The sequence below is a fragment of the Pinus tabuliformis genome, chromosome 7 (genome assembly GCF_031772625.1).
Source record: "Pinus tabuliformis cultivar Carrire ecotype Pingquan chromosome 7, CPIR1, whole genome shotgun sequence".
NCBI classification, from domain to species: Eukaryota; Viridiplantae; Streptophyta; class Pinopsida; order Pinales; family Pinaceae; genus Pinus; species Pinus tabuliformis.
This window is the reverse complement of record NC_142293.1, coordinates 706,544,150-706,616,238: the sequence shown is the minus strand read 5'-3', so window position 1 is coordinate 706,616,238 and position 72,089 is coordinate 706,544,150.

Sequence of the window (72,089 nt, the reverse complement as noted above, 5' to 3'; positions counted from 1 at the left end):
TCCTCATGAGAGTGTCACTTCTATTAACTACATGATTGGTATTATAATGCCCCAACCTATTTACTCGGAATATATTGTTGTTTTAAAGACCTTTGTATTTTCGCATGGAAATATTTTACTTAGTTTTAGATATTCCATACTATATTAATTGTAAATATTACCATGAGAATATAAATTTTAATTAGATGTAAAAAAATTGCATGAAAATATTTTACTAAGTTGTAAATGAAGATAATGCTTTGTTTTATACTGTGTTCTCTTGTGCCAGATTGATGTTAGTTTGTACCAAGTTTTAGTATGAGTTTCATTCTTTCATTTTCTTAATTTGAAGAATTATTCTTATATAACTATGCAAGCATGATTGATAAATTAAAAGGTAGAAAATTATGCTATCAAGATTGCAAATAGCACATGTAAAACCATGTTATAGTCTCGTATGGAACATATGTACAATTATGTTATAGGTTTAGAGAAGGTTTAAACATGTAAACATAAATGTCTAACCTATATAACCCATCAATGTTTGCTATGGATGATAAAATAAATTTTATTTCCTTTAAGAAAAAAATTTGTTGGTTTGTTTTAGTTAAAAAGTCTTTGAAAAAGACACAATGTAGTTTATTGTACTTGAAATGCTAATATAAAAATAGGTATTTACATAAAAATAATTTTGTAGTGATGTATATATGAATCTTATAGGTGTTAAGTATTCATGTTAATTAGAAATAGAAGGATTGGATGTAGGAACACACTTGTTTTGTTTACCTACAAGATTGTTTGATATTATAGTTTTTATACTTATAGGAAATTGTTCAAGTTATAGGATTATGATTATGTTGTAAGCCCTAGAATATGCATGCTAGAGTAATAATGCCCAAAATTTAGGAAATGGCTAATATGTACATTATTTTATGGTTATTAAACATGTGTATGTTGGAATTATGATATAGGTGTTGTGCTTGATGGCAACCCACTCACAGGTTTGCTCAGATTTGATAAAAGGAAACTCACAGTGTAATAGGTTAATTCAGAGGTAACAGGGCATTGGTCCAGAAGAACGGGAGGTTGGAACAAAGGTCTACCGATCAGAATCAAGAAGTTGAAGGAAAAGGATGTTTTCAGATAGTTTACAATGTATACACAGGTTCACCTTGTAAAAATAGCATATACATGCAAGTTCACATTAAAAAAAGAGCGTATATGTATGCACATACTTTCACAAGAAGAAAGGCTCGTATGGGTTGGAAAATCAAGTAAATTCAAGAGTAAAGGATACCAAGGGTCAATACCATGGTATTAGCCCACAATATTGAGTAGAGTCATGATTATTTAATCCTGTCCAAGAATACCATAGGTCCTAAGTGTGGTTTTGGTCCGAGGTATTGAGGAAGGCCAAAACTATATAAGGAGGAGAAGATCAAAGGGCCAAGTGTGCAAGTGAAAGTGTTTCTCAAGAATACTTCTATCTGAAGTATATTTGATGTTGCAGGGGCTATGATTATGATATAATCTGAAATATTTTTTGCACCTTGAATTCAATGTTGGATCAGGATCATGAGACCTGAAATGACTTATCATTGAATGATATGATATTGGTTTGGTTAGATATGATTGCTTACACTTGTTTTATTCTTTAAATGTCATGATATGGGTATGTATAAAGTTTGGAATAGTAGCGAAGTTGTGAGTTAATATTTGCAGATCTATACGCTAGTTCACCTTGGTAAAGGCAGGTGTACACGCAGGTTCGACTCTTCCAAGTACCATATGCAAAGGAAAATCCTATTGTTCAGAAATGACTACTCTATCTAATCACTGTTGCTATTTTAATACTGTTTATCAATGAAGTCTTCTTAGATCTGAATGTAAAACTGAATTCATAAGGAGTTTGTGTCTGACTGATTTATTGATTAAGTGAGAAGGGTTATCTTTGATGCTGACTATCTATATCTTTGCAACTTGACAGTAGATGTTCGAAATATTATTTGGTACAAATATGATTCAAAAGTTGTTATGATTCAGTAGTTCTGAAGGTATATGCAAGTTTTGTCAAAGGAAGTAGCGTATACACACAGGTTGGATTCAATAAAGTAGCGTATGCATTATGATGTATGTTTTTTGAGGTTGCAACTGGTTCTGAATGATGATGCATGTTTATGGGTTCAGTACAATGTTCTGGTTACAATGATCTAATTGTTCAGATTAACTGATTATTGGTTGATCCAATTTGAGTTTTATAGTTTCTGATGGGTTTATAATGAAAATTTGATGAAATGAAGCTTTCATATTGTTGCGTATCAGGAACATCCAATCTGAATATTCATGAAACTTGGTCCCTGGAGGAAGAGAGAAGGTCATATCCTTCTGTAGGCTGGTGCCTACGTACTAGTAAACACATCGGCTAGTGCAAGAGCTAGGAGGTTGTAGCTCACTTCTAGTAGAAGCTGGAAAATGAGAGAAGGTTGTAGCCTTCTACAAGTGGGTGCCTGCGTACTGGTATGAGTCTGCACCAGTACAAGATTGTAAACAAATTTTCTTTATATTAAAAGAAGACAAAGACAACAACAATAGGTGGTTTTTCTCCCACATTGGGTTTCCACCTTAAATATTGGTGTTCATGTGTGTTGTTTATGTGTGATGGTTTATTATGTTATTACTGCACATAGTTACTGTATAATAAGATACTGATGCACTGATTAAATATCAACACATGATAAATTGACTAAATCATAAGTTCTCTGGGTATACGTTGGTTTCCTTAATCATAGTTGTGTACACACGCAAGTTCACTTCACTGAAGTAGCGTATATAAATATGTTTGGGAATTGAAAAGTTATTGAATTGCAAATATTGATTCACCCCCCCTCTCAGTATTATTTCCAACAATTGGTATCAGAGCAGGTCCTTTAGAAGAAGCTTGATCACTTGAAGGGATATCTTTCAATATGAACAATCATGAAGGCATGGGATCTATCAGACCACTAATCTTCAATGGGAACAACTTGGTATATTGGAAAATAAGAACCAGAGCTTATCTTCAATTGCTTGGAGCCAATTTTTTGGAAATTGTAGAAGGAGGATATCAATTTCCAACAACAATACCTATAGATATAGTAGTAAGAAGTTATATGAAAACAATTCCAAAGAAGTCAATACTTTATTGGGAAGTCTGTCAGAATTAGAATTCGTTAAAGTCATGCAGTTCAAGACAACCAAAGAGATATGGAACAAAATCATTCAGATCTACGAAGGAGACTCTGAGGTAAAACATGCTAAGCTTAAACTCTCACAATTCAGTATGAAACTCTTAAGATGCATAGTGATGAAAGTATTGTTAGTTACTTTTTACATGTAGATGAGATTGTTAATTGTATGAAGAATCTGGGTGAAGAGATAAAGGAGGCTACTTTAGTAGAGAATTTTGAGATCTTTGTCTTCTAAATTTGAGTCAAAAGTATATGCCATAGAAGAAAAGTAGGATCTTCAATCTATTACTATGGTTCAACTTCATGAAATTATAACTAACTTTGAAATGAGGAAAGGAGGTCCATCAGATATGAGAGAAGCCACTTTCAAAGCTTCAGCAAATGGAAAATAAAAGGAAGAGCACAATGAATTAGGATATATTTAAGAAGAAGAAGATGAGGCAATCTTTGTCAAGAAACTTCAAAAAGGTTTTAGAAGATTCAGAGGTAAGCTACCATTAAAATGCTTTACTTGTGGTAGAGTCAGCCATTATGCTACCAAATGTCCTCATAATGATAAATATGAAAAGGGAAAGGAATATGAAAAAGGCAATAGAAAACATGTTGTTAATCGAATAAGTTACTATACCCATGAAGATAGTGATGGTTTATCTAATAGTGATGAAGATGAAACTAAACAAGATTATAAACTACTCATGGATTATGACAATGATGATTTTTTGGATGCCTTAGAAGAGGAAGACTTTCTTGAAGAAATCACAAAACTCAAAATCTATTTAGAAGAAAAGAATATGATCATAGACACATTGACACATCAACTCACTGAAAGAGAAAAGCACAATGAAAAACTAGAATGTGAAGTTGTGGGTCTAAGAAAAGAACTTGAGAAGACAAAATCTCTTAATATTAGATTTGCTAAAGGGTCAGAAACATTAAATGAAATCATCAAAGTTCAGTGTTCTCCTCTTATAAAGACATGTATTGAATATACTGAAGAATCATCCCAATCACAAAAGTCGTCAACCTCCACTAGAAGCTACCTTGATGCAACAAATACCGTTGAACAGTATGTCAATCGTTACCAAAAGCCTAAGAGTACTCATCAGGTAAATCATGCTCAATTTACTCCAAGGATAAACATCAATAGAAGCATCAACCAACAGGTAAACAATGCCAAAAGATTCTATGATCGAAAAACTTCTTTAATGGACAATGTTTTTTCATGCAATAACTTTGGGCATAAGGCTGCTCAATGTGTTTCTTACAAAACCATCATGACTAGAGAAGCATAAAATCAAAGGAGCATAATAGGAATCAACAAAATTTCCTATAATAACTTTTCTCTATTGGGTGTGGAGCATGATTATTTATAGGTCTTTGTTTCAGCCAGATGTATACCCCAGGAAGTTTGTACACCCCTCCATGCGGGGGGGTGTTGGGGGGACTTGCCCCCCCTGCGGGGGTCCGAGGGGGCTCATCCCCCCAGGTTGGGGGCTCCAGGGGCTAGCGGTCCCCTGGTGGGGGTTTCAGGGGTAGTGCCCCTGAAGCTAAAAACATATGTAAAATTGCCTTGTAAAAGTATAGTAATTTCTAGTCAATTTGGGCCGTTCATTAGGCGGATGATCCGACGATAGAACTTATGTTTAGTTTAGGGTTTTTTTCCCTAGAAGGTAACCCCGCTCTTTGTATAAGGGCATTGTATTGAGGCTGTGTAATATATGTGTATTCTTCAAGTGAGAAACAAAGAGGTGAGACTGTGAGAGAAAATAGAGGATATTACAGCAGATCTGCTGTAGGTTGTGTCTCTTCATTTTGCTGGATAATAGAAAGGAAGGACTGGCTATTCAGGGTGGATGTAGCCCAAACTGGGTGAACCACGTATATCTATGTCTCTCTAGTTTTATGCGTTTTCTGTGTTTATATTTATGCAATATTCCATGTGTTCCATTGCTCTGTAATATATAATTTTCTAACAACTAGTATCAGAGCCGAAGGTCTATTTGGTTGATAAACTCGCAAGAAAGAAGGGTTCCTCGTTTGAGTGGGAGCAATGGCGGAAGATGGTAAGTTTAGGGTCAAGAAATTTAATGGCCAAAACTTCTCGCTGTGGAAGATGTAGATGGAAGATTATCTGTATCAAATAGATCTGTACCTATCATTGGGTAGAAAAACAAATATGTCGATGGGTATGACAGATGAAGAATGAAACCTTCTCGATAGAAAGGCACTTGGAACAGTATAGTTGTGCCTCGTAGCGTCGGCTGCCTTCAACATTTCAAAGGAAACAATGACAGATGGTTTGATTAAGGCGTTGGCGAAACTATATGAAAAATCCTCGGCCTCAAACAAGGTATTTCTTATGAAACGGTTATTTAATATGAAGATGTCGGACGCTGGATCTGTTGCAGACCATTTAAATGATTTTAATACTGTTACAAGTCAGTTAAGTTCTATAGGGGTAAGCTTTGATGATGAAGTTAGAGCTCTGTAATTCTTGTGCTCATTGCCAGAAAGTTGGAATGGTTTAGTAATGGCTATTAGTAACTCTGTTTCTGGATCTAGTACTTTAAAGTTTGATGATGTTGTCGCTGCTATCCTTACTGAGGAAATGCAATGGTAAAGCTCCGGTGAGACATCGGGTAATGCTTTGAGTGTAGAGTCTAGGGGAAGAAAAATGGAAATAGGGAAGAGCTCAGGATATCGCAGTAAATCAAGGAAAGGAAGATCCAAGTCCAGATCGGGGATAGTGTGCTGGAAATGCGGAAAGAAAGGACACCTAAAGAAAGACTGTAGATCTCAGAAGGGAAAAGAAGGAGATGCACAACAAGAAAGAAATCATGAAGAAAATGTGATAGGTGAGGTGTTACAAGATGCTTTGATTCTTTCTTTTGAAAATATTACTGATTCCTAGGTGGTAGATTCAGGGGCCTCATTCCATGCCACACCTGATAAGAAATATTTTCATGACTATGTTCAAGGAGATTTTGGACAAGTCCATTTGGGTGATGATAAACCCTATAAAATTGTTGGAATGGGTAAGGTTCTTGTAAAACAACAGAATGGAAACCAATGGCTACTAAAGGAGGTAAGGCATGTTCCAGATCTGAAGAAAAATCTAATTTCAACAGGGCAGTTAGGAGGTGAAGGTTGTGTGACAACTTTCACAGATAAAGCTTGGAAGGTCACCAAAGGAGCCCTGGTAATAGCAAAAGACAAAAAGGTTGGTACATTGTATTTATGAAATGGTATTTCTAACTCTGTTAATGCTTTAACTTCCAAAGGATCAGATGCAACATTATGGCATCATAGGCTTGGACACATGAGTGAAAAGCGGATGAAGTTTCTTCACTCAAGGAATTTGTTGCTGGGTTTGAAGAATGTTGATTTGGACTTTTGTGAGAATTGCATTTATGGAAAGCAGAAGAGAGTCAGATTTCTCAGAGTTGGGAAAGAAAGGAGAGTGAAAAATTAGAGCTTTTGCATACAGATGTATGGGGACCGAATCAGGTATCATCTCTCGGTGGCTCTCGTTATTATATTACTTTTATTGATGATGCAACTAGAAAAACCTGGATTTATTGTATTAAGAATAAATATGATGTATTTGATACTTTCAAGAAGGAAAGATTTGGTTGAGATTGAGACAAGAAAGAAATTGAAGTGTCTCAGATCAAACAATGGAGGTGAATATTGCAGGAAAGAGTTTGCTAGGTACTATTTAGAGCATGGAATTCGTAGAGAGAAGACAGTTCCAAGAACACCACAGGAAAATGGTGTGTCAGAAAGGATGAACAGAACAATCATGGAGCGTGCAAGGTGCATGAGATTGCATGCAGGATTGCCTTTACAATTTTGGGTAGATGTTGTAGATACTGTTGTTTATCTAATAAATAGAGGGCCTTCAAGTTCTTTGGATGGTAGTGTTCTAGAGGAAGCATGGACAGGTAAAAAGGTAAACTACTCCTTTTTAAAGCCTTTTGGTTGTGAGGCCTTTGTCCATATTAATAAAGAAAATAGAATAAATCTTGAGGCAAAGTCAAAGAAATGTACCTTTATTGGATATGGTGTTAATGATTTTGGTTATCCCTTATATGATTACGAAAATCACAAAATAATTAGGAGCAAAGATGTAATATTCAATGAAAAGGTCTTGTATAAGAATCAGTTGCAGGAAAAGAAACAGGAAAAAGAAAGCAAGGAATATGCAGTTCTTGATGAAATCACTGAAAAATTAAAGGTGCCTAAAAATAATAATAATCAACAACCACATCAACAGAAACCACCACAACAGCAACAGGCACCCCAAACACCTGAAAGTGGTGTTAGAAGATCTACCAGGATAGGTATACCCCCTGAACAATACTCTCCTTCATTATATTATTTATTGTTGACTGATTCTGGTGAACCCAAATATTATGAAGAAGCAATGCAAGTTGAAAGTAGGAAGAAGTGGGAGCTAGCCATGGAAGAAGAGATGGACTCCTTAATACATAACCAGACTTAGGACTTAGTCAAGTTGCCTGCAGGAAAAACTACATTGAAGAATAAATGGGTTTACAGGCTGAAGGAAGAAGATGGAGGAAAACAAAGGTACAAAGCTAGACTTGTGGTGAAGGGGTTTGCACAGAAGAAAGGTATTTATTTTGATGAAATATTTTCTCCTGTTGTTAAAATGACTTCAATTAGAACTATTTTAAGTCTAGTAGCAGTTGAAGCTTTGCATCTTGAGCAGTTAGATGTAAAGACAACCTTTCTACATGGGGATTTGGAGGAAGAGATATATATGCAACAGCCACAAGGATATGAAGTAAAAGGGAAGGAGAAACTAGTGTGAAGGTTGAAGAAGAGGTTGTATGGATTAAAGTAGGCTCCAAGGCAGTGGTATCTAAAATTTGACAAGTTTATTTCTAAACAAGGTTATACTAGATGTCACTCTGATCATTGTGTTTATCTGAAAAAGAAAAATGATGGCAGCTATATTATATTGTTATTGTATGTAGATGACATGCTTGTTGCAGGGTCTAACATGCAAGAAATAAATGTGCTCAAAAGAAAATTGGCAAATTCATTTGCAATGAAGGATTTGGGAGCTGCAAAACAAATCCTTGGTATGAGAATAACTAGAGATAGGAAAAATCACAAATTAACATTGTCTCAGAATGAGTACATACAAAAGGTGTTGAAAAGATTTAATATGCACATTGCAAAACTAGTTAGTACACCTTTTGCTAGCCATTTTAAACTTAGTAAGGAAATGTGCCCAAAGACCCAAGAAGACATGGATTATATGTCTAAAGTTCCATATGCATCAACAGTTGGAAGCTTAATGTATGCAATGGCCTGCACAAGGCCTGATATTGCACATGCAGAGGGAGTTGTAAGCAGGTACATGAACAATCCAGGAAAGGAACATTGGATGGCAATGAAATGGATTCTCAGATATTTGAAAGGTACCACAAATCAAGCATAATGCTTTGGTGGTTCAAACATTTCTCTACAGGGATATGTTGATGCAGATATGGCAGGTGACAAAGATAACAGGAGGAGCACTATAGGATATGTATTTAGTGTAGGTGGAATAGTTTTTAGTTAGGTTTTAAAAATCCAAAGTGTTGTTGCACTTTCAACAACAGAAGCAGAGTATGTTGCTGCTACAGAGGCTAGTAAAGAAATGATTTGGTTACAAAGGTTTATGGGTGAATTGGGTAAGAAGCATGATATGGGCACGTTATACAATGATAGCCAAAGTGCCATTCATCTTGCAAAGAACTTAGCATTTCATTCCAGGACTAAACACATACAACTCAAGTACCATTTCATACGATCAGTGTTGGAAGATGGAGAGTTGAAGCTGGAAAAGATACACACTAGCTAGAATCCTGCAGATATGCTAACAAAAGTTGTAACCAGGGAGAAACTGAGAATATGATCAGTTTCAATTGGTCTTCAAGGATGATGATGAAGATGGGAAATATCCAGGTCCAAAGAGGAGTCATTGTCCAGCAAATGAAGCAGCGACAGAGTTGCTACAATCATTCTCCAAGTGGGAGATTGTTGGGTGTGGAGCATGATTATTTATAGGTCTTTGTTTCAGCCAGATGTATACCCCAGGAAATTTGTACACCCCTCCACGCGGGGGGGTGAGGGGGGGACTTGTCCCCCTCGTGGGGGTCTGGGGGGGCTAATCCCCCCCGGTTGGGGGGTCTGGGGGCTAGTGGTCCCCCAGCAGGAGTTTTGAGGGCAGCGCCCCCGAAGCTAAAAACAAATGTAAAATTGCCTTGTAAAAGTATAGTAATTTCTAGCCAATCTGGGGCATTCATTAGGCAGATGATCCGACAATAGAAATTATGTTTATTTTAGGGTTTTTTTCCTTAGAAGGCAACCCCTCTCTTTGTATGAGGGAATTGTATTGAGGCTATGTAATAGATGTGTATTCTCTGAGCGAGAAACAAAGAGGTGAGACTGTGAGAGAAAATAGAGGATATTACAACAGATTTGCTGTAGGTTGTGTCTCTTCATTTTGTTAGATAATAGAAAGGAAGAACTGGCTGTTTAGGGTGGACGTAGCCCAAATTGGGTGAACCACGTATATTTGTATCTCTCTGGTTTTATGCGTTTTCTGTGTTAATATTTATGCAATATTCCATGTGTTCCATTGCTCTGTAACATATAATTTTCTAACAACTGGTATTAGAGTCGAAGGTCTATTTGGCTGATAAACTCACAGGAAAGAAGGGTTCCTCATTCGAGTGGGAGCAATGTGTTTCTTACAAAACCAGCAGGTAAACAATCCCAAAAGATTCTATGATCGAAAAACTTCTTTAATGGACAATGTTTTTTCATGCAATAACATTGGGCATAAGGCTACTCATTGTGTTTCTTACAAAACCATCATGACTAGAGAACCATAAAATCAAAGGAGTGTAATAAGAATCAAGCAAAGTTCCTATAATAACTTTTCTCCTCTTGAAGATGAAATTGAATGTTCGTTTTGTAATAACTTTGGTCATGAAGAATCTGAATGTAGGAGAAAATTTCGGCCAACACTTCAAAATGAGCAAACATCATCAAATTCCATTATATGGAGAAAGAAGGAATTTCAATCAGAAAGATTGTTGGCATTATGATATAGGTGTTTTCCTTGATGGAAACTCACTCAAATGAAAGATCACGGTGCAGCATGTCAACAACAAAGAATTACAGATCAGACTACAGAGAATGAAGAAAGAGAGGTATACGCAGGTTCACCTTGACCAAGATGCATATACACGCAGGTTCATTGAACACAAGTAGCATATACATACACATGCACTTTCATAGAAGGAAAAGTGCGTATATGTTGGAAAACTAAGTTTTTGGTCCAAGGTATTTTGATCCATGGTATTGGTCCAAGGTATTTGGTCTGAGGTATTGACCCTAGGTATTTGGTCCAAGGTATTGGTCCTAAGTGGTTTTGATCCATGGTATTGAGAAAGGCCTAAAACTATATAAGGAGGAGAAGATCATTAGGCCAAGATGTGCAAGTATCGAATATCTGTTGAAGTGTGAGATCTAGTACACATGTTATTGGCTTATGGTGCTTTGCTTGATTTGAACTAAGGATGAACCTTAGCGGTTGATGAGGGATAAGATCTAATGATGGATCAAGATCTTAAGGCTTGAAATGAATTATCATTATATGGTTTTATCATTCATAGTCTAGATCTGAATACTGACACGTGTTATTCTGTAAATGTTATGATCTAGGTATAACTGAAGTCTAGAATTGCTGTAAAATTATGAATTAATATTTAAAGATGTGTACACTGGTTGGCTTTGATAAAAGCATGTATACACGTTGGTTCAACACATGGAAGTAGTGTATACCTTATGAAGTATGTTTCACTTTTTTTTGTTTGCTGTTGCAGAGTTCTGGGTTCTGCTTTGGGTTTTGGTGACTGTATTCTAGTGACAGTGTTCTGAATGATCCAATTTAGGATATGGTGATTGAGTTTAAGTGATTGGTTGATGTAGATGTACTTGATTATTGTATTGCAGTTATGATGTTGTTGATGGGTCCAGTATGAAAATTGAAAGAAATGTGGCCTTTAGATTGTGGTGTTGTGTTCCAGGAGTATCCAGTCTTAAATTCATGAAACGTGGTCCCTGGTAGAAGGGTGGAGTTTTCTGTAGGCTGGCACCTACATAGTAGTAAACATATTGGCTAGTACAATAGCTAGGGGGTTGTAGCTCCTTTCCAATAGTAGCTAGAGAACGAGAGAAGGTTGTAGCCTTCTACAGGTGGGTGCTTGTGTACTGGTATGAGTTTGCACTAGTACAAGATTGTAAACAGATTTTCTTATTATTAAAAGAAGATAGAGACAATAGCAACAGGTGTTTTTTACCCACATTGGGTTTCCACCTTATATCTTGGTGTTCATGTGTGTTGCTTATTTGTGATGCTTTATTCTGCTTTTATTGCACTGTCTAAATCTCTGATATACTGGTTAAAGTTCAATACATGATAAACTGTCTAAATTAAAAGTTCTCTGCATATACTCTGGTTTCTTCGAGTATAGTTGCATGTACACGCTAGTTCACTTAGTTGAAGTAGCGTATATAAATATGTTTGGGAAATTAAATTATTGACCTGATAATACTGATTCACCCCCCCTCTTAGTATTATTTCCAACAATTAGTATCGGAGCAGCTCATTTAGGAGAAGCTTGATCGCTTGAAGGGAGATCCATCATCATGAGCAATCAAGAAAACATGGGATCCATTAGACCGCCAATATTTGATGGGAGCAACTTTGTTTATTGGAAAATAAGAACCACAACCTATCTACAATCACTTGGAATGGATGTTTGGGAAATTGTGGGAGGATATACATTTCCAACAACAATTCCTACAGATACGGTAGGTAAAAAGTAATATGAAACCAATGCCAGAGGTGTCAATACCTTATTGGGAAGTCTGTCACAATCAGATTTTATCAAAGTCATGCAGCTTAAATCAGCCAAAGAAATATGGGACAAAATCGTTCTAAGCTACGAAGGAGACTCTCAAGTAAAACATGCTAAACTTCAAACTCTCAAAATTCAATATGAAACTCTTAAGATGCACAATGATGAAAGTATAGCTAGATACTTCTTATGTATAGATGAGATTGTTAATTGTATGAAGAATATGGGTGAAGATATAAAGGAAGTTACCTTAGTTGAGAAAGTTTTGAGATCCTTGTTTGCTAAATTTGAATAAAAAGTGTTTGCCATAGAATGAAAACAAGATCTGCAGACTATCACTATGACATATCTTCATGGAATATTAACTGCCTTTGAGATTAGAAAATGAGGTCCATCAGATATGAGAGAAGTCGCATTTAAAGCTCCAACAAAAGGAAAGGAAGAACACAAAGAATCAAGACATATTTCGAAAGAAGAAGATGAGGTAAACTTTGTCGAAAAGCTTCAATGGGGTTCCGAAAGATTTAGAGGTAAGCTATCCTTCAAATGCTTTGCCTGTGGCAGAGTTGGTCATTATGCTGCCAAATGTCTTCATAAAGATAAATATGAAAAAGGGAAATGGAATAGAAAACAAGTTGTAAATAAAAGAAGTTACTATACTCATGAAGATAGCGATGGTTTATCAAATAGTGATGAAGATGAAAATAGTAATGACTATAGAATTCTAATGGATTATGATGATGTTAATTTTTGGGATGCTTTAGAAGAAGACAACCTTCATGAATAAATTTCTAAACTTAAAATCTATTTAGAAGAAAATAACATTATTAATTATACCTTGACATACCAACTTGATGAAAAAGAAAAACACAATGAAAAACTAGAATGTGAAATTGTCGGTATAAGAAAGGATCTTGAGAAAAAAAAAAATCTCAATCTTAGATTTGCTAAAGGATTAGAAACCTTAGATGAAATTATCAAAGTGCAACATTCTCCTCTGATAAATATAGGTCTTGGATATACTGAAGAAGCATCTCAATCACAAAAGTTGTCAACCTCCACTAAAATCTATCTTAATGCATCAAAGACTAGTGAACAGTATGACAATCGTCAGTAAAGGCATAAAGCAGATCCCCAGGTAAATCAGACTCAATTTATTCCAAGGAAAAATAGAAACCACAACCAATCTCAGGTAAATCATACTCAATTTTCTCCAAGGATGAATATTAATAGAAAGTACAATCACTAGGTCAATAGATTTGATAGTCGTAGGAACTTATTTAATGGGCAATGTTTTTCATGTCATAATTTTGGACACAAAGCTACTCAATGTGTTTCTTACAAAACCATCATGAATAGAGAGGAAAAAAATAAAAGGAATGTAACAGGGGTCAAGAAAAGTTCCTATAATAACTTTTCTCTTCTTGAAAATGAAATAGAATCCTCAATCTGTAACAACTTTGGTCATGAAGAATCTGAATGTAGGAGAAAATTTTGGTAATCATCTTAAAAGGAGAAAACTCCTTTAAATCCCAAGATATGGAGAAGGAAAGAATCTCAAACAGAAAGATGTGGTATATCCTTGTATGCAGAAGGACAAGAAAATCAGTGGTACATCAACAGTGGATGCTCAAAACACATGAAAGGTGACAAAGAAAAACTTCACTCATATAATGCCTTAGAAAATGAAAGAATGTCTCATTTGGAAATGACACTCATGCTGTCATAAAAGGTAAAGGATCTATTTCCTTGAAAGAAAAGGTTAAAGCTGGAAATGTTATGTATGTATATGGTTTAAAGCATAACCTGTTGAGTGTCAATCAAATGTGTGATCAAGGAAATGAAGTAGTGTTTCGATCAAATGGATGTGTTGTTCGTGAACTTGATACAGGGGAGACCATGATCAAAGGTACAAGAACTCCAAACAACTTATACATACTCAAGGGAGGACAAAAGCAATGTTATCTAAGAAAAAATGATGAAAACTGGCTATGGCATAGAAGATTGGGGCATCTAAGCTTTTCTCAAATAATAAAAGCATGGAGATTCAAGGCTGTTCATGATCTTCCAGATATCAGCATCTCTGAAAATAGAATATGAAAACCATGTCAATTCAGTAAGAAAACCAAAGCTTAATTCATTGAAAAATAAGGGTCAGCTAGTAAGCCTCTTGAACTTGTTCATACTTATTTATGTGGAACATTAAGGAAAAGGTCACCTCGTGGAGAAGAATACTTTATTTTGTTCATTGATGATTTTTCCAAAATGTGTTGGATAGGTCTGCTAAAGCATAAATATGAAGCATTTGAAAAGTTCCAAGCCTTCAAAGCTTTGGTTGAAAATGAATCAGATCAAAAAATCAAATGCCTCAAATCTAATCGAGGAGGGGAATTTACCTCGGATGAATTATTTGACTTTTGTGAACAACATGGAACAAAAAGGCAATTATCCACCACAAGGACTCCTCAGCAAAATGGAGTGGTAGAAAGAATGAACATAACTATTCAACAAATGGCTTGAGCTATGCTAGATGAATCTAGAACTCCTGCAACCTTCTGGAGTGAAGTTGCGTTCGCCGCTGTAACTATTCGCAACCAAGAAAATGTTCAGGTAAATAGCACTCAAACTCCACATTAACTTTGGTATGGTAAGACTCCTACTGTAAAATACTTTAAAGTTTTTGGAAGCAAATGTTATATCAAAAGGACTGATGAAAAACTTGGTAAGTTTGAGCCCAGAGTAGATGAAGGTATTCTTCTTGGTTACTCTCCCCGAAGTAAAGGATATAAATGTTATAATAAAAGACTTGGGAAAATTGTTGAAAGTATTGTTGTTGTAGTTGATGAAGCATGCAAAAATCCAAAACAAACCAAATAGAAGATTATGACAATGAAGAAGATGGGGAGTATTTTTCCACATCAAATCATGATGATATTGAAGAAGAAACCAATGAAGCACCAGAAGAAGAGATAACGGTAGAAGAAAAGACTCCGTCCAGGTATGTTCAGAAAAATCATCCAAAAACTCAAATTTTAGGGGAAAAAGAGGCAGGTGTGCAGACAAGAAGAACTATTACAGAAACCTAAAGCTATCTAGCATTACTATCCTCCACCAAGCCTCAAAATGTAAATGAAGCATGCAAAGATGAATGTTGGGTCAAGGCCATGAATGAAGAACTTGAGAAAATTGAAAAGAATAATACTCAGGAATTAATTCTTAGACCTCATGATAAAAATATTATAGGAACTAAATGGATATTCAAAAACAAGTTGAATGAAAATGGAGAAGTCATTAGAAGCAAGGCCAGACTTGTTTGTAAAGGGTATGCTCAACAAGAAGGTATAGATTTTGAAGAAACTTTTGCACCTGTTTCTAGACTTGAAGCCATAAGGATGTTTCTTGCTCTTTATAGCTTTTAGAAATTCAAAGTATACCAAATGGATGTAAAATCTGCTTTCTTTAATGGAGATTTAGAATAAGAAGTTTATATTGAACAACCAGAAGGATTCATCCTTGGAAATGATGCAAAACTTGTGTGTAGACTCAAAAAGGCTCTCTATGGTCTGAAACAGGCTCCAAGGGCCTAGTATTACCGTCTTAACAAATATCTACACCAACAAGGATTTTCAAAAGGTTCAACAAATAACAATCTATATAAAAGGATTGACACTGATAAATTTCTAATTATTGTTTTTTATGTTGATGATATCATTTTTGGAAGGAATAAAGAATCCATGAGTTAGAATTTGGCTTCAATAATGCAGCAAAAATTTGAAATGTCCTTACTTGGTGAGCTTACCTATTTTCTTGGTCTACAAGTTCAACAAAAGAAAGATGGTATTTTTCTTTCACAAACCAAATATCTCAAACAGATCTTGAAAATGTACGGCATGGAAGACTCTAAACCTGTATGAACCCCAATGGTAACAGGATGTAGTCTCAGCTCAAATGATGAATCAGTAGTAGTACATCAACCAAATTACAAATCCATGATTGGCAGTCTACTTTATCTAACAGGTACTTGACCTGACATCATGCATGCAGTAGGAATAGTTGGAAGATTCCAAGCAAATCCAAAGGAATCACACCTTCAGGCAATCAAAATAATTTTCAAATATCTTCAAGGAACAAAAACTTTGGTTTATGGTATCCTAGAGATACAAATCTCACTCTTCATGCATATACAGATGTAGATTGGGTAGGAAGTGTTGATGACAGAAAAAGCACTTGTGGTTGTCACAGGGAAAAGTGTCTATGCAGAACTGCTAATCCCACTAAGGTGTGGTAGCTACCTTAGAAACAGACAAAGTAAAACTACTTTCATTTTCCTTTATGAGAGAAGATAAAGGAGACCAACCTCTGTCTTGCGCTTGGTTCCTTGCTCGATTCCTCTCTCTTCTGATAGTCCTTTGCTACTTGCTTCCTTGTATACCCAGCTTCACAGAGTACCTGTAGAATCAAAGCAGCATAACACTATACGAGAACATGGATCTATAATCATAAACAATCTAGGATCAGATGTAAATTGACCATACAAATGCACAAAACATAGATTACACAACAGTATGGAGGAAAACATGAATAGCTTTATTGATAATCAAGAAAGAGCCGAGAGAGTTACAACCAGTTGTTTTGACCCAGCATCATCCTCTCAGCAAGTAAGCCCTTCTTCACCTCATGCAAATCTTAGATCACCCAACACTATGATGTTGCCTCAAGAAACCAACAACAATTCCTTACAAGATGCAAAATTCCAGCCTCTGGATCTCTGGGATGAGGGACCCATATATAGATATCTGTAAGGGAGATGAGTCAGCTTGTGATTTGATTAGTGTCTTCCCTCTGATAGTTCTTGCTTCCACTTGGAGATTGATGATCTCTTACTCATACTTGGTCAAATTCAGAGAGGCAAGTGTCACAGGAGAAGTTTCTAGAAGATTCCATGCTTCTCCACCTCACGGATTGACACTACCATTTATCTCTTCTCGCCCATCGCACCCCATAGAAGGGATTTTTGAAATGCAACGCACCCATTGAGTGTACTTAGGTGAGATGCAATGCACTTTGCCTATGGAGCAGGTGAAATGATCCTGTTTTGACCATTTTTGATTAGTTTTTCATGGAGAACTTCTGGGAGGAGCTGTAATCAGTTGACCTTGTTCCTTTAGGGGTTGGAACAACACTTTTAGGGACTTAGGAGCCCTTGGTTTATGGACATTTTATGCTTGGGGTTGCAGTGCCCAAAAATGTCTATAACAGTGGTGGTGCATTCTATATGGGTTCCAGGTTAGTGTCTTGGTTCAACAAGAAACAAATTTCAATTGTACTATCTACAACTGAAGTAGAATATGCGGCTGCTTCATCTTCCTGCATGCAACTACTTTGGATGATGTAAACCTTGCAAGACATTCAGATCACATGCACTCCACCCATCTCCATTCTATGTGATAATACAAGCGCCATCAGTATTTCAAAGAATCCAGTCATGCACTCCAAGACCAAGCACATACCCATCAAATACCATTTTCTACATGAACAAGTGCTTGAACAAAAGGTAAAATTGGAGTATGTTCCCTCTAAAGAATAGGTTGCTAATATATTCACTAAACCACAGCCCATAGAGACATTTGAATATCTCAGACAAAAGCTGGGAGTAGTTGCTGTATCATCCTGCTGTTAAATCCAACTTTTTTAAGAAAAAGGATATTAGACGCATGTTTCATGAAGTATAGTTGCATACACATGCGGGTTTCTATGGGTAAAGGAGTGTATATGTGTTACAGACAAGAAAAACAGTGGGGAAGGATCTGATATGGGTGCTCTAACTGATATTGATGATTAATGTCTATATGCTCTATTCATTAATTTTATCTAACTGACAAAGATGCCTTGATCATTGACCTATTAAAAATGCACATGTAGCACAAGTTCAGGGGAGCATTAGCGTTCACATACTTTCAGCATTGTTGGCATGATGGTTGCTGAGTCTAGCTATGGATTCAGATATTTATACCATTTGTTACTCAAGTCATGTAAAAGTCTAGGATGTGATATGAGTCTTCTTGGATAGATGATGTAATATTTATTGTTTTTGTCACTTATAAACAATTGGTATTCCCCACTTGGTTGGGTGTATGAGTCAAATTTGTTATATCCCCACTCGGTTGGGAGATGGATGTATGCATGAGTCATTGGTGATAGGAAGGTCATCCTCACATAGTTGAGTCATAGAGTCATGTTATTCTTTTAGAAAATATTTTTTTGCAGACTCTGTTTGTACTCAAGAAGAGCATGGTGGTTTCAATGCATATCAGCATGTACAAAAGGGAAGCTCAATCACAGATTACACCATGTACTCAGGGGGAGCATGACCAACATAATATATGTCAAAGGGAGAAATTATCTTGGTCCACCCTTTGCCCTTGATGTCAAAGGGGGGAGTGACTTGGTGTTGTTATTACCATCAAGTCCAAAGGGGAAGATTGTTGGTATTATGATACAGGTGTTGTCCTTGATGGAAACTCACTCAGATGAAAGATCACAATGTAGCATGTCAACAACGAAGAATTACAGATCATGCTACAAAGAATGAAGAAAGAGAGCTATACACAGGTTCACCCTGACCAAGTTGCGTATACATGCAGGTTCACTGAACAAAAGTAGCGTATATGTACACATGCACTTTCACAGAAGGAAAAGCGTGTATATGTTGGAAAACTAAGTTTTTGGTTCGAGGTATTTGGTCCAAGGTATTTTTATCAATGGTATTGATCCAATGTATTTGGTCCGAGGTATTGACCCTAGGTGTTTGGTCCAAGGTATTGGTCCTAAGTGGTTTTGATCCATGGTATTGAGAAAGGCCTAAAACTATATAAGGAGGAGAAGATCATTAGGCCAAGGTGTGAAAGTATCGAATATCTGATGAAGTGTGAGATCTAGTATGCAGGTTATTAGCTTATGGTGCTTTGCTTGATCTGAACCAAGAATGAACCTTAGATATTGATGAGCGATAAGATCTAATGATGGATAGGATCTTAAGGCTTGAAATGAATTATCATTATATGGTTTGATCATGCATAGTCTAGATTTGAATACTGACACATGTGTTATTCTGTAAATGTTATGATCTGGGTATAACTGAAGTTTGGAATAGCTTTAAAATTATGAATTAGTATTTACATATGTGTACACTGGTTGGATTTGATAAAAGCGCATATACGCACTGGTTCAACATGTGGAAGCAGCTTATACCTTATGAAGTATGTTTCAGTTGTTTCTGTTTAGGTTTTGGTGACACTGTTTTGAATGATCACATTCAGGTTATGGTGATTGAGTTTCAGTGATTGGTTGATGCAGATGTACTTGATGATTGTATTGCAGTTATGATGTTGTTGATGGGTCTAGTATGAAAATTGAATGAAACGTAGCCTTCAAATTGTGTTGTTGTGATCCAAGAGTATACAGTCTGAAAATTCATGAAACGTGGTCCCTCGTATAAGAGTGGATTTTTCTATAGGCTAGCATCTATGTACTAGTAAACATATTGGCTAGTACAAGAGCTAGGGGGTTGTAGCTCCCTTCCAGTAGTAGCTAGAGAACAAGAGAAGGTTGTAGCCTTCTGCAGGTGTGTGCCTGCGTACTGGTATGAGTCTGCACTAGTACAAGATTGTAAATAGATTTTCTTATTATTAAAAGAAGACAGAGACAACAACAATAGGTGGTTTTTACCCACATTGGGTTTCCACCTTATATCTTGGTGTTCATGTGTGTTTCTTATGTGTGATGCTTTATTTTTCTTTTATTGCACTGTCTAAATATCTGATATACTAGTTAAAGTTTAATACATGATAAACTGTCTAAATCAAAAGTTCTTTGCATATACGATGGTTGCTTTAAGTACAATCTCCTGTACATGCTAGTTCACTTAGCTGAATTAGCGTATATAAATATGTTTGGGAAATTAAATTATTGATCTGATAATACTGATTCACCCCCCTCTCAGTATTATTTCCAACAAAGATGTGGCATAGCTCTGTTGGCAGAAGGATAAGAGAATTAGTGGTACATCGACAGTGAATGCTCCAAACACATGATAGGTGATAAAGAGAAACTTCATTCATATAATTCTTTAGAAAAGGAAAAGATTGTCTCCTTTGGAAATGACACACAAACTGTCATTAAAGGTAAATGTTCTGTTTATTTGAAAGAAAAGGTTAAAGCTGGAAATGTCATGTATGTAGATGGTTTAAAGCATAACCTGTTAAGTGTCAGTCAAATACGTGATCAAGGAAATGAAGTTGTGTTTCGATCAAAAAGATGTGTGGTTCCTGAGCTTGATATAGATAAAGACAATAATCAAAGGTACAAGAACTCCAAACAATTTATACATACTCAAAGGAGGACAAAAACAATGGTATCTAAGTAAAACAGATGAAAATTGGTTATGGCACAAAATAGTGGGGCATCTAAGCTTCTCTCAAAGAAGGAAAGCATGTAAGTTCAAGGCAGTCCGTGATCTTCCAGATATTAGCATTCCAAAAAATACCATATGCAAACCATGTCAAGTCAGTAAGAAAACTAGAGTTCATTTCATTGAAAAAGAAGGATCAACAAGTAAGCCTCTTGAACTCATCCATATTGATTTATGTGGACCAAGAAGGAAAAAGTCACCTCGTGGAGAAGAATACTTTATTTTATCCATTGATGATTTTTCTAGAATGTGTTGGATAGGTCTACTAAAGCATAAAGATGAAGCATTTGAAAAGTTTAAAGCCTTCAATTCTTTAGTTGAAAATGAATTAGATCAAAAATCAAATTTCTCATATCTGATTGAGGGGGCGAATTCATATCAGATGAATTCTTTTATTTTTGTGAACGACATGGAATAAAAAGGTAGTTCTCAGTCACCAGAACTCCTCAACAAAATGGCATAGTGGAAATAATGAAAAGAATAGTTCAACAAATGGCTTAAGCTATGCTTGATGAATCTGGAACTCCTGCAACTTTCTGGGGTGAAGCTGCATTTGCTACCATGACTATTCTCAACAAAGCTAATGTTCGGGTAAATAGTGATCGAACTCCATATGAACTCTTGTATGGTAAGCCTCCTACTGTAAAACACTTTAGAGTTTTTGGAAGTAAATGTTTCATCAAAAGGACTGATGAAAAACGTGGTAAGTTTGAACCCAAAGCAGACGAAGGAATTATTCTTGGTTCTTCACCCAGAAGTAAAGGATACAAATGCTATAATAAAAGACTTCAAAAATTATTGAATGCATTGATGTAGTACTTGATGAAGCATGCAGAAATCCGGAACAATTGAAATCAACAGAGGAATATGACAATGAGGAAGAGGGTGAATGCTTTCTTGTATCAAATAAAAATGATATAGAGGAAGAAACAAATGAAGCACCAAAAGAAGATACAATAGACAGGGAAAAGAATCCATCCAGGCATGTTCAAAAGAATCATCTAAAATCTCAAATTCTAGGAGAAAAAGGGTCTGGAGTATAGACAAGAAGAACTCTTACAGGTACCTCCAGTTATATAGCATTATTATCCTCCATAGAAGCACATAATGTAAATGAAGGTAGTAAAGATGAATGTTGGGTTAAGGCCATGGATGAAGAACTTGACCAAATTGAAAAGAATGATCTTGGGAATTAGTTCCTAGACCTCATGATAAAAATATTATATGAACAAAATGGATATTTAAGAATAAGTTGAATGAAAATGGAGAGATTATTAGAAACAAAGCAAGACTTGTCTGTAAAGGGTATGCTCAATAAGAAGCTATATACTTTGAAGAAACTTTTGTACCTATTGCTAGACTTGAAGCCATAAGAATGTTTCTTTGCTCTTTCTAGTTTTCAAAAATTCAAAGTATATAAAATGGATGTAAAATCAGATTTTCTTAATGGAGATTTAGAAGAAGAAGTTTATATTGACCAACCAGAAGGATTCATTCTAGGAAATGATGCAAGACTTGTATGCAAGCTCAAAAAGTCTCTTTATGGACTAAAACAAGCTCCAAGGGCTTGGTATTAACACCTTGATAAATATCTAAAACAACAAGGGTTCACAAAAGGTTCGGCAGACATCAACTTATATAGAAAGATTGAAAATGATAAAATGTTAATTATTGTTGTTTATGTTGATGATATCATCTTTGGTAGCAATGAAGAATCTATGAGTCAGAACTTTGCCTCCGTTATGCAGCAAGAATTTGAAATGTCCTTACTTGGTGAACTCACTTATTTTCTTGGTCTACAAGTAAAAAAAACAAAAGATGGTATTTCTATTTCACATACTAAATATCTCAAGTAGATTTTGAAGAAATATAGAATGGAAGATTCTAAACCAATATGTGCTCCAATGGTAACTTGATGCAGTCTCAGTTCTAACGATGAATCACCTGAAGTGAACCAACCAGCATACAGATATATGATTGGAAGTCTTCTTTATCTAAAAAGTACCAGACTTGATATCATGCATGCATTAGGAATTATTTGAAGGTTCCAAGAAAATCCAAAGGAATCACATCTTTAGGCAGTAAAAATAATATTCAAATATCTTCAAGGAACTTAAGACTTTGGTCTATGGTATCCTAAAGATACAGATCTTACTATTCATGCATATAAAAATGTAGATTGAGCAAGAAATGTTGATGATCAAAAAAGCACTAGTGGAGGTGAATTCTATATGGGATCATGGTTGATGTCCTGGTTTAGCAAGAAACAAAGTTCAACTGCCTTATCTACAACTGAAGCAGAACATGTGGCTGTTGCATCTTGTTGCACACAACTAGTTTGGATGATGCAAACATTGCAAGACATTCAAATCACATGCACTCCACCCATCTCCATTCTATGTGATAATACAAATGTCATCAGTGTTTCAAAAAATCTAGTCATTCACTCCAAGACCAAACACATACCCATTAATTACCATTTTCTATGAGAACAAGTGCTTGAAAAAAAGGTTAAATTGAAGTATGTTCCCTCCAAAGAACAAGTCGCTGATATATTCACCAAACCGCTTCCCAGAGAAACAATTGAATATCTTAGAAAAAAGATGAGAGTACTTTCTGCATCCTCCTACTGTTAAATCTAGCTTTTCAGAGGAAAGTTCATATACACAGTTTTCATGAAGGATAGTTGTGTATATACACAAGTTTCTGTGGCTGCGGGAGTGTATATGTTTTTCTGATAGAAAAAAATTGTGTCAGAATATGATATGGGTGCTAAGTCTGATATTGATGATTATAGTCTACTGATATGCTTTTTTCATTCATTTTTATTTGACTCATGAAGATGCCTTGATGAATAATTTGTTGACAATGCAATGATAGCATAGGTTCAAGGGGAGCATTAGCCTTCACAAACATTCTACATTGTTGGCATTATGGTTATTGACTTTTGATATGGTTCAGATATTTATATCAATTGTTGCATAAGTCATGTATAGATCTAGTATGTTATATGTCTCCTTCTGTCATAGTATAATTTTTGAGTCCTATTGGACATATGATGTAATTTGTATCCCTAATATGCATGGGATGGATGATGTAATAATTGTTTTATTTCAGTCTTGTATAAACAATTGGTATATCCCCGCTTGGTTGGGTGGATGAGTCACATTTGGTGTATCCCCACTTGGTTGGGTGATTGTCCTTAGGGAGGTCATACTCACTTAGTTGAGTTATAGAGTCATGTTATTCTTTTAAAACATATCTCTGTAGACTCTGCATGTACTCATGGGGGAGCATGAAAATCATAGTGTATCTTAAAGGGGGAGAATATCTTGCTCTGCCTTTTCTCCTTGATGTCAAAGGGGGAGATTATTTTGGTATTGTTTGATATCTCTAATCGTTTCTATAGCTTGCAGTAATCAACACCAATATGGTTGCCATCAAGTCCAACGGGGAGATTGTTGGCATTATGATACAGGTGTTGTCCTTGATGGAAACCCACTCACAAGTCTGCTCAGATTTGATAAAAGGAAACTCACAGTGTAACATGTCAATTTAGAGGTAACACGGCATTGGCATAGAAGAACAAGGAGTTGGAACAAAGGTCTACTGATCAGAATCAAGAAGTTGGAATAAAGGTCTACTGATCGGAATCAAGAAGTTGAAGGAAAATGATGTTTTCAGATAGTTTAAGATGTATACAAAGGTTCACCTTGTAAAAACAACGTATACACACAGGTTCACATAACAAAAAGAGCATATACATATGCACACACATTCATAAGAAGAAAAGTGCGTATGAGTTGGAAAATCAAGGAAATTCAAGAGTAAAGGATACCAAGGGTCAATACCATGGTATTAGCCCACAATATTGAGCAGAGTCATGACTATTTGATCCCGTCCAAAAATACCACAGGTCTTAAGTGTGGTTTTGGTCAGAGGTATTGAGGAATGCCAAAACTATATAAAGAGGAGAAAATCAAAGGGCCAAGTGTCCAAGTGAAAGGGTTTCTCAAGAATACTTCTATTTGAAGTATATTTGATGTTATAGGGGCTATGATTATGATATAATCTAAAATATTTTGTGCACCTTGAATTCAATGTTGGATTAGGATCATGAGACCTGAAATGACTTATCATTGAATGATATGATATTGGTTGGGCTAGATATGATTGCTTACACATGTTTTATTCTTTAAATGTCATGATTTGGGTATGTCTAAAGTCTAGAATAGAAACGATGTTGTGAGTTAATATTTGCAGATCTATATGCTAGTTCGCCTTGGTAAAGGAAGGTGTACACGTAGGTTCGACTCATCCAAGTAGCGTATGCAAAGGAAAATCCTATTGTTCAGAAATGACTGATCTATCTAATCACTGTTTCTATTTTAATACTGTTTGTCAATGAAGTCTTCTTAGATCTGAATGAAAAACTGAATGCATAAAGAGTTTGTGTCTGACTGATTGATTGATTAAGTGAGAAGGGTTATCTTTGATGCTAACTGTCTATATCTCTGCAACTTGACAGTGGATGTTCAGAATATTATTTGGTACATATATGATTCAGAAGTTGTTATGATTCAGTAGTTCTGAAGGTATACCCAGATTTTGTCAAAGAAAGTAGTGTATACATGCAGGTTGGATTTAGTAAAGTAGTGTATGCATTATCATGTATGTTTTTTTAGGTTGCAGCTGGTTCTGAATGATAATGCATGTTTCTGGGTTCAACATAGTGTTCTAGTCACAATGATCTGATTGTTTAGATTAACTGATTGTTGGTTGATGCAGTTTGAGTTTCAGAGTTTCTAATGGGTCTAGTATGAAAATTTAATGAAACGAGGCCTTCATATTGTATTTTTGTGTACCAGGAGCATCTAGACTGGAAATTAATGAAACATGGTCCCTGGAGGAAGAGACAAAGTCGTAGCTTTCTGTAGGTTGGCGCCTACGTACGAGTAAACACATCAACTAGTGCAAGATCTAGGGGGTTGCAGCTCCCTTCCAGTAGAAGCTGGAAAATGAGAGAATGTTGTAGCCTTCTGCAGGTGGGTGCTTGCATATTGGTATGAGTCTGCACCAATACAAGATTGTAAACAAATTTTATTTATATTAAAAGAAGACAAAGATGACAACAACAGGTGGTTTTTCTCCCACATTGGTTTTCCACCTTAAATATTGTTTTTCATGTGTGTTGTTTATGTGTGATGGTTTATTATGTTATTACTGCACATAGTTACTGTATAATAAGACACTGATGCATTGATTAAAGGTCAACACATGATAAAATGAATAAATCATAATTTATCTAGGTATACGCTAGTTTCCTTAACCACAGTTGCGTACACACGCAAGTTCACTTCACTGAAGTAGCGTATATAAATTTGTTTGGGAATTGAAAAATTATTGAATTGCAAATATTGATTCATGCCCCCTCTCAATATTATTTCCAACAGTGTGAAGGTGTATTTTCACATTTATAATTTTGAATTGATCTATAGTGACTTAAGGCTTCATTACACTATACATGCATAGATAGTTATGGGGAATATGGATTTACACTTTTACTTATAAACTAGTTGAATCAGAGAGTACTTCAGTAAAGGATATACTAGATTCAGGTTTATAACCTCTAGATATTTCTACTTATTTTCTAAAGGGGGAGGTACATTGCTAAAGCATTATAGGGAGAAATTTATTATGTACTAGCTCATCAGGCACTTTAAATAATATTCAATTTGTATGAATGGAATTTTTTTATATCCTAAGTGTGACTTCCAAACCTACAACATTTTATATTTCTTCAATAAGATCATTTGCATTGAAACCCAAAATGTGAATTATAACAATCTCTCACATCTTTGGACAATTGTTTTTTACTTCACAATACCCTCTCCTTCATTATTAGAAAGATCTTTTGTATTTTATTTAGTTTGTTTGAACAATAATTCAAAGCCATCCTATCCTTCAATTTTCTCCTTGAATTTTTCCAATTGAATTTCCTTATGGTGGCATCATTCAAAATATCAACATTCACACAATGTGGTGGAAAAAATACATATCGAAAGACTAGTCACTTGAGAAAACCATGTTTCAATGGTAAATTATGTGGATATTTGTCTTTCATAGCTAGTATTTACATGTGGAATATTTATAATTTGGATAGTGCTAATGATCTTGAAAATGATTCCAAGTATATTTTGACTGACAAAGACACATGAGATGTAGACTAGATTGCAGAAGACATAATAAAGCTTGTTGAATGTCACCATAACATGAACGTCGTCACCCACAAATTGCACACCTTACCTCAAGAAATTCATACCATGCCTTAGAAAATGTGTGCCCTACCTTGGGAAATGCACACCCTACATTATGAAATGATTGTCACTTGCCTTAGGAATTGCATGCCATTCCTCAAGGAATGGAAACCTTACCTAAAGAAATACATGCCCTATCTCAAGAAATGCATCCCCTACCTTAGGAAATTCATGCTTTGCCTCAACAAATGCACACCCTACTTGTAATGTTTCAACAAATTATTTTTTTACAAGTTTTCATTAGACATCTTGCTAGCAATGATTTTGTCCATAGTTGCCCATTTTGATTGAATTGGAACTCAATCATCTTCTAAAATATTCATAGAATTCATTTGGCAATAAAGTTGTTTATTCTTATCATGATGTGTGGGTATGAATTGAAAACCTTCTTAAAATATCATAGAGGAATCCATGAATAATGTAGGTAACACATTGCCATCCAGTTCAATAAATATTATTTTACTAATATTTTAGTTGAAGGCCCAAAAATCAAATATTCATCATTGTTGGAATTTGACGATTTGATTTAGAAATATAAAATTTATCAACCTTAGATAGGAGATTAACACATTTATGGCAACTCCATATGTGACGAGGAACAAATTTTAGTGGTGTAATCAAGCACTTAAGATGATACAAAATAGGATGTGCATTACAAATGCATGTGCCTCAAAACCTTTTAGGGCCCCCCTATTCCTAATGCATCATAAGCATGGCTTTCCGTGTACATAATCTATTTAAAATTTTCTTATATTATTTTCTCGCTCATCAGAACTTTCATGAACCTTGTCATCATTGAATATCTAAGTAAAAATTCCCACTAGGAAAATGAAACGAAATCCCCTTAGTGCATCAAGTCATCAATGATACCTTTGGTAGAAGTTTCCCACTACCTCATCACTACTTTGATGGGGAATTGTAATGATCACTTAGAGGATCAAACCTATAATAAAAATTCCATGTAGTAGTGTTTCTCTATTGAATGCATGATAGCTAGATACAATTGTCATAAGTGTGGAAAAAAGGTTTGACAAAATTTTGGTGGATTAAATCTCTCCATTGTTTCCACATGGTAGTTTTTACACTAAACACATAACAACCATATATGTTTGTTGTTGGTGTGAAAAAGCAATTTTGATGAACATTTGATATTGTTTTTTTTGGAAGTCCATCATTTATTGTTGAAAACTTATTAGGAAAATTCTAGAAATTATGGAAAATGTACTAGTGTGGCATGGGGAAAAAATAGGAAACTTGTAGGGGTATGTGTGTTGACCTAGAATAAAGAAAATATAGCTCAATTAATTTTGGTACTATTAAATCCAATAATGGTCACTTGGTTTGTATTAACCCTTACCTGTACCTAATAATACATCATAGAGTATGCCCATGGAATTTTTTGGGTGGTTTACCAAGAATCAAGTTGGGACATGACCACCTATTTGTGATGGTTATAGTAAGATCCACTACCTCTTGAATTTTAAAAAAGTGATCATGGAAAAATATGCACAAATAATATTGTTTGAGAAGACTTAGGAGAAATATTTGATATGAAGGAAAATATTTTTAGACAGATACATCAAATTTCTTAGTATATTTTGGAATACACTTTGGGATATGATATATATCTAGTTGAATATATGTACAAGTTTTAATCTATATGTGGATAAGTTGATATAATGGTGTATAATACATTGTTTTAGGTTTTTATAGGTACTATTAGACACATATAATAACCAGTGATAAGAATTTGATCTATCTTCAACTCTTTGTTATTGAAGAAGTCCATAATTCCACCAGCAAGTCCCATCTTATAACTTGTTCTAGAAATTTGACACCTTCATTTCTAAACATTATATTGTAAACATAGAGGAGAGAAGGAAGACACCATAGGAGAAGCATTAATAAATGAATGTTTGATAGATAATATCAATAAGAGCTATTTACAGGTACAAGAGGCGTTGAAGACATCATGGGAGAAGCACAAAGAAACACATGACCAAAAAATACTTGAGAAGGTATTTAAGGTAAGATATTGAGTCTAATTTTACCTAAGTAAAGAGAGGTTGCAAATACTTGGTAAAAAAGTCAAGTCTCTAAGATAAAATCCTCTCAAAATGTTGAAACAGGTTGGTGCTAATGCATACACACTTATTCTATCTCCATACATACACATTTAATTAGTAATAAATGTATAAAATTTGAAACTTTGTGAGGGCCCATATATGGTTGAGAGACAAATGAAGGTCATGTATTACCTACTTTTTGTGCTAAAAAGACCCCTTTCCCAAATTAAAATTTGTGTGGGGCCCCTTCGTATCTAACTTCCTACCGATCTATGACCTCTAGTGAGGGAACATCCATGAAGAACACCTTCTTTTTGGGATTCTAAGCCTTAAAGTTAACATATAAAATATGTTTTCCCATTTCTTGTAGCATTTTTTATCATTGATCATAAATTGGTAATTTCCTTGTATCCATTGAAAAGCTCATCCTCTCCGTTTTCCCAATGTCGATGACACATTAGATATTTTCTCCCTATTTCCTCATAATACTCTATATCAGAGGTCAATAGCTAGAGATAAATATTCATGATAATGTTTAATTTGATACTCTTTCTAATTGCTTGATGCCAACACCATATCGAGTAACTCTTCCCACCACTGCAGATACACTTTGTATTAGAGATTGAAATTTGGAAGAGAGTGTTATGAAAGATTTTGATTCATGTTCATTCCTTATAATTTCCCAATGCCAAAAAAAATATGGGGAGGCTTTTAACTGCAGGAATCCCATTATCAAGTTTTATCCTTTTTGGACACAATCCCCATCTTTGTCTTAGAATGGACTATGCTCCTCAAATCCTTTTCTTTGAACTTTTATGTGAAGGGCATGTATTATCTTTGCCTTGATAACTTTCCAATTTCTCCAATATGATATATCATGGTTAGCCATAATGACTATTGACATGGACTTATATCATTAATGTTTGGATCCTTTAATTCTACCTCACTGATCCCAACACGCACCTAACATTAAGACATGTTTTCATGTAGCAGTTGCTTAGGTGGCATTAAAAACTAACCTGTATCACATTAGAAACTTTCCTTTATTAATCAAATTTTTTCTAATTTGCATTAACACCATCGAGAATTTCTATAAAGATACCATTCAAGCCTTGCCCTTCATTTTTGTAGTGCTACATCATTGCATTATTCCTTAGCTCTATGTCCACTCCTAGGACTAAGGCTTACACCCAATGCTCATAGGCTTATTGGTATCTAGTTTGATTCACTCTAAGTAAGAAATTATATTTGAATTCATTTTTTTTAATGAACCATGTATTGCGAAGCTCACGGTGGTTACTACTTGTAGGCATACAAGGTAATAAAGTGACACAAAGTCCAAAACACAAAAGGGAAACATGTATAAGTTAATATTGTAAAGAACTACTGATAGATCCTCCTGTAAACGAAGTATTTTATGGGGATACAAGAGATTTTGATGGAAGCAACATACATCTCTATTGGGGTGAAATCTATCACACCAATATCGATTCCTAGTTTCATACATAGGATGAGGAATATGCAACAATGCATAATACCGAAAAGTTCAAGATACATCAAATTTCCACAAGACTACCTGTAGTGTCATATAATGACATCACCAGGTGGGCCATGGCATAGGTCAACCTAAAACAGGAGGCCATTATCAATAGTAAAGGTGAAGTCCTAGCCTTTTTGAAGGGTAATACTTTCAGTGAAATGTACCATCTCAAGCTAGAAAAGATTAAAATAAAAAATAGATTTTTAGATAATTTCTTCACATCCCACCCCAAGTATATAGATATTATAAAGGGTTGGTGGTGGGATAGTGATTTTTCAAAGAGCATGTCAACAAACAGTATCCTACAAATAATCTGCGGGCACCATTTCACCACCTTGTGGTCATGATCAACAAACTCTATGGCAAATTCAGTTCTTCCCATTTCAAATTTGAGTGGTTTCCCTTGGCAGTGGAAATAATTTCCATGGTTTGTATATTTTACTAGTCTATCATTTTTTCGAGCAATTTATTGAAATCCCTCTCGAAAATCAAGGAAACTTTGGGCAATCAAATCTCCTCATTCTATATGTCGACCTACTTAGCGAATGATTTATGTGCCACAAATTAATTCTAGCGAATGAACTGGAAATAGACTCTAATAATCCTTCATATACATATTTATTATCAATAATTTTGTGTATACCATTACCACAGACTCTTTTATGAAATTTGGAACCATTTCTTGGCCCAAATCCATCATATCCTCTTTAGGTTTATGGCACCTGTGATATATGAAGAAGCAAGGAATGCTATTAGGGAGGAAGGGAGAGGGGAGAATATTGTAAGATTGAATTCCTATGTTGAAGGTTCCTTTTGCAATATTTTGTGATAAGGGCATTTTTCCAATGATAGATACAATTGACTTGTCCAGGGGATATATGTGTCATTCTTGTTTAATAAATTGTTAATGTTGTACTGTATGAGTCTTGTATATTAGCACAAATATATGGAAATGATGTCAACAATCAATTAAAATTAATTGATCAATATTGAAATTAATTTCATTTTCCCCATGTTTGTAGGTTAGATCAATATTTTGGAAAGTCTGCAATCATATTACACTGAACCTATATTTAAGGGAAGAATTTAGTCAATTATTTTCTATTCGATTCATTCTAATAATAAATCTCCACAATCCTAAATGAATTATTATTAAATTTAAATTTAAATAACCAAAACACCACCAATAATAGATAGAGTACAACTAGCAAAATTATTCCTTACCCTCAAAGTGACAATCATGCGCACATACTAGTTAAAGGTTACTATCCTAAATGAAAGAAATTATAATTGGTACTTGCAATAAGGTTTCTTCCCCTCATTTATGGCAATCCAATGATAGTCACATTATAGTCATCAAGAAAAATGGTGCTAAAAGGAGGGCCCCTTCACATGGGATTGGAGGTACTCTTTTGATTCACTTAGTAAGGTTGAACCCACAAACTTTTAGAAGCATAGAGATGAAAGAGATGAATGGACCATAAAGAAATTGTCATATTCCATCACCTAATTCATCCTCTTCTTTTCATATTCTTAATATATCTCTACTTGAAATTATAACTCTAATACAAGCCTCGTAGATAATTCTCCTAGTCGTGCTTTTAGACATAGAAACCCACAACTTTTTTACTTACTCTAGACCACCAGATGAGTTACTCATGCTATTGTACATTAGCAAGGTCTAGAGCCTATAGAATATACCTAGAAGCTGAAGCAATCAATACCAAAGCTATATATTAGATCTAAATCCCTAAAGAGAAATACATTGAATTACTTCTCATCACGTACTTTACTGGGTGGTGAAGAATTTATCAAAGAGCACATATCATACTTATCAATGCAAGCTTCCAGACAACCTTTGTTTCTTCCACATTCTTTACATTCACCACTTTTGTATTTTCTTGATCCTAATTCTCCTTACAAGTAATCTTCACTCCATTCTTTGGCACTTCACTGACAAAATCTTGTAAACCCTATCATGGAAAATAGACCCTAGCTAGAAGAGAATGTTGTTGTGGTTCCTGGATCAGTCTACCTATTACCCAAGAATTCTAAAATTTGATCTCAACAAGGATGATGGTTCATATGACCACATTAAGAAATTTATGTTGGTTGTGAGGCTCATGAATGTAGAGTATGAAGATGTATTTTTTGCTTATTCCTATATACCTTTGAAGGAAAAGGTTCCTCTTGATATTTCTCTCGAACTCCTGGGTCAATTTTAAGTTGGGAATTTTTGAGTCTCTCTTCATTTTGAAATTTTGTGAAGATAGGAATCTAAAAAGCCTCCTCTAGGAACTATCCTAGATGAAGATGGATATAAAGGAGAAGGTAAAAGATTTTATTCAAATATTTTTACTCCATTGAAATAAGATTCCCCAAGCTTCATGACCTATGGATGAAGTGGCCATTAAATTTTATACCTTTTTTCTACCACCATCTATGGCCATGTTCATCAAGTGAGATGAAAAAGTGGCCTTACAAGAAAAATTCTAGAAGGTTGTAAAACTGGAAAAGGATTTGTTGAGCTTTCATGGAAAAACAATTGTTGATGAATATAAAAAATATTACTCAATTAATAAAAAGGAAATCATGTTAGTGGTATCAGCTCAAAGGAGTCTTCATTCCTTTCATTATCTAATATGGCTAGGTTAGTAAAAAATTTAACAAACAAAGTCATAGATTTAGAAAGAGAAACTAGAGAGGATCAACCTCGGTATTCAAATAAACCCCCATTTAGGAAGTATAACTCATTGAAAAATAATACTGCATCTCCCCCCAGATGTAGCTCAATTGTAACACATATTTGACACCTTGAAATCACTAGAGACTAGTTTGAACTTGAGGCTGGAAAATCATGAAGGGTATAATTTAGGAGGAAAATATGAAGATGAAGAACAACTAGAGGACCACTCTTCACCCATAAATTATTGTGATACATTTTTCACTCCTATAGTCAAGAGATTAAAGAACTTTGGGCATATAACACCAGAAGTAAAGGTTTAATCATAATAGATAAAACCTTATTGCCTAACACCATCAAAACCCCAAGTCTTGAACCTTCTCTTCTAATAGCCTAAACTAGTATCCCTTTAGGTGTTCCCTCTTTTGGATAGAATTTAATTTATGATCTTAAGAAGTCAAAAGAAAAAATATCAATGTATGATATTCTCACTTTGAACCAATTAGAACTCCTAAAGGTAATTGGAAATACCATTAAGATTCCTAAGCCAAGCAATGTGTCTAGAAATGTCTCTTAGTCTAACAACTCTTCTAACAATGAAGTGATCATTGATGACACCACCCTAATAGGACAAAGGTATGCCTATGAGGCTCCCACTTTTCCATTTAACTTTGAATTTTTTTAAAATAATGTACATAATTGCATGGTCAATTAAAGAGCCTAAAATAAGTTCATGCCCCTATCAATTATGTAAATGTTAACTATTTAACATTAGAAATGAAACACTCACATTATTCAACTTGATGTATCTAATGTAACCATGCTAAAAATTCTTCCCAATATGCTTATTAGACTAGCCTCTAACCACAACGTTTTCTAGACCATTGAAATTTTTGTAGTCAACACCCTTGATCATTATGGTATGTTGATTAATTAGTACTGGTCATCAAAATTGAATGGGTATTTTTCCATTAATTGGTCCCATCCATGGTCACCTTATAAGGGTCAAGAGAAAAAAATTAAGGTAGACCATGAAAGATATATGAAGCATGTGGTGAATGATTTTGAAGCCCCCAATGAACCAACATTATTTAGTGATACTACTCTTGAGAATTTTACATTAACACCTGTTTTGGAGACTTTCAAGAATATTCCTCCCCTTATGCAAATTCACTTAGATAGTTAGAACTAGTCGATTATTCACAGCTTTCAAACATTGTTTGCCTCACACCATATTCAAATGTAGTGGACTTAAAATTAGATATTAAAATGTGGTCCTTAGTTTCTAACAACTCTAAGTCTAAGGACGGTGTAGGTGCTAATTCCATCCCCATAGATCAAAAAGGTAATACAATTCTTATCTCTTGTATATTGGAGTTTGAGTGCACAAATAACACTCTGGAATATGAGGTGTTGATTCAAGGACTCAATAAGGCAATGTATATTAATGTGACATTTTCCAAGGTATTCAATGAATTTGAGATCGTGGTTAAATAGGTATGAAATTTAATTCACTATATTTCAAGTCATTTGAGAAAGTACTAGCATGAGGTATGGAAACTAACTAGTCATTTTTTTCATTTAATATTACCTTTCCTCATTTTCAAAAGGCTCATGTTGACTTATTGGCCAATGTTTCCTCCAAGTTAATTCCTTCTGGAAGCATTTTCACCGATTCCTTTTAATTGGAATTGATCTATAGGCATATGGTTCTCGATAATATTACAAAATTGGAAGTCTTTGATGATAATACATGTATGCTAAACTTCCTCCATATGGAAAGAACCTTCAAAGACTCAATTATTAATGAAGAAGCACATAATTGATTAATGTTAAAGTCCTAATCCAATACAACAAAAATACCTAAAAATCTAATTCCAAATTCAATGGGTGGAATAGAAAAGGTTTACAACCTACAGGATAAAATCATGAAGGTAACCAATTGTAATACCAACAACCCTACTATGCAGTATGGGGTCATAAATTTGGGTACCATAGAGTGTCCAAGGAACAAGTTGCACTCCTACTGAGAGATCAACATTCATTCGACTATTTAAAGAGTACAATGATTTTGTTTCATGGACCTACGATGATTTAAAAACATTTGATACAAATATCATTGAACATGTCACACCTATAAAGGAAGGTTCTAAAATGGTTCAAAAAAAGCTATGGAATATGCATCTATCCATAGAGCCAATGATTAAAATAGAATTAAATAAATTTCTAGCTATGATGATAATCTTCCTTGTTAGACACACTTAATGTGTCACTAATTTGATTATATTTAGGAAGAAGAATGCCAATATATAACTATGTGTGAACTTCAAGAGCCTAAATAAAGCATTAAAAAGCGATAATTATCTAGTCCTACCTATGGAGCAAATTCTTCAGTCTATCGCAGGCTTCAAAATGGTATCTTTGCTTAATGGGTTTTTAGGGTATAATCAAGTCTTAGTGTCTCACCTCAATCAACTTAAAACTACTTTAAGGAAAAAGTGGGGAATATATGCATACAAAAAGATGCCTTTAAGACTTATAAATACAAGGGCCACCTTTCAAAGAGTGATGGATATAGAATTTAGAGTAATTATTAACTAGCCTATGGTCATGTATCTAGATGATGTGATAATATACTCCAAAAAGAGGGGTGACCATTTGTGGAACCTAGAAGAAAAATTTTCCATAGATGTAGGAAATGTAGGATCTCTTTTAACCCTAAAAAATCTAGTTTTACAGTCAGTGAAGGCAACATCTTAGGGTTTATTGTGTCTGATTCAGGAGTAAAGTTTGAACTTAAGAGGATCAAAGAAATCTCCAAGTTAGAGGTCCCTTACTGTAAGAAGGAAATGCAACCCTTTTTAGGGAAAATCAATTTCGTCAGAAGATTCATTCCTAGCTTTGTTGAAATAGTGAATCACTTACAAGGCATGTGTAAGATAGATGTGGAATTCAGATGGAAGCTTGAGTATAAAGAAGAATTTTAAAAAATAAAGAAGGTAATTTATGAGGAACTAGTTCTACTAAGACCATATTATACCCAAACATTCATTCACTATAGTTTTTCCTTGGAGGAATTATATCTTGCAGTTTTGACTTAGAAGTATTCAGATGATAACAATTTTATGATCACTTTCATGAGCTTAGGACTTTAAGGAGTGGAAATTTTATACCTAGAAGTCAATAAACAAGCTTTCGCAGTATTCAAGGTAGTAAAAAATTTCAGAACTTATCTTCTTAATGCCAAAATGAAGGTGATTTCCCTACCTCTTGATCATGAATTTTCTTATTCAAAAATACCTTGGATAAAAATTGACACATTAGATGACTTTGTTACAAGAATATAATCTATAAATTAAACTTGTCAAAAATTTCAAGGGGAAAGGTCTATGAAAGTTGTTGAAAAAGAATGAAAACAACAATATTACTCATAAAGGATGGGATGATGAAGCATCCCTAATTGAAAATTATATCTATTATATTATGGATATAACTAATTCTTGTTATAATAAAATTAAATATTGCATGAATCACAATGCTTCTCCTAGTTATCTTACTCCTACACAACAAAGAACCCTTAGGCTAAATAATCATCATATAAATTAATATATGGAATCTCATTTCACCGAAATTGTGACGGTTTTCTACTTGGATGTCTAAAAAAATAGATATAGAAAAAGGTTCTAAAATATTTACATGAAAGCCTTTGAGGGAGACATTCCAATGGGGATACCATAACCCACAGAGTCCTTTGTGCTGGTTATTACTAGATAACTCTCTTTAGATATGTACACACATATGCAAGAAAATGTGAGATATTCCAAAAGGCCAATTTTTGAAAAAGAAATCCCATGCTTCAACTATAGCCAATAGTCAAAGTGGAAGGACCATTCTAACAATGGGGATTAGATATAGTCGGTGAAATAGTGCCCAATTTGTCAAAGAAACATAAGTACATCCTTACCACTACGAACTACTTTACCAGATAGATGGAAACAATACCTCTTAACAAAGTAGATGAAGATAAGGTGATATCATTCCTTTTTCAAAATATTATTACCAGGTTTTGGGTTCTAGACTCTTTGGTATTTGATAATGCCTCTTACTTCTGTTATTTAAATCTCACTAAAATTGAATCAGAAAGAGGAATATGAATTAAAGATAGTGAACTATTATTAACAAAGAAATGACATGGATGAGTAATCAAACAAGAACCTGGTAAATATCCTTAATAAGACTATAATGCAACACCAAAGGAACTAGAACAATGTGATTCCGTATTCCCTATGGGTAGATAGAGTCACCCCTAAATCTTCCATTGGAAACCCCCCTTTGTTCTTGGTCTACAATTAAGAAGCCATCCTTCCCTCTAATATCTTCTTATCATCCTTGTACTTGTCTCAATCAATGTAAGAAACCTAGCCCCTTGTCATGAAATAACATATTGAAACACTGTTTTATTGGAATAATAATTTTAGAGAGCCAAACATAAGCTTCATGAGCACCAAGCCATAGTTAAACATTGGTTTGAAAAAAAATATGTTGGCAACAAAAAGGTTTCAAGTGGGAGACCTAGTCCCGAAATAAGACAAAGCCAAGTAACCAAAAGGAAAGCATGATAAATTATAAAACCTTTTGCTTGGACCATTTATAATTAAGAAATAGCTTATTCCTTGTACCTTTAGAGTCGAATGATTGGAATGGAGGTCAAACAATCTGCCTTTCAATGGTGAATTGTTAAAGCACTACTTAACTTGACTACTAGCATTGTCTTGTAACTCTATACATAATAGGTTTTCTTTTCTTATAATTGTAGGATTTATTCATAAGAGTCATGTCCCATTAGTTACCCCAGTACACCATTTTCTAGGAAAAGTATTGGCACTTAAAGGGCCTCTTGTGGGTGGGACTAATTTTACAATCTTGATTAATGTAATCAAGAATACCTAAAGGGAAATATTTAATTGTTGAAGTTGGTTCTTAGCATGTACCAATTTTTGGTGGAAATATGATCTAACCTTGGAGCGTAATGTTGAACAAGGCTAATGTACCATTAAAACCATTTTGGTCTTATTTGAGGACCCTCACTAAATTCCTATAAGTAAAAATAAATACCAAACATACATTTTGAAAAATTTCTCATGAGAATGTTTCATGAGCCTGGGTACCCACAAATCAAAGAAACTATAAATATTTTCTATCCCATGCCTTTAAGTGGCCTTCAGATATACCCCCCAACCTCACTAGGCAGCCTATCACAACATTATTATCATAAAACCTCCAAAAGGGGGAACTATATTTACATATCTACAAAAATATATGGATTTGGAGAGAATTAACACATATGCTAACTAGGACACAAGTCTGGGGAAAAAGGGTTTAAGGAGAAACCTTGTCTGGGGCATTACCTACCTATGAGTAAGAGGGATCTACTCATGGTGATTTGGAGATAGGGAACACACATCGATAACTTTTCTTGAAAACACTACGGTTTCTCCATTAGGTCAAACCTAAGGGTTTCATTTGAAAACCTGAGTGAAATTAAGTAATCCCATATATTGGTGTTCAAATAACATCAGAAGGGTCTACCTTCATAAATTCAACTCATTATTCAAATCTTTCTTGAAAATTTACATGAGGAAATGTGGGACATAAGGGGAGAATACTTGAATTGGTGAAGCTCATATTTACCCTAAAAAATTGTTTAATGTGATAACTAGATTAAAGTGATGGTAGAGATAATTGGTCTTCCTAATAAGTAACCAATTGTTGTTCCCAATAACCTCGCCTCCCAAATTAAAATTTGTGTGGAGCCCCTCCGTAGCTAACTTCCTACTGATCTATAAACTCCAATGAGGGAACCTCCCTGAAGCACACCTTATTTTTAGGCTCCTAAGCCTTAAATATACTTTATAAGATATGTTTTCCCCTTGCTTTTACCCTTTTGTATTGTATACAATAACTGTTTGTATCCATTGAAAAGCTCATCCTCTCTGTTTTCCTAATGTTGATGACAAATTAGATATTTTCTCCCACTTTACACATAATACTATACATTGAAGGTTATAATGCATAGATAAAAATGTCATGTAATGTTCAATCTAATACTTTTTCCAATTCCTTGATGCTGACACCATATTATGGAAATGTTCTCACCTCCATATATACCCCTTGTATAAGAGAATATACTTTAGAAGACAGTGCTTTGAATTATTTTGATACATGTCGATTCCTTCTCATTTCCCCATGCTAGAAAAATGGGGGGACTATTTTAACTCCATGAATCATGTTATCATGTTTTAGCTGCTTAAGAGACAATCCTCGTCTTTTTCTCAAAATGGACTATGCCCATTGAAGCCGTTTTTTTTTAACTTTTCCATCAATGGAATGCATTTTGTTTGCCTTGAGACCTTTTTGCTTTCTTTGATATGATATATCACAGTTATCTTTAATGCCTATTGGTGTGTAGTTATAACATTAAGGCTAACATCCTCTGTTTCCACCTCACCAATCGTCATACACACTTGACTTTAAGGAATTCTTTCGTGTGATGGCTTTCATGGTTGGCATTAATGACTAACTCATATCACATTAGAAACTTGCCTTGAACACCTCAATGCCTTCCCATTTGCATTAACACCCCTTAGGACAGAATTAAAATCTCCACTTAGCTGTTATGATGTAGATCATTCTATAATGTATCCATCCAAGCCTCGACCTTAATTTTTGTAGTGCTGCATAATTGCATTATTCCTTAGCTCTATATTCTCTCCCAACACTAATTTTTTTTCCCACCACCCAAAGACTCACTAGTACCCAATTCCATTTTTCTCCAAGCAAGAAATTATATTTTAATTCATTTATTTTAATGAACCATGTATTGCGAAGCTCATGGTGGTTAGTGCATGTGGCAACCAAAGATATTAATTTAAAGTGACACAATTTCCAAAACATGTAATAGAAAGTGGTAGAAACTTAATATTGCAAAGCCCATAGTGCTAGATCCTCATGTAAATTAAGTATTCTATGAGGATACATGAGATTTTTATGGAAGTGACATACATCCCAATTGCGGTGGAATCTATCGCACTTATGAAAATTCCTTGTTCAATACACAAGATGAAGAATATGCAACAATGCATAATATCATAGAGTTCAAGATACATTGGATTTCCAAAAGGTCACACATAATGCCATACAATGACATGACTAGGTGGGCCATGACATAAGATGACATGCAACAAGAAGCAAGATTTAATAGTAAAGGAAAAGTCATAGTCTCATTGAAGGTTGATGCTTTTAGTGAAATGTACTATCTCAAGCCATATGAGATCAAACTGAACAAGCAATTTTTAGATAATTTCTTCACAAGCCACTCCAATTTTATCTAGATTGTAAAGGTTTGGTGGTGGGATAGTGATTTGTTCAAGGAAAATGGAAACAAATAATACCCCACACAAAATCTTTGAGCATAGTTCCACCACTTCGTGATCATGATCAATAAACTCTATTGTGAGTTCAATGCTTCCCATTTCAAAATTGAGTGGTTTTAGTTATCAGTGGAAATAATCTCCATGGGTTGTATATTTAATTAGTCAAGCATTTTGTTAAGAAATTTATTGAAATCCCTCTTGAAAGTGAAGGATGCTCCAACCAATAAAATATCCTCATTATATATGTCATCCTACTTATTAGATGCTTTATGTCCCACAAATGAATTCCTAAGAATTAATTGGAAATGGTCTCCAAGACTCCCCCCATGTACATATTTTCTATCAATAATTCTGGGTAGAACTTACCAAAAGTTATTTTATGAAATTTGCGCCTAGTTCTTTGCACAAACCCATCATATGCTCTTCGATTTATCAACACCCAACATATCCGAATAAAAAAGGAATGATATTAGGGAGGAAGGGAGAGGGGAGAAGATTATAACATTGAATGCCTTTGTTGAAGGCCCTTTTTAAAATATTTTATGATAAAGGCCTTTTTATGTTGATCAATACAATTGAATTGCCCAAGAGATATGTGTCATTCATTTATGGTAAATTTTTAATGTTGTATTTTATGAGTCTGGTATATTGGAATAAATTTATGAGAATGTCAGGGCCTAGTTAAAATTAATTGATCAATATTGATATTAATTTCATTCCCTCGTGGTTATAGATTAGAACAATATTTTGGAAAGTATACAATCATCTTATGCTATGATTATATTTAAGTGAATAATTTAGTCAAGTATTTTTCTACTCTATTCATTGTAATATAAATCTACCCAATCCTTAACAATTTGTTATTAAAATTAAGTAAAAATAACCAAAACACTGCTAACAATAAATAGAGTATACAACTACAAAAATGACTCCTTACCCTCAAAGTGGAAAGCATGCCCACATTCAGGTTAGATGTTACTATCCCAAACGAAAGTGAGACTAATTAGGACTTACAATTGGGTTTCTTCCCATTGTTGATGGCATTCCAATGGTAGTCACATTTTAGTTGTCAAGATTACTATAGAGGGCTTAGAACTTGATGCTCAAATGGAGTTCCTGGAAGATATAGTTTTGCAAAATTTGGCAATAGTCATAAGGGGTAAACGAGAAATTTGATAGGTTGGGTTAAAGGGAATATTCAAGGAAAATGCAATTAGTATCCTAAAAATAATATGTTGAGAATAGTTTTCATCACCTCCTTTAGTAAAATTTATTAGGTGTAAAAATAATCCCAAATTGGGGATATATGATCTAAAATAGATTATGATATATTTTAATATGGTATCAAACTTTGAAGGTTGTAAAATTATTTCCATGTCCTAATAAATCTCATTTTAGGGGTCAATCATGTTGTAATACCCCTCCATTTCCTATGTTAATAATTTATTGTTTTAGACATGGACTATATTTTTGATTGGGTGACTAGGAAAGCAATATTAGACTTGTTAATGATGGGATTCAATAAAACTCTTTATGATGTAATTAATAGATTATCATTAATAAAAAAAAAATTGGAAATTACTCAGAAAAGAAACACTAGGGTTATAATATTCTTTCCAAGTTGGAAATGTTTATTGGTGGTTAAATTCAAGATAAATCTTCCCTTAAATAGCTCCTAAAAATCCCTAGGAGAAATATAATAAGTCGGGTAAAACAAATCATTGCGGGAGAGAAAGGCAGGATTTAAGGAAAAATGAAAATATCTTTTTTCAAGAAAAATAAAATACAAAAAGGCCTAGCCAAGTGGATCGACAGACCCAAAAAAGCGGGACAATGGAAAAACTTATAAATATACACAACTTAGGAATCAAGGGGGTTGTTGAATCCATTGGAGAACATATGTTAGCTCGGGGGAGGATTGGTGGACTTAGTTTGTGGTCGGTTGGAAAGTGTTTCGTTTCTACATAATTTCCAACAGTCACTGCAGTTTGAATTATGGTTATAACTCTTTGTTGATTGATAGGAAAATTAATTGATTTTTCTTTTTTGACCATTGTTTATTAATTCTTATGGCAGAGCAATAGTACTTTTATAAAGATATAAATGGATATATGGGGAGATAATAATTTAATGTTGCTTGTTTTATATTTATGCTCTTTAATAGGTTTTTACAACTGACACATAAGCCTCACCTTGCGAGTAGGAAAACCAAAAAAAAAACTTGTGATAGATATTAAATATATTAGTTGTGAAAGGTATTATAGATGCTAGAATATACACTTAAGGAACTATCGTAAATTATAAATTTTTGGAAAGGAATCAAGAGGGTTGGAAACATTTATAGTGGATATTTATTCCTAATACCATAAAATAGACACATTGACAAGGTTAACTCATTCTTGTGTGAACAAAGAGAAATTTCCCCAATAGAATGGACACAGTCACCCAAATAGTTGTTAGATTAGAAACAAAGAATATTTCATAGAATAAACATCAAGGTAATTCTATTAACTCTTTTACTAATGAGTAAACCTGAGGGAAAATTGAATGCATTCCTAAAATCAGGACAAACGATAAGATACGAAAAACTATATAATGGGAAAAGGAATGAAAACAGAGTTGAGAAAGATCATGAGTAAAATGGAGAAATAAAGGAACTCTAGATTAAGAAGTTATATAAGAAGAGTATAGATGGACATCAAGCATTAGGAGGTATGCTAGTTTACTGGAACTCCATGCTATGCAAGCATAATTTAAAATAAATTAGATTCAATTATATTTTTCCTCGCACTTGAGTGAAAAATTCATTGAAGAAGTTAAGACATGATACTCGATACTATTGTAAAGGGCGAATGGTAAGCCCCTATGTGAAAGTAGTAAAAGCTAAAACTATAGACAATCAATTGGTGGACTATAAGCATAACTATAACTCTTAAACTCACAATAATTGTAGATTTTCATATAGATTCATAGCTCATGTAATGTAATAAAACACAAGAGAAGAATCTACTCTCCTCTTTAAACAGTCGAAACCAAGAATTGATGAAAACAATAATCGACAAGAGGAAGATAATGAAAGAAAAATAACATAATTTTTTCTCTGGGGAAATCCACTACTCAAAACCCTGAATATCTATTGCATTAATCACAAATCTGAGTGATAATACAAAATTTGTTCTCACAAGAACAATTCCACACAAGTATGATTAACTCTCTACCTCACAAGCATGCACTGACCAACACTTAGCCAATTTTTGTTGCCTACTTAGCCCCTATTTCCTTGCGCAATTCCTATGAGGAATAGTCCATATTTAATTTTGAATTCCTCTTCCAGAACTGTGCAATCCAAAACTAGGTCCTCTTCTAATTTCATGCATGATATATACAACTCGGATCATTCTACAACTGATAATACATTGTCCCTGCACTCTAGTCTCAACTGGGCCTTTCTCTCAACTGACATGCATGAGTTTCTCATGAGGTAATCTTCATTTATCTACAGTAGAATTGAGGATGCACGAGTGCACCAACTCAATACTAGACCTCTACTAGTTCCACAAACAATTAGAACTAGTTTAACTATCTATAACTCAGTCAAATTGAGTTACCTAATTACAACTCAAATAAACTCATCCTGGACCCCTAAAATTTAGGGAGAACATATACAAGACTGCATAAAGACATCCAACTCGAAATTACTAATCTAATTAAGTTAATTAAACTTAATTAACTATTTACAATTTGCTATGAGAATAAAATTCAATTTTTAATTCACAGTTTAATTCAAGGACAAATTAAACTGGAATTTCTTGTTGCCATTTCTCAACACTCCCTCTCAATAAGAAAGTGATTATCAGCTACCCTAATCTCGTCTCTATGAAAATCAAATTTACATCTTGAAAATGCCTTTGTCAAAATGTCATTATCTTTCTTGTCCGTGGGGGCGTACTCCAGCAACATAATCCGACTCAATACACAATTGAGATGATGATATCAGATATCAATATGCTTGGATTGATCATGAAAAAATGGATTTTTAGAGAGTTTGATACAACTTTGATTATCACAGTAAATCACAGTTGGATCCGATCACCAAAAAAACGAACTAAAATCTTCCTCATCTAGATGGCCTCACATGATGCCTAACTTGTAGCCTTGTACTCTGCCTTTGCCAAACTGAGTGCAATCAATCTTTGTTTCCTGTTGTATCACTACAGACCCAATTCTAAAGATCTCTCCTGATGTGCTCTTCCTGTTGGATGGACTCCCTACCCAATCTACATTGGTGAAGCCTTGAAGCTTCACTCCCTTTGTCCATTTATACCACAATCCATACTGAGTAATGCCCTTGAGGTATCTCAACACATGCTTTGTTGCCTTCCAATACAACTTGGTAGGCCTAACCATTACTTGACTAAGCTGGTTAATTGCATAACACATATGTGGTCGTGTGCTCACTAAATACATGAGTCAACCCACAAGTTATCTATAAAAAATAGCTTCCACTACTTCCCCTGAGGTAGCATCCTCCTTCCTCTAGTTACCTGCTAGAGGAGTCTACATGGGTTTGTTGCTCTCAATGCAGAATCTCCTGAGTATCTCGTTGGCATACTTTCCCTGAGACACAAACAATTCCCCATCACACTTCCATACTTCCATGCCTAAAAATTAATGCATTAGCCCCATGTCCTTCATCTCAAACTCTCTTACAAGGTCCTACTTGCAAGACTTGATCAACTGATCATCACCTATCAAAATCAAATTGTCGACATATAACACAATGATCAAGAATTTACCTTCCACCACTATGTCGTACAGGTTCACATATTCTTCAGCCTTGGTGAAGCCCAACCCGATGAAGTAGCTATCGATCTTGGTTTACCAAGCATGGGGTGCTTGCTTCAGCCCATATAATGCCCTCTTGAGCCAACACACATACAACTCACGTTTGAAGGTCTCAAAACCTTTAGGCTACTCTATGTACACCTCTTCCTCAATCGTGTAATTAAGGAAGGTTGTCTCCATATCCATATAATGTATCTTCCAACCCATCTACACTGACAATGCCAATATAGATCTGATCGATGAGTACCTTGCAACAGGAGAAAAGGTCTCATCATAGTCAATCCCCTCTACCCATGAAAAGCCATGGGCCAAAAACCAGGCCTTATGCTTCTCCACATTACCATCTGCAATTTTATTTACCTTATAAAGCCATTGGTAGCTCACCAATGATATACCAAACACTGTTATGAACTGTGGAGTCATACTTCTCCACCATGGCATCAACCCAAACCGGTTGCTGCACTTCTTCCTTAAAGGAAGATGAATTTTTCTCAACATATCCTCTCATAAGAGCCATGTAACCAATGTACCTCTCAGGTGACCTCCTCTGCCTACATTGAGATGTCGGTGCTTCCATATTCTCCCTTGCATCATGTAATAACCTATCAACCTCTTTGGTGCACTTTCTTGCATCTCTAGAAGACTTTGCCTAAGTGGATGTCTGCACTCCTGGATCCTCTACATGTGGTTTCTCCACATAAATCTGAGGCTCCTCAACCTTAGGAGATAAAATATCCTCAACCGCATGTAGCTCAAGCTCCCTCTCAAGGGAAAATTGCATGGCCTTCTCCTCTTTGAATATGACATCATTGTGAACCACTGTCATTGCGCTGGTCGAAATTACACCCGATAGTTGTGAGGTGTATTAGTGTACCCCACAAATATCCCCAACTCTATTGTCAGCTCATGCTTCTTCCATGCATCTTTAGTCAAATGGAAATATATTGATGACCCAAAATTCCTCAAGTGACCAACATTTGGCCTCTTAACAGAAAAGCCTCTTCTAGTGTCTTCATCCCAAGAATCTGATTCGAGCTAGGGTTCTGCACATAAATCACTATGTTTCATGCCTTAGCCCAAAAGTGTAGTGGTAGGCCATGATCATGTAACATCACCTGTGCTTCCACTAGAATTATTCTATTCTTCCTCTCAGCCACCCCATTCTGCTTTTGGGTTATGGGGTGATGTCAACTCCCATTTTATCCCTTCTGCTACACATAAGTTCTTAAACTCATTTGAGACATACTCACCATCATTATGAATCCTCAGAGATTTAAACTTCTTGCCAGAATATTTCTTGACCAATGCTTTAAATTCATAAAACTTTGTTAAAGTTTGATCCTTCTTCAGCATGAAAAATATCCAACATTTACGAGAAAGGTCGTCAACAAATATAACATAATACATGTGTTTGGTTGTGGATGTTGTCGAGAATGGTCCATGCACATCTAAATGGACTCTCTCTAAAATCACCTCTTCTCGACTGTCTCTGTCGTGAAAGGATGAATTGGTGTATTTTCCCAAAGTACACCCCTTTGCATGTATCGTCTTGCTCAAGCATACCTTCGGGAAGACCAGTAGAGATATGTTGAATGATTTTCAAAGCCCCATGATGAAAGTGGCCCTATCACCTACGCCACAACTCGCCAAATTCTCGTTTCTACAACTTCTCCACTTTTGTACTCAAAGCAACACAATCCTCTACCTCCAGCTTATAAATATTCTTAACTAGAATCCCTATATTCTTTACTTGACCCATGACTATGTGTTGAAGGAACGACTTTCTTTTCAAGCATATCACATCATAACCTCTATCCTCAAGCATGACAACCAATACTAAGTTCTTCTTCAACCCGAGCACATACATAACATCCCTCAAGGTGAGAGGAGCACCCTGCTCCCTCTGAAAAGTAACCATGCCCAATATAGTAACACTCTCTTCGCCACCCATCTCGATATGCATTGGAGATATTTCTCCTCCAGGTCACTTAACAATTCCTTGTCACCAGTCATGTGGAATGAAGCTTAGATTTCAAGATACCATACACTACCCATCATTGATGACACCATGCATGCAATGAGAATAAAGTCCGATTTGAATTGAGAGGCAAAATCCTCTCCCACCGCTCCACCTTAGGACTTCTTTTTGGACTTCTTGAGTAGACAATTTGTAGCAAAATGGCCCAACTCGTGACAATGAAAGCACTTAAATTTTATCATGTATTTCTTCTCACCTCCATGGAAAGAATATGATTTGGAATGGGACACCTTCCCTTTCCCTATCCTTGCTTTACTTGTTAAGGCACCATTTTCTTCATCATTAGTCCTTAATGAGGAACCATCTCTAGTGTTCCTTTTGATTTCCTCCTACATCAAATCTGACAACAATCATTCCCAATCTAGTAGCTTCTCTCTCCCATTAATAGAGTCCTGATAGCTATTCTAACTCTTGGGAAGGCCTAGGAGAGCTAGGCTCATCATATCATCGTCGGAAATAGTTATTCCAACACTTCTAAGCTCATCATGACAATGAGTGAACTTGGTCAAGTATTTTGGAATGGTCTCGCCTTTTTCCATCTTGATTTTTCAAAGTTTGTCTTTCAGTGCCATCTTCCTATGGTCACTTTTGTTCTAGAATAGGTCTGTCAATGCTTTCCACATAGCATATGGGGTTTCCTTCCCATGGAGACTCGAGACAATGTGGTCTCGAACTCCCTCAAGGATTATCCGCCTTGCCTATGCCACACACTTCTTCCATTCGACCAGGTTTTGTGAATAGGATGCTGCTGGCTTATGAATTTCTTGATCAACAATTTCCTTCAAGCCATTATCCTCTAGCACAACCTCCATTATGTCCTTCGAGGCTATATAATTCGAGATACCTTCCAAGGCATACTCGAGCCACAAACTATAGAACGCTATCTGTCGATCCTGGAGTATGTATTTCAAGTTCGAATTTCACCTGTAACTCAAAACTCAAAACTTTGAAATCTCCTCTAGTATATTGTCTTCATCTCCGATACCATGTAGTTTTTCATGTAGATTCATAGCTCATGTAATGCACTAAAACAAAAGACAAGAATCTACTCTACTCTTTAAATAGTGGAAACCAAGAATCGATGAAAACAATAATTGACAAGAGGAAGATAATCAAAGGCACATAACACAATTGCTTCTCTGGGGAAAGCCACTGCTCAAAACCACAACTATTTATTGCATTAATTAGAAATCTGAGTGATAATACAAAGCTTGTTCTCACAAGAACAATTCCACACAAGTATGATCAACTCTTTCCCTTAGAAGCTCGCACTGAACAACACTTAACCAATTTATGCTAGCTGTTGAGCCCCTATTTCCTTACACAATTCCTATGAGGAATAGTGCAAATTTAATTGGAAATTCCTTCTTCCATAATCATGCAATCCAAAACTAGGTCCTCTTCTGATTTCATGCATGATCTGTACAACTTAGATCATGCTACAATTGATAGTACATTGTCCCTGCACTCTAGTCTCAACTGGGTATTTCTCTCAACTGACATGCATGATTTTCTCATGAGGGAACCTTCAGTTAGCTGGAGTAGCACTAAGGATGTACCAGTGCACCAACTCACTTCTAGATCTCTACTAGTTCCATGAACAATTATAACTAGTTTAATTGTTTATAGCTGAGTCAAACTGAGTTATCTAATTACAACTCAAATAAACTCATCCTAGACCCCTAACCTTTAGGGAGAACATATACATGACTACAAAAAGACTTCCAACTTGAAATTCTTGCGCTAATTAAGTTAATTAAACTTAATTAACTAGCTAAAAGTTGCTATGAGAATAGAATTCAATTTTTAATTCACAGTTTAATTCAAGGACAAATTAAACTGGAATTTCTTATAGCCATTTCTCAACAATAATTATGTTCACAACTATCAAACAATTACCGAGTTATAAACTAGATTTATTATGTAGTTAATCGAGGAGAAATAAGTTTGACAATGAGTAACAATTAATAAGACAATTGTTATCACTCATAATTTTCTCAAGGTTAAAGAAAGAAATTTCTGAGGCAACCACAAACCAATCTTTTAAACTTAGGTGCTAGCCCACCTAAATCTAGAGAGGGCTCTCTCTTTATGATTTAGCTATGTTTGAAAGGGTTTTAGGCTAGTATTAATGTTCAATGAGGTTGTTTTGTTTGAGAATGGTGGAGTTCTGAAACAAATGGGAAAACTAGGCTTTAGGCCATTGGGCAATGGAGTCAAATAGGGATAATTCACTAGAATAAGTCAAATTGCTGAGGTAGGATTTCAACAGGTAGGATAATAGAGTAAAAACAAACTTTGAGGATTGAATGGGTCACAGTTCTGATCAAAACTAGAGGGCAATCAAGAATCCTCAAGTTAGGATCAGAAAGAGGAAGGGGAGATAGGTCAACCAGCAGAGGGAAATTAAGAATCCTATACCAGGGACTTATTAGAGAAAGACTACAAGGATAGTGGAGCAGTTAAGAATTCCTTTATCAATATAGTTTAGAAGAAAACATGGAAATGGTAAACTGTTGATAGCAGAGATAAATAAAGCTAGTTCTAATATACTTTGACTATTTTAGCATTTAGATTTCAGATGCATGAAACATTGAAAAATATAGAAAACACATAAAATCACAAGGATAGAATACTTATTTGCAATTAGACTACACAAGAATCTGATGAAATGTCCTCAACTTTCATTCCTTTTGCAGCAAAAATCCAGATTTGATTATAACAGCTTTCTTAACTTTACAGCATAGATTTACAGAGATGTTATATAATTCCCCCAAAATACTTCAAATGAAGAAGTATTTCTACTAATTCTAAACTGAAATATCTTGAAAACATATCAATATTGGTTTACAAATATCTCAAATTGTTTTACAATAATAGAACTTAAATATAGGACATTCAAAACTAATGAATCTATTTCGCACTATTTTTATGGATTAATGGTGATGAAGAAGAGAAAGTCAAATCTGGTAGCAACTCTTAATTGATGATGAAGATCCCAGTCACTCACTGCATCCTTCCTTTGTGCATTCTACCCCAGAAATTCTGCAAACTTAGGGTCCAATGATATGCTTGTATATATAAATCTGAGCTATATATGTAAAAAGTGAAAGGGGTTATTGTATATAAGAATGATTTTGAGATAAACCTCTCTTGGTTTCCCAAATCTCAGCTCCAACTATTCACAATATTCTCTGCAAAAAGATGTCAAAAAAAAGACTTTGCACAAACTGAAAAATAGGTTGTGAAGACATGCAATTATCTCCCTTTTGGTAATACCTGTGTACAAAGTGAGAGAAGATTTTGTATATTAGACTTGTAGGAACAAAAACCTCCTCCAATTTGTTAAAATACATCTTGGATTGGTCATAATGGTTTTTGTAAAACTATGACTTAAACAGGAAATTTCTGAAGAATGTACCGTTTTTTCTCTGATTTCATCTTTTAAACTTAAATTCCTTTCAACTGTTTTTCACTTTTACTTTGGATAAAATTCATTGTAGCTGGTGAAAGTGTTTTCATCTTTGTTTAACTCTTAATATCTTCATGTTTACTTTTACTGTTTACTGTTTACTTTTTACTTTTACCACTGTGTCTTTCATTTGCTTCACTTTCACATGAATTTGTATGCTCTATTTTGTAGTTGTCTTCCCTGCTGTTTATCTTCATGCTAATTGATTTAATTGACTTGGTCTTCAATCTGACACTCTTTAACCCTGATACACTTTGACTATTTCTTTACTGTGTCCTTTTACCTTCATTGCATATTTTAGGTTTTTACTATCTATTTCAACAGTAAATCCTTTTAATTCCATGTTTCCTCTGCTTGTCTTTTAACTGTATGTTTTATTTTCCATCTCTTTTTTAATAGATTTGATAACAATATTGGAGTAAATATGCCTTATGACTAGTATTAAGACTGTTTATCCAAGGCTGTGGTCTTTTGATCACCTGTAAAACAAAACAAACTATTAAGAAAGCATTAGTTTGCAGAGGAGGTCGAAAAGGTTTCATTTGAGCTTGAAAGGTCTGTGGAGTGAGTCCAGAATGCTTTTCGGGAGGTAAACCATGCTTGAATCGGTTAACAGAGGCTTCCGATGGCGCAGATGGGTTACATAGGGTTTTACTGCACAATTAGGTGAAAATGAGCAAAACTAGGGTTTTTGTGTTTAAACGGGTAAATGGTTGATATTGGCGGGTAAGCTTTGAATGAACAGTGGACAATTTGTCATATGCGGAGAGTGGGAAGTGGGGGCGGTAAGTGGACTCTATCGCACCGCTTTTGGGAGGTGAGTGGTATTGAGGGAGGGTCGTGTGATTCCACTAGTCATTTGACATGTAGCATCAACACTATTTTGGAAACGCTCATATCGCACATTATTGTCTGACCAAAAGGCCTACGTGATATGTGTGATAGCCATTGGATCTAGGAGATCTAGATCGAATGGTGATCAGGGATTGGGAAGTCACTGGTGTTTAATGGCGGGGGCCCGACGATAATTAAAAGCTTTTAATTACATCGGGGGCGATGTGATTGGTTGAAGTTATTAATTAATTGTGAGGATTAATTAATTATTTTATTAGCATGGCAGGGGTCGGGGTTCTTAATTAATCACGGATTGACTAATTAATCCTGTTTATGGGTGTTATTAAGGTTATTTTGCAACCGGGGGTGAGATATATAGTTTATTGGGATTTATTAACAATAATATGGGTAAGGGGTAATTCTTTCTGGGAATTAAATAATAATACAAGATAAAAGTTAAGATGACTTTGAAATATGAAGGGCGCTAAGTTACATGTCTCTGAAAATGTGTTTCATCATACAACACTTATAACTTAGGCTAATGATATATGAGAGTTTCATGTAGATAGAATGTTTTTAATTTTCCTAAGTAAAATAGGATTTTACTTAGGAAAAGCTTTATAAAGGGAACGAGTGACTTTATGAAGGGGTGAATATTGATGAAGGGGATTTAAGTGCTTTAGGTATTTCAAATTATTGGGCTGAGGGTCTGGTCCCTCCAAAAGTCAGAGAAATGCTCTGAGCCCCTCTAACTTGTTTGTAGATACCTTTAACACTTAGGGGAAATTAGTAAAATTTTTAGGGGAAATGAACGGGGGAGTTAATTCATTTGACTTTATTTCTTGATATGTTGTCTTCATTGTTGTTCATGCTTTGTCCAAATGATGAAAGAAAAAATATTTAAGATTTTAACTTAACCATTCACCACACATTTATTCTGCAACCATCATCTACTTATCCTACCTCCTTAGCCTAGCATTTTTACTTCTTTATTAGGGTGCACTTGAACTGGCAAACTCTTTTCAAACTTTCTTTTCTTTTACATAGTGATATCTATCTAAATCTAACCTTATTACATCCAAGGGCTCAGATTACACTATTGAGCTCCTTTTATTTACTCTACCTAGCTACTTATCTACCAAGATTACATTGTTTGTCAGATTTCATTCTCTATCTCTATAAACATGAAATTGAAAACATGGAATAACCAAGTTTACACTATTTGTCTACCATGGATTGTGGCATAGGTGACAAGCTCCACACAACTTTTATTACACAAAAGTAAAATAGTAGTGGCATTTGGACTTGCACACTTTCATGGTCTTTTTTATTTTCTTGGGGTTCATTTTCTTTCATTTTTTCTAACCTTTTCTTTATTCTTTTTGTCCTTTTATTCTTTTTCTAGGACATACCCTCTTTATATTTTTTTATTTTTTATTTTTCACAAATATGGAAAAAATTTGCAATAAGCGAAGATATGAACATATTTCAGAGTTAAAATCAGCCAATCATAAATTATGACACCTATTGGTATGGGAACCTAACAGTAGCTCCACTTGGGGATGGCATTTCCTTGTGAAATGTCAATAACACCGTCAACTAGTAGCCTGATCCATTGGGCCAATCCCACACATGCATATGCTCTGTTGTATAATCTTTTGACTGAAAATCTTGAACTGAAATTGTAGCCTTTTCTGCAAACTAAAATCTGATCTAACATATACTTGCTGCTGAGAACTGAATTTATTCAAACTGAAATCTTACCTACTTACTCTAATCAGCTTTCTGACTGTTGGTTAGGTAAAATGAAACAACCAATGCAACCACTCAAGCATCATATACATTGGTGACTTTTGTTGCCTGTGCTTGTTGGTGGTTAAAATTGAGATCTTAAAATCAAATATAGCTTTGTTAACCTTTGAGAAGATAAGGAAATTCCTGATCTCCATTGTTAAATCTAGAAATTGTACAAAAGGATCTTGTAAAATATATACACTATTCTTGAACTGATTCAAACAATTGTACATCTATTGTGTATGGCCTACATGCCATGAAACTGAAATAATACCTTCATCTTTAACACCCTGCAGACTTTTAGATGAGCTTTGTGATGATATTTCTACTGATTGTAGTGTCTGTATGGTGAAACTATTATCATCTTGATTTTTACTCTCATAGTCTATTAATGGAGAAAATTTCTAATTGCGTTCATCATTCAACCTGTCAGCTATTGGATCATAAAGAACTTGGAAGGATTGTTGCAACTTATTACATATAGGTTCAAATGGAACTTCATAGATTTCTACAAGTTGCTCCTTTTCTTTAAGAATTTTATACCACATTTCCTTTAAAAATTGAAATGATTCAAAACAAAGAGGCAGGGAATCATCTTGGGTCATTTGATAATATGTTCCAGCTTCCAAGTTTTCTTCTGCAACCTCAAATTCAATGGCATTTGGGGCTACAAATCTAGATATGAGAAGTCTTGAACAAAGATTTTATTGCCCTCTAGATAATTAATATCAAAACTTGTTGACATTTGATTTCTAATTGGTCATAGTTATCTCTGATAAATTGAAACAAAGAAAAACAAAATGGTAAAGTTCCTTCACTAATTTCAAAATTTTCTGCACTTTCCTCCTCATTCTCATAGCTGAAATGAACAAGCTGACCAGTATTTTCAAGCTGCCGAACCTGAACTTCCTTATTCCCCAAACTAACTTTTGATTCCAATACAAGGTTAATTTGGATTTGAGAAACATAATCATTATTATATTGATCAAGCTTAGCACATCATCATAAGAATTAATGTCACCAAATGTACATATTAGCTCAGCAGATTGCCTCTCCACATATGGTTCTATAACTCTATCTTCAGATTTATGGTAGTTGGAATTAACAAGGATTTGTTCATGGATGTCAACGTCTTCTTTTTGTGAAACAAATGTGTCATGGTGATTTTGAACAAAAAATTCAACTTTCATGGTGATATTCTGCATCATTTCCTCTGTTTTCTTTATCAAAATGTCAAGTTTTTCCTCTTTTTCTACTTTCAACTTTTCTCTTCTAATTTGCAGATTAACTTCTACGTCTACTTCCGTGTTCTAAATCTGTTCCATTGTTGAGTGGTTTCTTTCTCTTAGATGAAATTCTATCTCTGAATCAAATGCTCTTGGGTAATGTAAAAGAGTTGAACCAGGGGGAGGTCTTATATTTAATGGTATTGAATAATAGGCTTGATTAAATCTGTCTGAAAATTGTTGTATTGTTTCATCTGTATGTCTTTTTAACTGATTATATTCTTCTATGATTACGAGAAGATTGACTTTGGCTATCCATCTATCAAGGAAGAGTTTGAGAAACTTCTCGAGATTTGAGATGCTTTCCTCAGGCAGCGTTTTGAACCAACTCTTGAATTTGTCTTGCAACGAAAGAGAAAAATGCCTAATACTAACATCCTCTTCATCTACTTCAAATAAGTTAAGATAATCTTCAAAAGCTTGAATATGTTTTTGGAGGGAGGTGCTTGAGATAATTGTTAGGGAAGGCATGGAGTGTAGGAGGTAAAATGAGTGGTTTATATCTATCAGGAACTTTATGAGGTACTGGAATATGTATAGGGATTGTACGATTAGTCTTAATTTTTTTATTCTCCTCAATTGGAAAATGATCTTCATAAGAATTAGAAGAATGCTGCTCAAATGTGTAAGGAGATTTTATATCTACATTTTTCAAAGGGAAATAATAAAAAATTAATCTAAAATCTTCTCTAAAATACAATATACATTGAAAAAATTTATCAATGAGAAAGAACATAATGTCTTGGATAACAATCCAAGTTAAAAGCCTGATCTTTTCACACAGTTCTTTCAGGTTCATTTCTCCAGTGGAGTCTTGATTGTGAAATTGATTTGGAGTCACCAGGTGGATGATTTTAACCTTTGTGTGTCTGATCACTATCCACCATCATAGATCAGATCTAAACCTGTAAAACAATTCTGAAGAAAATGTTAGTTCTCCCTAGTATGGTCGCCACTATGTTATCACTCAGAATTTTCTCAAGGTTAAAGAAAGAAATTTCCAAGGTAACCACAAACCAATCTTTTAGACTTAGGTGCTAGCCCACTGTTGGGACTCACAGTTGACCTATTTTTGACCTTATCTTTGCCGTATTATTACCCTTTTGCAGTCATAAGTTGAAAGCTTTTATTTTATAATGATATATTGACCCCAAGGTATGAAGTAACCTTCCGCATATCTATGTTTAATTGTTTATTTCATATTCGTGAATATCTTTATACTTATCCTTGGAAACGATGACTAAATTGTCAAATAATTGCCTTAAGCTTGCAGGAGTTATAATGTATAGTTGCTGTAACACCAAAAACAGCAACTACGCAGTTGCTGTAACACCAGAAACAGCAACTACGCAGTTGCTGCAACACCAGAAGCAGCAACTCCGTAGTTGCTACAATCAGCAACAGCAATTACCTAAAGCAAGCTATTTTGTAACAGCCACGAACAACAGATGGCAGCTATCTAAAGAATCTTGACGTGGCATAATCAAGCGGAAGTCTAAAGAAGGAAGAACACAGTCGGCATGAACAGCATGGGGAAATGGTGAAGGAATATGAAGATCCTGAGAAGACGGTCAAAATCAGTTACCCGCTGTGTAACAGCTAAAGCTCAAGAAAAGAATGTATTATCATACTGTTGTAACAGCACTCTGAATTGCTTATTTTTGACAAGATGGGTTAACTGAATAGGCTGTAATACTTTATTGTAATAGATGTCTCCTCTATAAAGAGGAGACATCTACATGAAAAAGGGATTAGTCGGTGTCTATGGTCAGTCTGTAAGCAAGATTCTGAGAACATCAGCAAGTCTGAACTCTATTGTATTTAATCTTTTTGGCAGATGAATATAAAACTGTTTTGAGCACTTAATCCCGTCTTCGTTTTCCTGGGGAATCTTGTGAGAGGGACTGGGCCCACCTTCCTCACAAGATTCACCCATTTACTTTCTTGTCAAGTGTGTAAGTGTGCAGTAGTTTCTTTCTGGTACTCTGTTTGGATTTGATAGCATTACCTCTGGTATTCTTTGTTTTGCTAGTACTCTGTTTCATTAATCACTTGAGTTTGTTTCTCACCGGTGAATGAGAGTGCAGTGTGCATTAGTAAATCTGATTACAGGGGCAGGTGCTGAACGTCCCCATCTGGAGGATAGGGTCCTGATCCTCTGCCAACAGAGCGTCCATTACTTCGCTTTCCAGATTCGTAGTTTTAATTAATTGCTTTCATCTTAACAAGTACTGTAATGACATAGCGTAAGAATTACGTATACTACAGCTTTTCGATGCTTTTAGACTTTAAGTACATACAGTACGCAGTAGCCTTTGAAATAAAAAGACTTTCCCTGGTTGACAATTAATGTGGTACTTGAATGTTTAATTCATAAACAATTCAACTAGCCAACATTTTGGCGCCGTTGCCGGGGAAGGCAACTAAAGAATTCTAAAAGCATTAATGGTTTCTTTGTGAAAATAACAGGTGTATGAGAGGACGCAAGAAACCTAATTTTACAGGCGGCAAAGGAGGAAGGAAGACTTACATCGACGAAATCATCTCTAAGGCCGAAGCATCACAGAGGACAAGTTCCCGGAGACCCCAGATCCAATACTCCTCACAAACAGACCAACAGACGGAGGAAGTGATAGGACCTGAGAGGAAGCTGGAAGCACCAGAGTACACCGAGGAACCGGTAGAGGAACCTGAAGAAACAGAAGACACAGAAGATAAAGCGAGTGATTAAGGGAAAATACCGATGGAGGATAACAAAACAGAAGGGAGAGGGGAAAACTCGCTCTCTACCCTGGAATTCCCTATTGGGGAACTTCCGAGAGGAACAACCCCCATGAAAAATATTCCACTCTCGGCATTACCCAATTTCCATGGGTTGTCCTCTGAAGATCCGGACGAATTCCTCTTCGAATTCGACATACTGTGTAGAAGCTATGATTACATAAGTCCTAATCAGAAGTTGAAATTGTTTCCAGCAACACTAAAAGGGAACGCATTGAGGTGGTTTATGAGCTTGGGAGCTCAGGCAATCACCACCTGGGACCAAATGAAAGAGGGATTTCTGGCTAAGTATCAAGACTACTGCCGGACAAGAGAAAGAAAGGAAGAATTGTTTAAAATGGTCCAGAAAGAGGACGAGAATTTGGAAGATTTCGTGGAAAGATTACAGTATAATCTGCAGCGGTCTAATCATCCTAATATGAGCAAAGACATTTTGAAGACCATACTGCTGAAAGGGGTAAGAGATGATTGCCTGGACATGCTGAACATGCTTGGAAAAGGGGACATTTCTAAAGAACCCTTTGATGAAATTATTAAGCTCTGTATGCGGTGTTCAAGGGGAGTGGCAGGCAGATCGAAAAGCAGAGATAATGTGTATTCAAGGGTTCAGAAGTCAGCCAGTGGAGGAGAAACAAGAGCTGAGATAGGTAACTTATTAGAGGAATTTAAAACTGAAATGCTAAGTTCTTTTGCTTCACAGATTGATGCTCTGCAAGTCAAGAAGAAACAGGCAGAAGTAGAAGCTGCTCTGGCAATTTTCTGTTCAAAATGCAGAGAAAAACATCCACTTAGAGAATGCCCACTGGATAGGATGCCTATATGCACAATCTGCGAGAAGGATCATGAAACACAGCAATGCCCCTCTCTGCCTGGAATCAAAGCAGCACTGCAGACAACTGAAGAAGAAGCTGAAGCAGTGTACCTAATGACTCAGAGGAGGCAATGGCCGCAAAGACAAGGTACGAGCTCTAATACAACATTCAATTGTTGGAATAATAATTCTCCTTTTTACCCACCCATGAATCAAATGCAATACCCACCCTTCAACACAATGAACTTTCCACTTATGCAGCAACCAAATATCCCTTTTCCTGACCCTACTATGTGGAATCCTTGGGCCCCCCAGCAACCATACTTTAATCAATGGAACCCAAACTGGGCAGCCCAATAGATACCATTTCCTCAACAACAAAAATCTCTTTCCTTACCATCTAATAATCCTCCGAATAATCAGGCAATGAGACCACAGCTGCCTGTACAACCTAACCCCAATCCAAATAATAATAAGGCCTTGCAAGTTATTGACATTCAATGTCAGTCTATTTCTCCCCTGCAATGTAATGATATCCACCTTCGCTCAGGGAGAATAGTTGAACCTATTATAGATGACATTACGGACTCTGACAAAGAAGAGACTAGAAAAGAGAAACCAGCTAACCATAGTACTGAAACAGTAGAATCAGCACCTAACAATAATGACCAAACGGTAGATCCACCATTCCCTGAAAGACTGACTCTCACTAAAGCACCTGAACAACCTACCTTCAATCTTTTAGGAGAGTTACAGAACTTGTATGTCAAAATCCCATTATTGCAAGCATTAAGGGATGTTCCTATATACGCTAGAACTATTAGAGATATATGTGTAAAGAAACCTGGAAGGAAGGCTAAGGACCCCCTCACAGTTCATGTGATGGGGGAATTAACAGCCTTAATGACTGAAAAAGATTATCCTGTCAAGTATGGTGACCCCGGTCACCCTACAGTAACAGTCCAGGTCGGAAAAACCTTTATCTCTAAAGTCTTAGTAGACTTAGGAGCTGCAATAAATATCATGACCCTCGAAACAGCTCAATTGCTCCAGCTGAAAAACTTTATCAGGGAAACTCCTACTATCTTAGAATTAGCTGACCGTTCTATGATCAAACCTGAAGGGGTCATTGAAGACCTTATAATCTCTGTAGAATCCTGGAACTACCCGGTTGACTTTGTGGTTTTACAAACCAAAACAAAGTTGGGGGGTCATCCGTTGATTCTAGGGAGACCTTGGTTGGCTACAGTAGATGCTTTCATCAGCTGTAGATCTGGATCAATGACCATCTCCAATGGACAAGAGACTAAACAGCTGACCCTCTATCCCCATGCCACTCCCATGATTAACAGTGACAATTCTATATGGGTAGACTATGAGGATGAGGAAACCCAACCGATATTAACCATTGGGCAAGCTTTGACTTTTAAAGACTCCACCGAAGATGAACTAATTAGCAGTTTTATTTCTAAACCCTCTTCGGTTAATTCAGAAACATTTAATCACTTCGCTGCAATCCTAGAACCTGAATCCCAGCAGAATATGAAAGATGAAAACTTATGCCAGACGGCATTAGGCAACTCTTCCAAGAGCACAACAGTTGAAATTGAACCTGGTAAAACGCTGAATATAAATCCTGATTTGACTGATGATGAAAAACAGAAATTAATAAAGTTACTCCAAGCAAACAAAGAGGCATTCGCATGGGACTACACAGACATGAAAGGAATCTCCCCTGAATTATGTACTCATCGTATATACATTAAGGAGGGATCCCGACAAGTCTGTCAACCCCAACGAAGAATGAACCCTAACCTCAGAGAAATTGTGAAGGAGGAACTCCAAAAACTTTTAAATGCAGGATTCATATATCCAATATCCGACAGCGAGTGGGTTTCCCCACTCGTAATTGTACCAAAGAAGAATGGGAAATGGCGAGTATGTGTAGACTATAGATCATTAGATAAAGCAACCCAAAAAGATCATTTCCCTTTACCTTTTATTGATCAAGTATTGGATAATTTAGCAGGTAAGAAATTCTTCTCATTCTTGGATGGGTTTAGTGGATACAACCAAATCAGGATTGCACCCCAGGATCAGGACAAAACCACATTTACCATCCCATGGGGAACCTTTGCCTATAGAGTACTGCCATTTGGGTTGTGTAATGCTCCAGTGACATTTCAGAGAGTGGTGATAGGAATCTTTTCTGATATGTTAAACGATTCATTAGAAATATTCATGGACGACTTTACTCCTTATGGAGTGACCTTTGAAGATGCCCTGCAAAACCTTGAAAAAGTACTTAAGAGGTGCATTGAAGCACACCTCGCTTTAAGCACTGAAAAGTGCCACATGATGATGAATCAGGGCATTGTATTAGGTCATTTCATTTCATTTTTAGGAATCCAAGTCGACCCAGCTAAGATTCAGGTGATTCAGAACCTTCCTATCCCCAAAACACAAACGGAGGTGAGAAGTTTTTTAGGACATGCCGGATATTACAGAAGATTTATTAAGGATTTTTCTAAAATAGCTTCTCCTTTGTTTGTGTTATTAATGAAAAATGCTGAATTCAAGTGGACTGATGACTGTGAGAATGCATTCAATAAACTTAAGCATCAGTTGTCCACAGCTCCTATTTTGAGAGGACCTGACTGGGCATTACCCTTTCACATTTCCTCTGATGCCTCAGACACGGCAATTGGAGCTGTCCTGGGTCAGGAAGAAAATAATCTCCCCTATGCTATCTATTTCATCAGCAAAAACATGACACCAGCTGAGTTAAATTATACAGTAACTGAGAAAGAATTTTTAGCAGTTATTTATGCTATTAATAAATTTCGGCATTACATTACTGGCTATACTACCTTTGTGCATACTGACCACTCGGCCATCAAGTATTTAATGAATAAATCAATTACTAATGCTCGAGTCACAAGGTGGTTATTACTATTACAGGAATTTGATATCACAATTGTAGATAGGCCAGGAAAAGAAAATGTAGTTGCTGATTTTCTTTCTCGTTTAAAAACCAATGAAAATGTTCCAGTAGATGATTCTTTTCCTGATGAGTATCTATTTGCAGTATCTGCTCACTCACCTTGGTATGCAGACATTGCCAATTACCTAGTTGCAGGAAAATTACCATCACACCTATCACACAGGGAAAGAAGGAAGATCATCCAGCAAAGTGCTAGGTACAGCTGGATAAGCGGGTGTCTGTTCCATACAGGAATAGATCAAGAAATCAGGAGATGCGTTGGGGAAGATGAGATTTACGATATATTGAAAGCTTGTCACGATGGTCCTTGTGGAGGACATTTTGTAGATAAAAGAACAGCTCACAAGGTGCTTAGAATGGGTTATTACTGGCCATCACTTTTTAAAGATGCTAGAAAATATGTGAAGGCTTGTGACAGCTGCCAAAGAATGGGCCAGCCCAACCATAGGGATGAAATGCCACTCAACCCTCAGGTAACTCTCGAACCCTTTGAGAAATGGGCATTAGATTTTGTAGGTCCCATTAATCCTCCATCCAATCAAATAGTTTACATTTTAGTATGCACAGATTACATGACTAAATGGGTAGAGACCAAAGCACTCATTAAAGCTAATGAAGAAGCAGTACTAACATTCTTATTTGAAGAAATCTTTGTTAGATTTGGACTACCCAGAGAATTAGTCACTGATGGAGGACCTCCTTTTAATTCTCACGGTTTCAAAGATACGCTTCAGAAATATCATATCAAGCATAAGATGACCACACCTTACCACCCCCAAGCAAATGGGCAGGTGGAAAGCACAAATAAGGTCATAGAAGCTATCTTAACAAAAACAATAAAGGAGAATAGAAGGGACTGGTTTCAGCGTTTGCCCGAGGCTCTTTGGGCCTACAGAACCACTTGGAGAAACACAACAGGATTTTCACCCTATGAATTGGTTTTTGGAAAGAATGCTATTTTTCCTGTAGAATTTGAAATTAAAACCTTAAGAATTGCCTTAGCTGTTAACCTTGATTTAACTGATGCACAGACAGCCAGGTTGCAGCAGTTGCAGGAACCGGACGAGAAAAGACTGGATGCCGTCCACCAAACAACTATGATACAGCAACAAAGGAGCAGATGGCATGACAGAACCATTAAGCAAAAGCAGTTCCAGAAAGGTAACTGGGCTCTACTTTATGATTCACGTTTCGAGAACTTTCAAGGGAAGCTGAGAACAAGATGGTTGGGACCGTATGAAGTGGATACTATTTTCCCAAATGGAACGGTTAGATTATTAACAATTGATGGAAGCAGAACACCACTGTTAGTGAATGGCTACCGACTTCAGTTGTATCAGCGGCCGGTTTCCAAAGAGGACTTTAAAGCCACTTGCATGGCAATAAAATAGTATTCTTTTCCAGGGGAACTTGCTGTCCCTCAAAGCACTTGAATTTCTATTATTTATGTAATTTTTAGGATTAGACATTTTTTTTAGGAACTAATAAATCCTGCCAAGGATTGCAATATTATATTTCGAGATTTTGCAGATGTAGCATGGGGTAGTAGCTGAGAGCAAAGGCTTCAAAAGGAATTACTGGGCGGACTCCGAATTCCTGTTGCTGCAACACCATTTCCTGTTGCTGCAACACCATTTCCTGTTGCTGCAACACCATTTCCTGTTGCTGCAACACCATTTCCTGTGGCTGCAACACCATGTTGCTGCGGCATTATCCCCGTTGCTGCAACACCACTTCCCGTTGTCCCAACATTATTCCTGTTGCTGTAACACTAGTTCCATTACTCCAGCACATTCCCCGTTTTTACAAACGTTTTCCCCTAATCCCAGTTGCCCCAACGGTAATTCTATGTTGCTGCAACACCAATCTCGGTGCCACGATATTGCTTCCTGATCTGAAATATCCTTTCCACATGAAATATACCACCTTTCGTGATGATTACAGTACCTCACCGTCACTTCCCGTCATTATCATTATAAATCACCCATATTCCCGTGCTTTCAGATCCGCGGTAATGATTATAATTTGACAGCAGACGAGAAAAGACTTTTTGACACAGCGATCGAAAAAAGGTAAAGGACAAAGGTACGCACGTTTATGAATAAGCATTAAATAATAGATAAGTGGAAAAAGGTTGATAGGTCCATCAAATGATTGCATTCCCAATCATATCATTCACACGTAGGAAGGGGGGGGTTACCAAAGCAATTTCCATAATGGTAAACCACGCCAACCACTGCCACCCTTAATTCTCCCAGTTGTATGTAAAAACTACAGCATGTTACCATTTGTGATGTATACTCTGAGTTGAAATCGGTAGCTCGGTCCTGAATTCTGAAGATTTACCGAGACAACAGCCATGGGAGGAACCCTCATCACTCATGAACCAGGCACGACAGCAGTTCTGGAGCTCTTTCCAGAAATTTACCAAATTTTCTTGCAAGCTGGATGGATAGAATATTTCAGGAGACTTCCGGACTTTGACGAGCAGCAAGTCCTGGAATTCACATGCAATTTGACAGAAGGATTCTCTGTCGTCCAAGGAATTCAAGTTCCGGTTACGGAAGAATTCATAGCCGAAGTCACCAGACTCCCAGCCACTGGTACAAGGTGGTTCAGCAGGAAGCACCTGATTCTGAACGCGCAGCGAGACTTTCTCCGTCCGGGCGAGGAAGTAGAAACCAAGGGTAGAGGTGTAGCATTGCGGTCGTTACCTCAACCATGGCCAAGAGTCGTTGAATTCGTCAAGCAATATCTGACATGCGAAGGTCGTTACCAGGTAATCTACCAGCACGACTTCGTCCTGTTAAATCACTTAAGAAATGGTCAATTATTGAACATGCCATATTATTTGCTGGGTTGTCTTAAAAATATGGCACGATATGCTATGAAAGCGAAGAATCCAGCTCTCTCCCTAAAACACCATCGCCTAATCCAACTGCTGATTAACAGAGCTCTTCCTCTGAACATCCCTCCACCCCCCATTAATCCCCATCCGGAGGAAAGAATTCCACAGCCTGTGCAGGGTAGTCCTCATCAAGAAGAGGAAACTCCTCATCAAGCTGAGGACACACCTTAGCGAGACCAGGAGCCTCCTCAACAAACGGACGACACCCCTGAGCAAACCCCTTTGGAAAACCCTCAGCAAACAGAGCATATTCCCGAACAACCCCAGCAAACACCTCTGCATGTTACAGAAAATGAACAAGCAGCAGCGGAATTAACCATGTCTCCCAAAAGAACCAATTCTCCCGCCCCCATACTCAGTATCTCTACTGATGATTCCGACGATAATATCCCAATTACGCAGCTTAAACGAAAAATGCAGCAGGCAAAGAAAACCCCAGTAAAAAGAAGAAGAACGAGGGTTTCAACCAAAGCACCCACCACCCCGACTACTGTTCCGACCTCAAGAGCCAGCAGGAAGAGAAAAACACCTCAATTCCCTGCCTTTTTACCAAAACGAAAATCGGCAGTAGTTGGATCCCCTAATTCCTCCAGCTTACCATCCATCGCTTTAAAACCCCGCACTCCAGCCACTCCTCGAAACCCTTCTCCCTCACCCACAGAGGCTGAGATGCAGAGCGTTCATAGCTTCGTGGCATCATATCTTAAGACAGCTGATACACAAGAACCAGCTGCCGACACCCAGAATGATAGTGAGCAAGTGGCTGCAACACAAGAACCAGCCACTACCCCAGGTGACACACAAGAACCACCTGTGGGAAATATTGATCAAATTGACGTAGCAGAACCTCTGCCCCCACTGGAATCGACTGTCTCACAGGATCAGCCTACTATACCTGCCCTGCAAGAAGAAATTGAGTTTCTGAAATCTCAGATTCAGGATTACCAGGAAGAGATAATAAGGATCAGGGAAGCATATCAAGAAGAATTCAGCCTGCATGTTTTAGCAAGAGCAGCGTCGGCAGCAGAGAAAAGCAAAGATATCGAATATCTGTGTACAAGTTGTGGTGAGATATATGCTCAGGCAGGATATAGGTTAGTACAAGAACCAATAAAGGAAGCCCCCGCGGCTGAAAATGAAACAAAGGAGTCTCCTAATGCTGAAGTAAAAATTCCACAATTCTCTGCTGAGACAGAAAGACCTGTTGCTACACAAGAACCAACAGGATCTCTAGAAAAAGTGCAGTCAGAAAGCCCTGTTGATACACAAGAACCAACAGGAGCTTCAGAAGAAGTGCAGTCAGAAAGCCCTGTTGATACACAAGAACCAACAGGAGCTTCAGCAGAAGTGCAGTCAGTGAGACCTGTTGCTACACAAGAACCAACAGGTCATCCAGAGAACATGCAAGACCAAGACCAGGAACTTACTGACACACAAGAACCAGTAAGTTCACCTGAAGTTGCACAAGATCAAGAACTTACTGACACACAAGAACCAGTAAGTTCCTCAGAGGCTGCACAGGAACAAACAAAGGAGCTTCCCGATGCTATGCAGGAAGAAAAGGAAGAAGAAAACAAGGACTCACCCTGGCCTGCCCAGACTACTATGGAAGAAGAGCAAACAGTTTCAGAAGGGAATAAAGAAGAATTGAATTCACCTAGCAAGAAGCAAGGAGCAGAAGAAGAAAAAGAGACAGATTCACCCTGGACCACCAAAATCAATCTGGAGAACAATGAATTAGCCCAACAGGAGGAAGAAGCTCGGGTTAAAGATGAAGAGAAAGATGCTGGATCATCCGAGCCCACTTCAACAGAACAGATGATTCTGATTGATGTCTGTATGTAAACAGAGCTTCCCACTGTTAGTGATGCATGTATAGAAACAGAAAGCTTTCAGGAATTGAAACGTAGATGGTGGAGAGAATATCAGCAGTCCCAAGGCAAAGCATTCGAACAACAGAAAGGGACCTGGTTTGACCATGCTTATAAGAACTGGGAAGCACTGGAACAGTGTAGGGCCCAGTATAAAGAAATTAAGGAACTGAAACACAGGATGTCCCAGATGTTTGAGTTATGTCAAAGGATGCTTGCCATAAGGAAACCCTCCTTTAACTATGCCACATTTTTAAGGGAAAGGCTTGCATTCATTCAGCTGAAGGCTATCAAAGAGGGGAGGCCTCATCAAGTGGTCACAGCAGATCAGTTTATGAAGACTTTTGCAGAGGCACTCAAAAGCGACCAAAACCTGCTATGTGAATTGTACCTCCATAATGAGGCTATGTCTGAAGAAAGAAACATGAATATGATACCTGTAGTAGGTGACATTCAATTAAGAGCCTTCATCTCCTTTTTGGCGAATCAGCTTACCTGGCAAAACGCCTATGTCTCAAGCCTCCAAAACGAACAGAATTGTCTTTTGTGGATTCGGTCTGAACCACAGAATGCTGCCACTTTCATTTCCCAACACTTAAAAATGATAAGCAATGATGATATGAAGGATCATGTTATGAGACTGCGAGCAGAGGTCCTAACAGACTGTCAGCAGTATGTAAAGACCAAAGCATCATTGGCTGTTAAAGCAAATAAACTATTTTGGGATAACTGCCCCGTAGAAAGGAAGGAATATCACCCGTATAACCCATCAAATCTGCAAGTAGCATTATCAAGGGTACCTCGGTATGTTGAATGCGTGCAACGTTGTGCTGAGAATTGGATGGGTTACAAATTCAAGTTCCCACTTTTATGGTTGCCGGGTGATCAGTATAAGGGCCAGTTTGGACTTTCTAACAGAGAAGAGGCAGCAGCGTGGAAACATATACGAATTGTTTGTGGTTTCAGAGACAAGTTTGATGTTACTCCCTACAGCTATTGTCTTAGTAATCTGCATTGTTCATCCCAGTTCTCCGACTCAGACTCAGAGTAGACATTGCATGGGGACATGCAATCTCTTCAATTGGGGGGGATGTTGGGACTCACAATTGACCTATTTTTGACCTTATCTTTTGCCGTATTATTACCCTTTTGCAGTCATAAGTTGAAAGATTTTATTTTATAATGATATATTGACCCCAAGGTATGAAGTAACCTTCCGCATATCTATGTTTAATTGTTTATTTCATATTCGTGAATATCTTTATACTTATCCTTGGAAACGCTGACTAAATTGTCAAATAATTGCCTTAAGCTTGCAGGAGTTATAATGTATAGTTGCTGTAACACCAAAAACAGCAACTACGCAGTTGCTGTAACACCAGAAACAGCAACTACGCAGTTTCTGCAACACCAGAAGCAGCAACTCCGTAGTTGCTACATTCAGCAACAGCAATTACCTAAAGCAAGCTATTTTGTAACAGCCACGAACAACAGATGGCAGCTATCTAAAGAATCTTGACGTGGCATAATCAAGAGGAAGTCTAAAGAAAGAAGAACACAGTCGGCATGAACAGCATGGGGAAATGGCGAAGGAATATGAAGATCCCGAGAAGACGGTCAAAGTCAGTTACCCGCTGTGTAACAGCTAAAGCTCAAGAAAAGAATGTATTATCATACTGTTGTAACAGCACTCTGAATTGCTTATTTTTGACAAGATGGGTTAACTGAATAGGCTGTAATACTTTATTGTAATAGATGTCTCCTCTATAAAGAGGAGACATCTACATGAAAAAGGGATTAGTCGGTGTCTATGGTCAGTCTGTAAGCAAGATTCTGAGAACATCAGCAAGTCTGAACTCTATTGTATTTAATCTTTTTGGCAGATGAATATAAAACTGTTTTGAGCACTTAATCCCGTCTTCATTTTCCTGGGGAATCTTGTGAGAGGGACTGGGCCCACCTTCCTCACAAGATTCACCCATTTACTTTCTTGTCAAGTGTGTAAGTGTGCAGTAGTTTCTTTCTGGTACTCTGTTTGGATTTGATAGCATTACCTCTGATATTCTTTGTTTTGCTAGTACTCTGTTTCATTAATCACTTGAGTTTGTTTCTCACCGGTGAATGAGAGTGCAGTGTGCATTAGTAAATCTGATTACAGGGGTAGGTGCTGAACGTCCCCATCTGGAGGATAGGGTCCTGATCCTCTGCCAACAGAGCGTCCATTACTTCGCTTTCCAGATTCGTAGTTTTAATTAATTGCTTTCATCTTAACTAGTACTGTAATGACATAGCGTAAGAATTATGTATACTATAGCTTTTCGATGCTTTTAGACTTTAAGTACATACAGTACGCAGTAGCCTTTGAAATAAAAAGACTTTCCCTGGTTGACAATTAATGTGGTACTTGAATGTTTAATTTATAAACAATTCAACTAGCCAACACCCACCTAAATCTAGAGAGGGCTCTATCTTTATGATTTAGCTATGTTTGAAAGGATTTTATGCTAGTATTAATGTTCAATGAGGTTGTTTTGTTTGAGAATGGTGGAGTTATGAAACAAATGGGAAAACTAGGCTTTAGGCCATCGGGCAATGGAGTCAAACAGGGATAATTCACTGGAATAAGTCAAATTGCTGGGGTAGGATTTCAACAGGCAGGATAACAGAGTAAAAACAAACTTTGAGGATTGAATGGGTGATAGTTCTGATCAAAACTAGAGGGCAATCAAGAATCCTCAAGTTAGGATCAGAAAGAGGAAGGGAATATAGGTCAACCGGTAGAGGGCAATTAAGAATCCTATACCAGGGACTTATTAGAGAAAGACTACAGGGATAGAGGAGCAATTACGAATTACTTTATCAATATAGTTTAGAAGAAAGAATGGAAATGGTAAACTTTTGATAGCAGAAAGAAATAAAGCTAGTTATGATATACTTTGACTATTTTACCATTTAGATTTCAGATGCATGAAACATTGAAAAATACAGAAAACACATAAAATCACAAGGATAGAATACTTATTTGCAATTAGACTGCACGAGAATCTGATGAAATGTCCTCAACTTTCATTCCTTTTCCAGCAAAAATCCAGATTTGATTACAACAAATTTCTTAATTTTACAGCATAGACTTACAGAGATGTTATAGAATTCCCCCCAAAATACTTCAAATGAAGAAGTATTTATACTAATTCTAAACTGAAATATCTTGAAAAAATATCAAGATTGGTTTACAAATATCTCAAACTGTTTTACAATAATAGAACTTAAATAAAGGACATTCAAAACTAATGAATCTATTTGGCACTATGTTTATGGATTTATGGTGATGAAGAAGAGAAAGTCAAATTTGGTAGCAACTCTTAATTGATGATGAAGCATCCCAGTCACTAACGACATCCTTCCTTTGTGCATTCTGCCCCAGAAATTATGCAAACTTAGGGTCTAATGATACGCTTGTATATCTCAATCTGAGATAAATATGTAAAACATGAAGTAGGTTATTGTAGATAAGAATTATTTTGAGATAAACCTCACTAAGTTTCCCAAACTTCAGCTCCAACTGTTCACAATATTCTTTGCAAAAATATGTCAAAAATAGGACTTTGCACAAACTAAAAAATAGGATGTGAAGACATACACTTATCTCCCTTTTGGTAATACCTGTGTACAACGTGAGAAAGGTTTTTGTAGATTAGACTTGTAGGAACAAAAACCTCCTCCAGTTTTTTAAAATACATCTTGGATTGGTCATAATAGTTTATGTAAAACTATGACTTAAACAAGAAATTTATGAAGAATGAACCATTTCTGCTCTGATTTCATCTTTTAACCTTAAATTCCTTTCAATTGTTTTTCACTTTTACTTTGGATAAAATTCATTGTAGCTGGTGAAAGTGTTTTCATCTTTGTTTAACTCTTAATATCTTCATGTTTAATTTTACTGCTTACTGTTTACTGTTTACTTTTACCACTCTGTTTTTCATCTGTCTTCACTTTGACATGAATTTGTATGGTCCATTTTGTAATTGTCTTCCCTACTGTTTATATTTAAGCTAGTTGATTTACTTGACTTGCTCTTCAATCTTATACTCTTTAACCCTGATACACTTTAACTGTTTCTTTACTGTGTCCTTTTACCTTCACTATATATTTTAGGTTTTTACTGTCTATTTCAACAATAAATCCTTTTAATTCCATGTTTCCTCTACTTTTCTTTTAACTGTATGTTTTATTTTCCATCTTTGTTTGAATAGATTTGATAACAATCTTGGAGTAAATAGGTCTTATGACTAGTATTAAGACTGTTTATCCAAGGTTGTGGTCTTCTGATCGCCTGTAAAACAAAACAAACTATTAAGAAAGCATTGGTTTGCAGGGGAGGTCGAAAAGCTTTCATTTGAGCTTGAAAGGTCTGTGGAGTGAATCTAGAATGCTTTTCGGGAGGTAAACCATGCTCGAATCGGTTAACGGAGGCTTCCGGTGGTGCAAATGGGTTACATAGGGTTTTACTGCACAATCGGGTGAAAACGAGCAAAACTGGGGTTTTTGTGTTTAAATGAGTAAACGGTTGATATTGGCGAGTGAGCTTTGAATGAATAGTGGACAATTTGTCATATGCGGACAGTGGGGAGAGGGGGCGGTAAGTGGACTCTATCGCACTGCTTTTTGGAGGCGAGTGGTATTGAGGGAGGGCCACGCAATTCCACTAGTCATTTGACACGTAGCATCGACATTATTTGGGAAACCGCTCATATCGTGCGTTATCATCTGACCAAAAGGCCTGCATGATATGTGTGATAGCCGTTGGATCTAGGAGATATGGATCGAATGGTGATCAGGGATTGGGAAGTGACTAGTGTTTAATGGTGGGGGCTTGACGGTAATTAAAAGCATTTAATTACATCGGGGTGATGTGATTGGTTGAAGTTATTAATTAATCGTGAGGATTAATTAATTCTTTTATTAGCATGGCGGGGGTCGGGGTTCTTAATTAATCACGGATTGACTAATTAATCCCATTTATGAGTGTTATTAAGGTTATTTCGCAACTGGGGGCAGGATATATAGTTTATTGGGATTTATTAACAATAATACGGGTAAGGGGTAATTCTTTTCGGGAATTAAATAATAATACAAGTTAAAAGTTAATATGACTTTGAAATATGAAGGGCGCTAAGTTAAATGTCTCTGAAAATGTGTTTCATCATACAACACTTATACCTTAGGCTAATGATATATGAGGGTTTCATGTAGATAGAATGTTTTTAATTTTCCTAAGTAAAATAGGATTTTACTTAGGAAAAGATTTATAAAGGGAATGAGTGACTTTATGAAGGGGTGAATATTGATGAAGGGGATTTAAGTGCTATAGGTATTTAAAATTATTGGGTCGAGGGTCCGGTCCCTCGAAGAGTCAAAGAAATGCTTTGATCCCCTCTAACTTGTTTGTAGATACCTTTAACACTTAGGGAAATTAGTAAAATTTTTAGGGAAAATGAATGGGGGAGTTAATTCATTTGACTTTGTTTCTTGATATGCTGTCTTCATTGTTATTCATGCTTTGTCCAAGTGATGAAAGAAAAAATATTTAAGCTTTTAACTTAACCATTCACCACACATTTATTCTGCAACCATCATCTACTTACCCTACCTACTTAGCCTAGCATTTTTACTTCTTTATTAGGGTGCACTTGAACTGGAAAACCCTTTTCAAACTTTCTTTTCTTTTACATAGTGATACCTATCTAAATCTAACCTTATTACATCCAAGGGCTCATATTAC